The 72,089-nt window shown below is 38.4% G+C and overlaps 1 protein-coding gene across 1 annotated transcript; it reads right to left on the bottom strand.

Annotated features, from left to right (window-relative positions):
• Positions 1-34,072: 34,072 nt before the first annotated feature.
• Positions 34,073-37,190, bottom strand: LOC109155295. The gene is made up of 3 exons (XM_019302979.1): positions 37,163-37,190; positions 35,682-36,171; positions 34,073-34,243 (listed from the first exon to the last, which is right to left on the bottom strand). The coding sequence occupies exons 2-3, from the start codon at positions 35,887-35,889 to the stop codon at positions 34,134-34,136; spliced, it is 318 nt and encodes a 105-aa protein (XP_019158524.1). The 5' UTR covers positions 35,890-36,171; positions 37,163-37,190; the 3' UTR covers positions 34,073-34,133.
• Positions 37,191-72,089: the final 34,899 nt, after the last annotated feature.

The raw sequence follows: 72,089 nt of genomic DNA, 5'->3' as shown, positions 1-72,089 counted from the left end.
AGGCGTCGCCTCGACCGCTTGTGCTTGAGGCGTCACCTCGATCGCTTGTGGTCGAGGCGCGCGCCTCGGTCTATCGTGGCCGAGGCGTCGCCTTGGCCGATCATGGTTGAGGCGTCGCCTCGACCAACCGTGGCCGAGGCGTGCGCCTTGGCCGATCGGGGTCGAGGCGTCGCCTCGACGGATCGTGGCCGAGGCGTGCGCCTCGGCCGATCGTGGCCGAGGCGAGCTCTGGCCTCTCTTTTTTTTTTTTTTTATTTTTTTTTACGGACAGGCTGAGACGCCGCCTCGGCCAGTGGCCGAGACGTGCGCCTCAGGCCCTAGGCCGAGGTGTTGCGCCTCGGCCAATGTCTGAGACGCGTGCCTCGGCCTGGCCGAGACGTGTGCCTTAGGCTCTAGGCCGAGGTGCTGCGCCTCGGCCAATGGCCGAGACGCGTGGCTCAGGCCCTAGGCCGAGGTGCTGCGCCTCGGCCTGGCCGAGGCGTGCGCCTGGCGGCTTTTTTTTTTTCGGCTGAGGCATCGCCTTAGCCGTGTTTGGCTGAGGCGTCGCCTTAGCCGTGGGCGCTGGCCGAGACGCGTGCCTCGGCCAGTGACCGAGGCGCGCGCCTCAGGCTTTTTTCCGGCTCGGCTTGAGGCGCCGCTTCAGTCGTGCCTTGGGCCGAGGCGTGCGCCTCGACCTTGTTTTTTTTTTTTTTTTTTTTTTTTTTTTTTTACAATGTGGCGTCGGCCAACTTTTGGTTGACCGAAGGTGGTGTTGAGAACCTTTTATTTGAGCAAAGTAACCTGGGCAGACCATGATTACAAAATATTGTTTACAGGCCTGGGTGGACCATGACTGCAAAGTATTACTAATAATATCTAACTAAATGTTCTAAGTTCCATACCCGATCGATCATCCTTGCAGATGGTGTGGACTTGTAGATCCTTTCTGCTAATCTTTTTGCATGCTTTTACGTAACAACTGCGGGCTGCTCGCTGGTCTCTTCTGACGACTCCTATCCCATTCGGAGTATGGAACTTCATACACATGTGTTCCACCGACACTATGGCCTTGAGGTCCTCCAGTGCCGGCCTCCCCAATATGATGTTGTGCGCACAAGCGAGTCTTACCACGATGAATTCTACGTCAAGTTTGTGAATGTTAGGGCTCGTGCCTATCTCCACTGGTAAGACCACTGACCCCTCTGTCTCCACTGAATCACCCGTAAATCCAGAGAGTGGGGTACGTACTTCTTTGAGCTGGTTCCTAGGTATCCCTAACTTGGTGAAGGCATCGTAATACATCACATTGACTGAGCTTCCTGTGTCGATTAAGATGCGGTGGACCATGACATCGTTGACGTCCATCTTAATCACCAGGGCGTCACGATGGGGTAACGGGCCCTCTGGGAGGTCATCATCAGAGAAGGTGATGGCCTCCTGTCTCTGTTTCTTTTCTCTAGGAAGACTCACTACTTCTCCCACGTATAGCTGCCGGCTCCACTTCTTTCTTTCCGCGGGCGTGTCGCCCCCTGCGGGTCCACCATAGATAAAGTGTATGGTGTGCGTCTTTTGTCATCTGGGCGCCACCTCGGTTTCTTTTTCGCTATCATTCTGCTAAGATATTTGATCGTGGTCTCTTTTTTTTTTGGCATTCGAGGTGGACGGCTCGGTGCCATCCTCATTTCTCCAGACATTTTTTGGTGGATTGTGTTGCGGCTGTTGCTGCTGCTTGGATCGCTTGACGAAATGTCGGAAGTAGCCATGTTGGATGAGTTCTTCTATTTGTCTCTTCAAAATGTGACACTCATCCGTATCGTGGCCGGCTTGCCTATGAAACCTGCAGTACTTTGTTTTGTCTGCCTTTGGGGAGACCTTCATGCAATCCTCGGGGAATTCTACCATTCCCATCTCCTCAGCTTGCTTTAGAATGACACTGACGGGATGGGTAAGAGGAGTTATATTACGCAAGGGGACCAGGCGAGGTCGTTCGTGGTCTCGGCCTTTCCCTGCAGTCGGGTGGTTCGAGAGTGGTGCCTGGCTGGGCGGACCCGCTTTCCCAGGCTTCCCATCTTTCCTACCATCCTCTTCGTCCTTCTTCTTCCTGTCGACGTCCTCTGCTTCGGCATAGCGGCTAGCCGTCCTTATCAGATCTTCGCAAGAGCGGGGGTGGTGGGCGTTCAACTGCTTGTGGAAATACCCTGATCTTAAGGCATAGATAAATATCGGGATCGCCGCCTTGGAATCGAAGTCGTAGACATTATTGACTTCCTTTTTCCATTTTATCAGAAAGTCTTTGAGGCTCTCGCCTCTATCTTGCTTCACTACACAGAGGTGAGAGAAGGGTTTCTTACGCTGTATGCTACCGGAGAAGTATGTCAGGAAGCTCTTGGGCCGCTCCATCCAGGGTGGACAAGAACGCTCGACACATGATGGCGTCCCCTGGCCCGATCATTACCATAGCAGCTTTGTACCTCGTCATGTGGACGTGTGGGTCAGTGACCCCCGTGTACTCCTTGATGGCGGGCAACCTAAAGTCCCTCGGCAAAGGTACGTCCATGATGCTTGGGGAGAATGGTGCTGCCATCCGTACCTCGGGTTCCGGCGACTGCTCCAGTGCCTCCACCCTTCTTGCTAACTCCTCGATTCTTCTCTGCAGCCTCTCGACCAGGGCCGACTCATCAGGGTGCCGACGCGGGGCCGGCTGCCGCTCCTCCAAGTGTCGGTGTGGAACCCGCTCATCAACGCGTCGCTTCCCCGCCGAGTGCCGTCGTGGAACCGGCTCTTCGACACGTCGCACCTCCAAGTGTCGACGTAAGGCCGACTCATCAACGTGTTGGCGTGGGGTCGGCTCCCGAGACTCGCCCACCTCTTCTGTGGGTGATCTCTCGGCTTCTCTGTTTTCGTGTTGGCGAGGACCTCTGGTAGAGGATCCCTCAGCCCGTGATCCTAATCTTTGCCGCACGGGCGCCCTCTGTCCCAATCGTTCTGGTGCAGATTGGGAAGGGCCTGGTTGTCGTCTGTCCGGTTCACTTCTTTGGGTCTCCACCCCTATTTCCTAGGGCCGCGGCGGGGGCACTTGGCCTTATAGTCCCACCGCCACTTGGTTTAGCGCCGCCGTCACTGCTTGTTGAATGGTCGCCTGGAGGTTCATGACTTGGTTCGCCCCTCCATTGTGGAGTTGGTCTCGGAGGTCCCCTCCATTGTTGAGTTGGCCTCGAAGGTCTCCTCCATTGTTGAGTTGGTCTCGAAGGTCCCCGGGCCTCTCGTTGTTGAGCTGTTCTCGGAGGTCCCCTCTGCGGTTGTTGGTGAGTTGGTCCCGGAGGTCACCTGAGGCATTGCCATTGTTCACGTTGCGGGAACCATGGGAGCTGCGGGACACCATTCTTTCAAGCTTGCTGTTGAAAGAGGAATGAGTTGTGTGTGTCGTAGCCTGCTTGAGTATTGGACTCAGGCTCTCAATGAAAGCACCAATGACGGTAATAGAAAGTACAGTGTGTCCATTGCTAGCTGAGGGGAGCCCCATTTATACTTAGAGTCCTAACGGTAACAACATGGGATATAAATGGGGAGCCTAGCCTTTAACTCTCTCTCATCAATGGGGACTTCAATGCTGGCTTCAATGGTAGTAAAGTGGCACCTGTTGGAATTCCTGACCGTTGGAGTTCTGCCCGTTGGGTTCCCATGTGATGCTGAGTCAATGCCCATTTGTGATCCGGGTTGGGTGCCAGCCCTATTATCCTGTCAATTATTATTATTATTATTATTATTATTATTATTATTATTATTATTATTATTATTATTATTATTATTATTATGATAGTAAATTATAGTAAATAGTAATTATAGTAATAATAATTCGTTAAGACTAATAGGATGCATGATTCTGCGTTTCTGTATGTGAAAATTTCGTTCTGTATGTGAATTATTATTACTATATTAATTACTATAATAATAATAATAATAATAATAATAATAATAATAATAATAATAATAATAATAATAATAATAGTAACTAATATTATATTCTTCTTTTATTCAACATGTTAAATTACATGAATCTATTTATTTAAAAATTAATATGAATACAATAAATGTTTCCAAATTTGGAGGGAAAATTTTTGGGACAATTATTTTGCTTTAATATATATAGAGATAGAGATTTATAATGTATTTTATATTTGAACCAAATTATGAGTGTTTGATATTTTGTTGTTGACATTTCTAAAGTCAGTTGAACTACGCCCCCACTCTGAAATTTTTTTGGATCCGCCCCTATAATCCGCTATCAACATGAAGTCGCGGTTAAATATATATAATCTAACGATACAGAATAATAATCTACGAGAAACCTAACCTCGTAGTAGCAAAAGCAGGAGCAGTGTTGATCTCCTGCCACCGTTGATGCCTTGTTGTGTTACTTCCTGAACGGTAGTAGACCGTTAACCATATTTTGTCTCATGCTTGACTCAAAACCACATATGGTGTATTGGTGTCTATTAAGCAGTATGAGTACTGTAACTGAATGTGCTATATAATGAATATCATGTATCCCATCAATCTAGGTTTATATTAGGCACAAAGTCTGATTGAATAACAACTTCTAGTTACTAAATCCAAGCAAACTACTTAATAATCCTAGTCAACTTGCACCACTTAATTAATGTCCTAATATATAATATATAATATATATTATTAGGAAAATCTTACATTCCCCCACTTGTGCAAGTACAAGCACAACCCTCATAAAAAAAAAAAAAAAACAAGAATCATAGTGACATGTCCTCGATTTAACAAAGTAGTATCCATTATGATCACATACATTTAAATTCTCCAACTTAGGTCCTTTATGAACAAATCCAACGTTTATTCTCGGTACCTTAAGGGGTGTTTCTCAAAATAAAATATATATGCGCAACTTAAAGAGAAACACAGCCAAATTCTACAAAAGAATACATTGTATGATCTCTAAAACCTTAAAAGCATGCCTTAAGTAGAGATCTCTTAATGTTAACATAATGCTAACTATATTCTATGACGTCTTTATAACTAAACTTAAACACTACCTCTAACGGCTAAGAGCTTAGAGTTGACACGTCTGTCACTCCTACTCATTAAGATAGACAAAAGATAGTTAAGTCACAGAAACATTCCAACAACTTAGAAATCAAACCAAAAGTCTAAGTCCATAAATTTGGAATCTTAAACATACACCATAACATCCCAAATAATCTCAAGGTCCACCTAAAAAATGAATTGAACATTATGAGTCTTACTTTTATGTCTCGCAAAATTGTCTTGAGTCTTATTTAATAACCCAGGATCAATTTTGAAGAGGCTAAAAGACTCTATTAATCACTAAAGAGTTTATTAAATGACAATGCACCACAAGTAAAATGCTTTTGTTCTAATAAATTTATTAATATTGTTACAACATTTTCATATATATATATTTTGCACAACCAAATGTTCAATAATTTGAACTTATGAATTTATAAGAACAAATACAAAATTAATACTTGATGAATCTTTTGGACTTATTGTTAGGCATACAATCCAATTTGGGATGTATGAAGACAATAATTAAATACATAATCTTTAGTGGAGTATCGTAATGATCTTTTCTAAATGATCACTCCCACTGATTAAGATATTCTTCAGCGAAATTAATAAAATGAACTTAATAATATGCACACTCATAATTGATTTGACCAACTAAATAATGAAGATATAATTCCCCACAATTAGTGGAGCATACTAAATAATCAATATTTTGTTCCAATTAAAGTCCAACTAAATAATGAAGATATAATTTCCCACTATAGTTGGGCATACTGAAAAACAAAATATACCTTCAAAAACCAAGTGAGAATTTGGCTCAAAAGATACATTTTATTCTTGGAATCCAAAAGAAGTATGTCAAATCACGTAACTTACTGTAGTTAATCCAAAGAATCAAGTTAGTTTCGTGGAACAATTAATAAATGTGGCTAATACATGTTTTGCCAATGCAAACCATGAAACTTAGAATTATAAATTCTATAAATTCTAAGAAATTGTTATAAAATTGTTAGCTAATGGGTTGATGGATTTATTGACATAAAACTTGCTTGTTGGCTAAAGTTTTAATTCTATGAAATCCAATTAAATCCTTATGATAAAATTTTAATCTCAATTATCAAATAGCCAGGAGAATCTATACTAGTCACATAAAACTTGCCTATGGGCTAAAGTTTTACTCAATTAGATCCAACTGAAATTTTATTTACAATGAAATAGTTATCAAATGAGTTGAAGAATCAATTAAGTGACATAAAACTTGCTTGTAGGCTAAAGTTTTATTCAATAAGATTCATTACAACCATTATGCTAAAAAACATAAGAAATCATGTTCCTTTTCTTAATCCTTGTGGGCAATTTAAGAAATATGATCTAAAATTTACATCATAAAATTAAACTTCATAATAGAATTAGGAAATTATTTATAAATAACCATAAAGTAAATAAATTGATTTACTTCTAGTTCACCTATAATTAAAATTAAACTGTAGTGTGTAACCCCAAAAACTGAATAGTTCACCTATAGTTTAAAAAAAAAAACACTTAAATGATGAATTAAATTAACGGGCTAAACATGCTTAAATTCAGGCACTAACGCAACTAAAGTTTATGCATAAGTCCAACTTAATAAGGAACTAATATAATTCCTTCCTAAACTATGCATTGCTAAAGACATAATAAAATTGCATAATTTTTAAAAAACAGAATAGTATGCTTAGGACAAATATGCATACAATTAATCATTAAATTCATATATTCTAAACAAATATCATAACTTAAAACAATTTTAATATGAGCTTTCAAAGTATAAAATTTAATATTCAAAGCACTAATATGAGCCCAAATCAAAATGACCCAACTTTGAATAATGAAATAATGAATAAATATTTTGAAAGATTCATACTGTAAGCCCATGACAAAATGTTTTAATGCATAAAATCAAATTTGTGAGGAATAGATTAAATTTACAAATTCTAACAATATCAAACCAAAAGTATAGTTGTTATTTATAAATTAAAGTCTCATAAATCTTAATTGCATAATTAAACTTAATATTATGTACTTAATGTGATTGAATGCATAAAGCTATCTAAAGACTATGAACCGACTAAAGAGTATGAATTTAGACCAAATATTCATTTATTCATACTTAACCAAATATGAGCAATAAGAACTAAAATCATAATTCAAAGAATTAAATGAATTAGGGAATAAATGGCAATATAGTCAATTGCCTAGAAAATATATTTTTTCAAAATTACTAAATTGATTCAAAATCACTATCCATAACCCAGTGAATATTATTATTATTATTATTATTAATGGTAAAGTTGCAAATAATCAAAATAGCAATAAATAGCCATAATAATATTATTATTAGGAATCTATGTATTTGAGTTAGATTATGACTCCCTATCTCAGTCTCACTGAGACTCTCTCTTTATATATACCTGTAATATGTACATTTTGTAATTATATTCCTGAATACAATTCTATCAGTTCTCATCTGGTATCAGTTAAAGCTAGGGTTTATTTCCAATGGCCGACGGATCTGTTGAATCTTCATAACGGACTGTTTCCAATATTGGTATCTCTTCGGTCACATCGACCGTGAATTCTTTGCCCACCGCTCACCACTTTATCAGTATGAAACTGACCTACAAAAACTTCCTGTTTTGGAGAGCCAGGTTGTTCCTTTTCTTGATGGTCATGATTTAATGGGGTTCATTGATGGTATGAACCCATGTCCGTTGGCGTTGCTTTCCAGCGATGAAGATGGTACGCCGGCGCAACCTAATCCCGCGCATCGAGCTTGGGTTCGACAGGATCAGACCCTCTTGTCAATGCTTATGTCATCATTATCCGATGAGGTGATGTCGTTGGCCATCGATCATCACACTAGCCGACCAGTTTAGACTGTCGTCGTTGGCTCTCTCGCGTCGTCATCTCGCTCTCGCTCATTGAACCTACTCGGCCAGCTATAGTCACTGCACCAGGGAGATGCGTCCATCGTCGATTACATCCGAAAATCAAGGTTTTTGGTTGAAGAACTTACCCTCGCTGACCGTCGATTGTCTCTCGAGGAGTAGAACCTTTACGTCTTTCGAGGGTTACAGCTTGAGTTCCGGGGGGCTCACATCCTCCCTCAATATTCGCGGCTAGCCTGTCACGCTCCAAGATCTCGCTGATCTTCTTGGTGCAGAGGAATTTATGATGAGTGGTGGTCCAAGCGGTGGCTCGCTGGCAGCCTTTACCGCGCAGCGTGGAGGGCAGCAGCGCGGACGAGGCTCCCAGTCTCGTGGTGGAGGCAGTCGAAACTCTGGCCAGAACAACGGCCAATCCGGTCAGTTGCGTGGTGGTGGCTGCGGCCAGAATCGTGGCGGCGGTAGGAATAGTAATTGGCAGCCTAAATGTCAATTGTGTGGGGTGCTTGATCATACTGCGGTCACGTGTCATCTCAGATATGCCAAAGATCCTCAGGTTAATATAATATATCAAGAACCTCCTTCAGATTTTCAGGGGTCTCATACTTGGTTTCCAGGCACAGGTGCACCAATCACGCTACCCCAGACATAGCTACTCTTTCTATCTAAGAGGAGTACAATGGTAATGACACATTACGTGGCGGTGACGGTATGGGCTTATCTATTAGTCATGTTGGTCATGCTACCTTTAATACCCCTTCTAGGTCTTTTCAATTGTCTAATATTGTAACACCCCAATTTTCATATCCAAAATTTCCTTAATTTTTTTTCTCTTAATTTACAATTTACTAAACTCATAGCGGAAGCATTAACTAATCAAATGAAAATGGGTGTTACCGCCACACTTAGGCAACCAGCAACCTAGGTGCTAAGGCTAAGTATTATAAAATAATCTAAACAATAATCCAATAACTAACTATTACAAAGTCTTTCTTCTTGAAAATAATCTATCAATTTGATCAAACTTATAGCCAAGCTCTCTTTCTTCATCATCCAAAATCAATTACCTGTATACATATAATTTTCAAGATATACAAAAATAACAAACAAAGTTAGCAACACTTTGCTAAGTAAAGTTTACACCACCCTGTAAAATAATTTTTTCTTTATATATATACAATAAACCTTTTCAAAATATACGTGGAGATATATTTTTCAAAAATCAATTTCTGTACATACACATGAAAGATTAATATTTATATATGGAGAAATAATCATCTCTTCAAAATCCATTTGGAATCTGAACCAAAACCTATGTGCACACCCCCAGCAGATTCCAAGCCACTGATTAGTATATGATCCAAGTAGTCAGACTTCTCTTGCTGACTACCCCGCAACCAATGTTGGAAACTGGACCATAACCTATGTGATACACCCTCATGAGATTCCAAGCCCAGTGAGTAGTAATTGGTCCAAGTGAACAGTAACTCTCTTTTACTGAACACAACACAATATTCTGATTTCTCTAAAACAAACCGTTTCTCCACATAAATACATTTCTCCAAAAATAACATTTCCTCCAAAACACATAATTTTTCCAGAATATTTTCCTCCAGAATATTTCTCAAATCATATTTTTCTCCACATAATAGATAATACAAATTCCTCAAAATATTTGATTTCTCCAATAATTTCTCAAAATATATATATTTTTTTTTATAGGAAAGCTCTACGTACAGTACTTAATATTTAAGTTACATATATATATATATTTTTTTTTTTTCAAAATAAACATACATAGTTCATACATAATTTTCAAGTGTATTTTACTATTCAAAATATACTAAACAATATGTATAAATACATGGATCATTTCATACAATTATTATATATATATGCACATCACTGATCACACTTATCATAAACATATATACGTAAATGTGTATATTACATATTCATACTAACGAAAATCATATATACACATTACACTACACACACACATACATATAATATCACAAAATACATACATCCTTATACGAAAATTTTGTATTTTTATACCACATCATATACTTCATAGATATACTCAAATCACAATCTACAGGGCAAAAGTAAATTTTAGTGAACATAAACACTTACCGAGTAATCAATTCCTCAAAACAATGCTTCAAAGCCTACTCTTGATCTCCTAGTAATTCTCCTTTTGGAATGAACTAAAGATTAAAGCCTCAACAACCCTTGATTCTAATTGAAGAAAATATATATTTTTCATATGTGATGAAGTTTTCGGCCAAAGGAAGAAACAATTCAACAGATTAATTTCGGCCAACCAGAGATGAAGGAAGAAGATTTATCCAATAGGAAATGATAAGGGATTAACGAATGGAAAATTAAAAATATGGAAAGGCTTGATTTGTGAAAAATTAAATGGATGATAGAAAGTGTAGGTTGACCAGAATTATCCACATGTGTTTTAATGTAGACACTATTTGGTCCACATTCATAATCTTATTTTATTTAATATATATTATATACATATACACATCACCATTTTGTACATATATATACATACACTATAGGTTTATGTAATTATTAATAATTAATACATATACTACCTCACGCCTATACATATATATAAAGAAAGTACACATAACCATATTATAGTATTATTATATAATAAAAAATAATTCATAGCAGAAATATTTATATTATCAAATAGTTTGAATATTATAGTAATATAATATCAAATGAGGACAAAGAAATGAAAATTATGATGGTTTGATGGTAAGAATCTTATTATTGCAATGGAAGTGTTTAGAGTTCAAAACTCATTATAACCAATTTCAATTTTCATAAACATGAAGATTAAATTTTTCTTAATTTAAAATTTTTGGGGTATTACAAATATCCTTCATGTTCCTCTTTTGTCTATGTTGGTCTCGATAGGGTGGTGAAAGTCTAGAGGGGGGGGGGGGGGGGGGGGGGTGAATAGACTTTCAAGCTTTTTCAAAATAACTCTTTTGGTAATTTTAACTTTAAGTAGCAAGTAAATAGAGTTAATTTAAACTGCACAGTGGAATAGGTAGTATGTAAAGAGTTATGCCCAAACAATGAATTAAATACGCATGTAAGATGAATAAAGTGACAGAGGTATCTTGAATATATAAAGGAGAAGGTGCACTCAATATATAATAACAATATTCAAGATTATAAATAAATATCGTATCACGTCGACCGAGTGATGAATGTTACATGCAACACGTCAAACTTGCTTAGAAAGATTCAATATTTAAGCTCGAGAAGTTTGAGTCACATGCATACGTGAAAACACACTAAACCCGAAAGATTAAGATTAACTGTGAATAGTAAACGGGTTAGTCGGATAAGATAGGTAGATAGAGCAAATTATGTAAGTGCGGTATGTAAATGAGAGAGGCAATTTATAGTGGTTCGGAAGTGGCGTAATCTTCCTAGTCCACTTTTCTCCTTTCGCGTCTAGGAGAAATTAACTATTTTCCACACACAGTTACAATAGTGAATAAGCGCTACACAAGCACTTCTTCCGGATGTTTTGCACACAGCTACACCCAACTCCAAGTGTCTCGCACACAGCTACACTTAACTCCGAGTATTTCGCACACAGCTATACTCAACGCCAACTAAGTGTCTTGCACACAGCTACACTTAGCAACTACGAGTGTTTTGCACACAGCTACACTCACTAGAGTATTTTGCACACAGCTATACTCTTTTTACAATTACAAATACAAAGGTAATTGTATCTCTCTCCAACTAGATTTTTGAGACTATTCAGACTAAGTCTCTAAGAATATTTGGGCACTTGCACTTTTCGAATTTTGCACTTTGTTTTATCCGTGTGTATTGCACCTCTATCTTGTTGCTCTGCACTTGTTCACTTCTTTTCTTTTTCACAGCTATCTTTGTCTTCAAGTCTTCATGGCTTTTTATAGGCAATCAAATATATCCGTTGGAGTGGGATAATTTGATTTTTGAAATTTGAATCTTCATAGCCTGATATTGTTGACAATAGTAGGTGATGTTATCACATCTGTGCTTATTTTTATGGTTATTTTGAATCATCACAGTAATTAAGCTCTTTAATTTTGCTTATTTAATACATGTTTTCCTTGCTATTATCATTTAATTATGGTTCGCACTTGTTTTGAACATTTTACGGTGTTTGTTAGTGTTTTTGAACCATTTTAGGTCAAAGATATGACCAAGGGGAGTTCAAGGATGAGTTTGGAGCAATTTTGGATGAGTTCGGGGCCCAGTGGACTCGACGCGTCGAGCCAAGGGCTCGACACGTCGAAATTTTCCAGTAGCTAATTAATTCGCGCACAGGAAGTCTTGACGCGTCGAGAAAATTCTCGACGCGTCGAATATGCGTCTATTTCTGGGATAAAAAAAGACGCCTAAAGTGGCGCGGATAAAAAAACAGACGCTTAAAGTGGCGCAGCTGGGCAAAATTCAATACAAGCGCGAGATCTCTTTTCCTAATATCAATTGCGCGGATTTCAAGGCTCATATCTCCATATTAAAAGTTAGCAATTCAAGGAATCTTCCAAATTCTAAATATCATTAAAGACGACAATTTCTTTATTTAAATATAGGAATTAGAATTTGAGTCCAATTTGGTACAAGATTCCTATTTCATCTCAACTTTGTACCCACTATAAAATCCCTCCTTCCTCAACCCTAAAGAGAAGACGGGGACCGAGAGAATTCAGAGATTCTTGGAGACAAGAAGGAGAGAAATCAAGAGCCACAAGTTGTCTTGGAAAGCAAGAAGAAGACTAGGGAGATTTGGGAAAATCGTCTGGTTAATTCTTGTACTCTTTTGATGATTTGTAATTCTTTATTTATATTTGCTATGTATAATTTAGTCACGCTTGGCTAAATTCTTTAGAGATTCTTGGGTAAAAGTGTTTATGAACCTATGTGCCTGAGCTCTCAGTTTCTTTAATATATTATTATTTGGGTTTAATACTTGTGTTGCAATCGTGATAATATTGTTTGATGCTTGTAATTAATGGCCATAGTTACTAGCTTCATAGCCATGTTTGTGTCACCAATGGGAGTTGGGGCATAAATTAGGGCACACACGATTGCACCTAATGGTTGGTCCTTGGGAAAGGGGAACTTATTAGGGAAAGTTTATTCTAGATTTTTGCCAATCGGGAGATGGTAGTAATTAGGAATAATTGAATGCTGATCTTTGATCTTATTGGGTGTTTAAGCCATGGGAGTGGAAATTCACTAGGAATAGAGATTACGGGAGTAATTCGATTCCACTTTGCATTCCCACACAAATCTTAATTCCAAACTAAATATTGCAAACGATAATTGGCACTAGGTGATTAAATACTTGAATCCCATGAATCTCAACTTCTCTCTAATTGTTTTCAAAATCCTGAACCTCTGTTTTATTTTATTTATTTTATGCCAATCAATCATCTAAGTAATTGTTAGGATTAGCTCTAATGAATAAGTTAGTAACTAGTGCTTGATACAACCACTTCCCTGTGGATCGATAACTCGTACTCCGAGAATTATTTGTTTGCAAATATACTACGCATCAGTAGGTCTTCAATTTTGATTTGATTGTCAACTTGCCTGACAAATAATATTTTATCACAACTTGATTTTCTAGTTGTTTCTTAAAATATTATTTTGTTGTCATATTGAATATCCAACGTATCTTTGAAATAAATTCATCTGATAGAATTTATTTCTAGGATAAGTTTTTATATTCATGTCTTCATAAATATTTTTCCGTTCTGATCAAATGTCTTTCAGGCAATTTTGGATTCTTGTGGCATGTGGGTAGACTTGGAATAAATTCCTTCGAATTAATCCAATTTCTTATCATCTTGCTTCTTTGCCACATTGTGCTCCTTTGACTTTGAACATCGTGCTCCTTTGACTTGAATATTGTGCTTTTCTGATTTGGTCACATTGTGCTCCTTTGGACACATCGTGCTTGTTCACATTGTGCTCCTTAGCACACATTGTGCTTGTCAGCACACATCGTGCTCTTTTGGTAGCATTGTGCTCATCCGAAAACTTGACTTGTAAAAATAAGTCCTTGGGGGGGAATCAATCTCGGGTGTGATCGTTTTAAGTAAAGACTTCTACCATTTCACCGTTAGGCTCATCTAGTCATTCTTTGCAACGCCATTCCTTTATGCTTCTTTCTCGGATGAATACTTGTAGGACCAAAATTAATTTCTCAAATTAATTTTGTTCTTCCTATGGTAGATTCCTTTTGCTCGATATTCTGATTTATGATGCTTGTACTGAAAGACCTAAAAACTAAGGGGATCTAAAGTACATTTGGCTCATCAAAACTTACAAAAATATTCCTATCAATTTCCCCCCTTTTTGATGACGCCAAAACCTATACTCAGTCATTTGGCTTGTCTTTTAAAAACAATTATTTTTCAAAAGATTTTATTAACTTAGACATAGCCAAGACGAGTTTAACATTTGATTTTGACTCTAGGAAAGGTATTTTTAGCAACTAAAATTCCTATTCGCATTTTTGGATTTTTAATAATAATGAATTTTTTTATTTTTCCAATTTATGCGATTTGATACAAACTAAGCTAAAAATGTTACCTTTCAAGACAAATAAAATGTCAATAAATAACAAGGAAAACTTAATAGCATCATAAACAGATAATTCGAATCATTCCAACTTGTTCCAAATTGTTCATGGGTTCATGTTTCTCGTGGACCATACAAAAACAAATGTGACAATCATACAAATCATCTAATGACTTTGTTTCTCCTCTCTTTAAGCACATGATTTATATGATTTTGAACATCAATGAAATTGTCACTAATGGCATAATTGTTGCATACCTGCCCAACTGAATAATAGTTGAATGCCTCAATGATGTTGCTTCCGGGCAGTATACTTTCTTCATACCATATGATGCACTCTTCTAGACTTCTTCCATTTTGTAGCTCGGCATCATTGACCTTGATATAGTCCTTTAGAACCATGATCATCAAAGCTCTAGCATAGCTATGGATTCTCCTGAAATTCTCATTCGAAACCCACAAATTTTGATAACTTGGACCACTCTTCTTCATTCCCTTTGGTAGATCATTCAAAGTCACCAACTTTGGCATTTCAACTCTACCATCTCTTGGTGTGGATTCCAAATAGAGAGCTGCACAGTTATACCAATTAATTTGCTCAATATTTCCACCTGCACAAACAATGTCACGAAAAGAACGGTTAGTGGTATTTGCGATGCTTGATCCTCCTGGACTGCCAGCCTCACCACCACCGAACCAATATTCCAATCCTCCTCTTCTAGCAACATTTCTGCCAGCAGATCTGCCTCCTCCACCTCTACTACTGCTTGTGCCAACATTTCAGGTGGCCATGGCAGTCATCATCATCTCAAGCATGCCTTCCAAATGACTGAATCTCTCTTCCCCCTTTTTGGTGTAATCAAGGAGTGTATGAACCGATTCACGAAGAGATGAAATAGATTCGGAAATATTTTCATATGATCCCCGAAGGCAGCCCACTTTGGTGTTGACGGAGATGAGATCCGTGTGGACATCACTAATCTGCTTCTCATGTTGATGAACAACATTGAGAATTCCTTGGCTTTGATTCACGACAATTGCTTCATTTGCCTTTCCATAATTCTTGAGGATTTGAGAGAGTTGGATGTAGAACTCATTGAGTTGCCCCTTGACATTTGCATTCAATCCTCCAACTTGTCTCTCAAGTGCTTGGTGGGTGTCGATCAAATGTTGTTGACTCCTCCGATTTTCATCAAAAGATGTTTCAAATTTTCCACCTTGAGTATTGACAACATGATCCACATGAGTGTAGATGCCTTGAAACATGCTTTCCATTCGGTCAACAAGGCTTAGTACAACTTTCTCCAGATTTTCCAATTTTTCCTTTGAGGTTGTGCCATCAATGTCTTGCTCTTCTCGGGTTGTGGGAACACACCTTGCTCCTTCTTGAGCAGAATTGACTTCAAGCATGTGAGATTGTGCTTGATTTTCCACTTGATATCCTTCTCTTTCCGGTGTGTGTAACACGTGCGTGTCACCTTGTGCACTTTCTGCATGAATGGATTGAATTTCCTCCGTGTGTTGGCTAGCTTGCATGGCATTTTGATCTTGACTTATTTCAGTGAAATTCAAAACACTCACATCATATAAGCCACTGTCCATTAAATGTGCACCACATGTGACAATTACTTCTTCTACATTCCTTGTGACAAATTCATCAATGTCAACTAAGAAATCGTCTTCCGTAGGCATATCTCCTTGGACTGTGACATCAACAGTAGCTTCGGCCAACTTAGCTTTCAATTTATTCACAAATATTCCATTCACCGTAGACATCAAAGTTGCATGGCCAACATCAAAATTACCAATCCAATTCAAGGAAAATAATTCTTCTTCTTGCATACTCGGTCCTTTTGTTATCAAATCTTGATAAGAACCAAGTCTCCATTTTCTCCAATTTAAGACTCTTCGGTATTCATTCACTAATACCAAATCAAGTCCATCAACTTGATAAATCTCCTCATTCATCATTGACTCTATTTCGGCAATTTGGGAAAAAGGATTCAATAAACTTTGGCTTGTATTGGGATTGTGACTTATGGTTGGATTTTGGCTTGTGGTAGGATTTTGGCTTGTGTTTGGATTTTGGCTTGAGGTAGGGTTTTCATGGGATTGAGTTGAGGGTTGAGAAGATAAACCAAGAATTTCTACAATTGGTCTTTTCCTAGTAGGAATGCCTCTCGGTTTCCTTTTTCTTTTGGAGTTCAAATCAGTTGATTCTTCATGATCTTTAAACAAAATTCGGTTACTTCCAAAAGGCTTTCTTGATCTCATTGGTAACCCTTTCATTTTTATAATTTCACCAATAAGCAAACCGAACCCTAGGATGCGGTTGAACTTCCCATTCCTAATTTTCGCACCTTTCACAAAATGTGCAATCCGGCTCAAGATAAGTTTACTCCAGTCACCCCTAACTCCATTCATCACAACATGCAAATATCCAATTCTCACGGGTGATATATCCTCCATACTATTCAGTTTGCACAATACACATTTATAGAGAATTCTAACTAGCATCTCATACTCAAGCTTCAAATCAGATTTTTGACCGGAAAGATTTGGTTCGAGAGAAGCATTCTCATTCCGAATTTCTGTCCAAATTTCCGTGTGATCATATGTGTGAACATCTAAGTCCAACAGTGGTTGTTCTGGACTAGATATAGGCAGTCCAAAGGTTGTGTGCAACTCATGTTCATCAATGGTGATGAGAGTTCCATTCACGGTGGACTCAATGGTCCAACCAACAACCTTGGCATTCATATAAAAATCTGCTACATCTTCATCATAAAATCCTGAGTATGGATAAGAACATAACCTCATGAGATTACTTTGTTGAAGGGCATGGATGATTCTTTGTGCAAGATGAGAGTTCTCGGCTTCTTTGAGGAATCCTTGAGGGTCAAAACTTCCTCCGGCCTTGATTCCAACTGCTAGCTTCGTGAGGTTGAGTTGTGTAGAGTGTTCTTCATTCGGTTGAGAGCTTGAATTTCCAATGGCAGCCATAATGTGCTTGGTATTTTTAGAGATTGAGGGATTGAAGATTTTGAAAGAGATGAAGATTGAGTGTTTCGGCTATGGAAGATGAAAGGATTTTGAGAGTTTTGAGTGTAATGGTGGCTCTTCCAACCGGTTGGGTGGAAGGGAGGTGTCTTTACACAAATATCCTCACAATTAAATGTTGACTTTTAATAAGTGAGGGGTATTTTTGATATTCCAATAGCTTCCAACCTTTGACCTAACTGATAGTTAGTTTAGGTTATATATTCTCCATCCAATTTGTCTGCTGATGTGGCACCAAAAATTTAGATACTCGAACTGATTTTACCTGAAATAAAATTCATGGAGCACTAAATCTATTCCGAAAATAATATGTATATATCTACACGTTTTATGTAGATGGAAGAAAGAGAAATCTATTCTTTCTAGACTATTTATTATGCACAACTACCATAAAAAGGTGTTCTTATTTAAGGCAACTTATCATCACACCATCTTGTCACTCTTAAATGGTAAGATTGTGTAGATCTAAATGATTTTTATTTGTGCATATATGTATGTAGATACACAGTTGAAATAGAGATACATGCAATTGAGATAGGTAGACTTTAAATGTAAAGATGTGACAACTTTTGCATGTGTGACACATAGGCACGAAATAAAATCAGATAAAGTATCAAAATTTCAGATGAAAATTGAGCTTATAATTTAAATAGAGTTTAGAGACTTAGCTCAATTCAATCATGCCCATCTCGTGTCTTAATTTTGAAAATCTTGATTCACACAGGCTTTGTGAGAATATTAGCTAATTGATTCTCGGTCGGGATGTATTCGATTGATAATTCCTTCTTTTCAACATGATCCCGGATAAAATGATGTCTCACATCAATGTGTTTTGTTCTTGAATGTAACACGGGATTGTGAGTTATAGCTATGGCACTTGTATTGTCACACAGTATGTTGACATTTTCACAATTCACGCCATAATCTTTCAGCTGTTGTTTCATCCAAAGAATTTGCGCGCAACAACTCCCAGCAGCTATATATTCAGCTTCGGTTGTACTCGTGGCTATGGAGTTTTGCTTTTTGCTAAACCATGATACCAATCTTCCCCCTAAGAACTGGCATGTCCCTGAGGTACTTTTTCGATCGATTTTACATCCTGCAAAATCTGCATCTGAGAAACCAGTTAGTGTAAAATTACCTTCTTTGGGATACCATAATCCCACATTGACTGTTCCTTTTAGGTATCGGATGATTTTCTTGGTAGCAAGAAAATGACTTTCTTTTGGCTTTGACTGGAACCTGGCACATACTCCCACTGAATAAGATATATCTGGTCGGCTTGCAGTGAGGTATAGTAATGATCCAATCATTCCTCGATATTTTGTTTCGTCAACGTCCTTGCCTTCATCAGCTTTATCCAATCTTAAAGATGTGCTCATTGGGATCTTGATTGAGGATTTTCCATCTTGACCGAATTTCTTTATAAGATCTTTCGTGTATGTGGCCTGATTGATGAATATTCCTTCATTGAGTTGCTTTACTTGTAAACCAAGAAAGTAGTTCAACTCTCCCATCATGCTCATCTCGAACTTATTCTGCATTAGCTTGGAAAATTTCTCACATAAAATTTTATTAGTACTACCAAAGATAATATCATCGACATAAATTTGTACCAATAAAATGTGATCATTTTCTTGAATTCTAAACAAGGTTTTATCAACAAGGCCTTTTGTAAAACCACAGTTAATTAGGAACGTTGATAGAGTGTCATACCAAGCTCTCGGTGCTTGTTTTAACCCATATAACGCCTTCTTTAATCTGTAGACCTTATTAATATCACCTTTTACCTCGAAACCGGGAGGTTGTTCAACGTAGACTTCCTCTTCAAGTAAGCCGTTTAAAAATGCACTTTTCACGTCCATTTGATAGACAGTGAAATTCTTGTACGCGACATAGGCTAGAAATATTCTGATGGCTTCCAGTCTTGCAACGGGTGCAAACATTTCATCGAAATCTATGCCTTTTTCTTGTGAATATCATTTTGCCACTAAACGTGCTTTATTTCGTATGACAATTTCATCCTCATTTGCTTTATTCCGAAAGACCCATTTTGTTCCAATTACATTGTAATTTTCAGGTCTTGGAACTAATTCCCATACGTCACTTCTTTTAAATTGATCGAGCTCTTCTTGCATTGCATTAATCCAATCTGGATCACTTAGAGCTTCTTCAATGCTTGTGGGCTCCACCTGAGAAAGAAAACAAGAAAATAAAGTATGTATATTTGATGACCTTGTTTTTACTCCTTCTCGTGGATCTCCAATCACTAGCTCTGGAGGGTGATTTTTGAGCCATCTCAAGTCAGGTTGTAGGTTGCATGGGCTTTCCACGTTTCCTTGCTCAGTAGGTAAGTTGGAGGTAGAAACATTTTGCTCATCAGATTGATCTCCAACTTGTGTTTCAACTTGAGAATTTTGACTTTCCACGTGGGGATCTTCATTGACTTCCACGTGTCCTTCACTATTGCAATCAATGTCCAATTGCTCCATACCCTGTACAGTTTGATCTTTAAAAGATATGTCAGTATCATTAAATGATTTTTCAACTTGACAACTTTCCTGATCATTTTTGTTGCTCTGGGTTTTCTTCTTATGAGCTTCATCAAATGTAACATGAATTGATTCTTCTACCACCATTGATTTCTTGTTCAATACTCTGAATGCTTTGCTGGTAGATGAATATCCTAAAAATATTCCTTCATCTGCACGCTCATCAAAAGTCTTTAGATATGTTTTACCATTATTAAAAATAAAACATTTGATGCCAAAATAAAACATTTGATGCCAAAAGTATGAAAATAATTAAGTTTAGGTTTTCTCCCTTTCCATAATTCGTACGGAGTCTTATTGTAAGACTTGAGTATCAAGCTCCGATTTTGCGTATAGCAAGCGGTGTTGATTGCTTCAGCCCAATATCTTTTAGGTAGCTCGGCTGACGTAATCATCACTCGTGCGACTTCTTTTAGCGTTCTATTTCTTCTTTCGGCTACACCATTTTGTTGTGGTGTACGTGCGGCAGATAATTGATGTAGAATTCCTTGAGAATTGCAGTAGGCTTTAATTACTTGATTCACGAACTCTGTTCCTCGATCAGTTCGGATTTTTGCAATTTTCAAGTCTTTCTCGTTTTGTAGCAGCTTGAGTAGTTCTGGCAGCTTTTGCTCGACTTCGTTTTTCTTTTTGAGAAATATCGTCCATGTGTACTTGGAAAAATCATCAACAACAACTAGTGTATATTTCTTACCACTTAGACTTGCAGGGTCTACTGGACCGAATAGATCCATGTGTAGTAGACTCAGCGGTCTTGTTGTAGATTCTTGGGCTTTGGATTTGAAAGATGACTTGATTTGCTTTCCTCTTTGGCAAGCATCACATATTTGATCTTTCTTGTAGACAATATCGGGTAGACCTTCAACGAGTTTGTTTCTTGCTAGCTTGTTGATAGTCTTGAAGTTTAAATGATTCAACTTCTTGTGCCATTCCCAACTTGTTGCGTGTGAGTTGTTTGCTAGTAGACACACTGATTCTTTTGTTGTCTTCCAATCCACAACATACATATTTTTCTTCCTTATTCCTTCGAGCACAACTTCTCCCGAGGAATTATTCTTCACTTGGCACTTGTCTTTGAAGAACTCAACTAGATATCCTTTGTCACAAAATTGAATTGTACTTAACAAGTTGAATTTTAGACCTTCAACAAAGGATACATCTTCGATTTTCAGACCATTTCGAAAAATTGTACCAATTCCGTTTGTTATGCCGTATCGTTCATTTCCACCGAATATGACTTTTGGTCCTTCGATATTTTTAAGATTCACAAGACTAGATTTATTTCCAGTCATGTGTCTAGAACATCCACTATCGAAGTACCAAACTTCCTGCAAACAAATTAAACAGTTTTAGGTACCCAACTTGATTTGGGTCCTTGAGTGTTAGTCATTTTTGGTACCCAAGTCCACCTTGTACTCACTGATCTAAGTTTAGGTGCTTGGTAACCATTAAACACATTATAATCATAATTAATTTTTGAAAACAATTTTTGTGCCGGTTTTTGAAAATTGACTCGATTTTTTTGGCACGTGGGAGATAGATTGTTTGAGCCTATGATAAGCATTAAATCTGGACTTAGTCCATGGTTTAATATTATCAAACCAATCTTGTCTAGGGGGATAAAATCTCCCTGCCTCAATTCTTGGATTCCTTCCCATCCTCCTATGAGGGCTTTGTGCACTAGACTCATTGGTGTATTTCCATTTAGGAACAAACTTTTGCCTTTTTGTATACTATTTAGGCGAAATATTCGGCCTAACAGTATTAATTTTGACATTTGTTTGGTAACCAATTCCTTGTCTCACTGTGCTTTCTTGACCTTTAACAAATTTTACTACTTGGACTTTATTATTTAAAGTAGTAGTAGAATTGGCCAAGTTCTTGGAGGCTTGAGAACATGATGGATCATAACCGAGTCCGGTTTTATCACTTGAGGGTTTTTGCATATTTACCATTTTGTCCATTATTTTGGATGAATGTGTAAATGTTGTTATAACCTCTCTATGGTTGTGTTCTCTCACTTCCCTTGATTTACACTCTTCTTGAAGACAAATAATTTTATCTTTCAAGTCTTTCACTTCAAGTAGAGCATTTTGCAATTTCTCATTTATTTAATCTTTTTCGAGAATCAAAAGACAATTGCGCTCTTTGAGTTGAGAGTGAGTGTCCATTACGGTTTGACATTCTTCCATTAAGTGAAAGAAGGACTCTCTAGAAAATGAAGAATTGACAGAATCATAAGAGTTAGATGTTACCTCATTTTCTTCATTTCCATTTGCCATAAGACACATGTCCTCGTAGGGTGAGTTGTTGGAGATGCTCATGCAAAACATTGCATTGTCATCCTTTGAGGTGTCACTTTCATCACTTGAAGATTCTTCTGACTCACTTATTTCAAGTGGGTCACTAATAAGTGCTTTTCTTCTCTCCTTTGTGAACCTTTTATCTTTGGGCTTGAATTCTTCCTGTTGAGAGTTAGAAACATTTGTATATTGACTTTTACTTACCTTAGGGTGTGGACAACTTGCTGCAAAGTGTCCAGGCTTTCTACAATTGTAGCATAAATTCGAATCTTCCTCAATAATTTCTTTCTTCGAATTCTTTGTTGCATTCCACGATTTCCCTTGTGGATTTTTCTTGTAGTTGCTTCTCTTCATGAATTTCCTAAATTTCTTGACAAAGAGAGCAAATTGATCATTAGGTAATAATTCAACATTTTGTACTGACCTTGAAGTTGATGGTTGTTCGGCTACAAGTGCGATGTTCTTTTCTTCATGATCTTCCTCTAATCTTGATTTCATCTCAAATTCATAAGCTTTTAGATCACTAAAGAGCTTATTGGTCGATAGGGTTTTTAGATCCCTATGATCTCTCATGGCCGTGACCTTCATGTCCCATGTAGATGGTAGACCACGTAGAATTTTGAGTGAGATTTCTTTTTGATTAATATCTTTTCCAAGATCATTAATCTCTCCTAAGATTTTGGCAAATCTTGTTTCCATGTCGGTAATATTCTCGCCGTTTAGCATTTTGAAATCCTCGAATTTCTTTAATGCTATGGTGAGCTTATTATCTTTTTCTTGCTCGTCTCCTTCACAAATTTGAATGAGCGTTTCCCAAACTTCCTTCGCGGATTGACACTTTCGAACTTTTGGAAATATCGTGTCATCGATAGATTTAAACAAAATATCCTTGGCAATATTGTCCAAGTTATTTCTTGTTCTATCTTCACGAGACCATTCCGCTTTCGGTTTTGGAATGTATTGTGGAGTGTCACTTGTTTGTACGGATGAGGTGTTGACTTGCAAAATCTCAATAGGACCACTTGTAACCACTTCCCACATTTCATCATGTAATGCGGATAAATGTACCTGCATGCAAATTTTCGAATCATCAAATTTCTCTAAGGAAAATAATAAGTTTTGGGCAAGAGCCATATCTCTTTTCATCATCTTGATTTTTCGAGATCTGTCTAGCAGTCAAGATTGATTCAAATAGACAACTGCTCTGATACCAATTGTTGGTCCCGATAGGGTGGTGAAAGTCTAGAGGGGGAGGGGGGTGAATAGACTTTCAAGCTTTTTCGAAATAACTCTTTTGGTAATTTTAACTCTAAGTAGCAAGTAAATAGAGTTAATTTAAACTGCACAGCGGAATAGGTAGTATGTAAAGAGTTATGCCCAAACAATGAATTAAATACGCATGTAAGATGAATAAAGTGACAGAGGTATCTTGAATATATAAAGGAGATGGTGCGCTCAATATATAATAACAATATTCAAGATTATAAATAAATATCGTATCACGTCGACCGTGTGATGAATGTTACATGCAACACGTCAAACTTGCTTAGAAAGATTCAATATTTAAGCTCGAGAAGTTTGAGTCACATGCATACGTGAAAACACACTAAACCCGAAAGATTAAGATTAACTGTGAATAGTAAACGGGTTAGTCGGATAAGATAGGTAGATAGAGCAAATTATGTAAGTGCGGTATGTAAATGAGAGAGGCAATTTATAGTGGTTCGGAAGTGGCGTAATCTTCCTAGTCCACTTTTCTCCTTTCGCGTCTAGGAGAAATTAACTATTTTCCACACACAATTACAATAGTGAATAAGCGCTACACAAGCACTTCTTCCGGATGTTTTGCACACAGCTACACCCAACTCCAAGTGTCTCGCACACAGCTACACTTAACTCCGAGTATTTCGCACACAGCTATACTCAACGCCAACTAAGTGTCTTGCACACAGCTACACTTAGCAACTACGAGTGTTTTGCACACAGCTATACTCTTTTTACAATTACAAATACAAAGGTAATTGTATCTCTCTCCAACTAGATTTTTGAGACTATTCAGACTAAGTCTTTAAGAATATTTGAGCACTTGCACTTTTCGAATTTTGCACTTTGTTTTATCCGTGTGTATTGCACCTCTATCTCGTTGCTCTGCACTTGTTCACTTCTTTTCTTTTTCACAGCTATCTTTGTCTTCAAGTCTTCATGGCTTTTTATAGGCAATCAAATATATCCGTTGGAGTGGGTTAATTTGATTTTTGAAATTTGAATCTTCATAGCCTGATATTGTTGACAATAGTAGGTCTTCAATTTTGATTTGATTGTCAACTTGCCTGACAAATAATATTTTATCACAACTTGATTTTCTAGTTGTTTCTTAAAATATTATTTTGTTGTCATATTGAATATCCAACGTATCTTTGAAATAAATTCATCTGATAGAATTTATTTCTAGGATAAGTTTTTATATTCATGTTTTCATCAATATTTTTCCGTTCTGATCAAATGTCTTTCAGGCAATTTTGGATTCTTGTGGCATGTGGGTAGACTTGGAATAAATTCCTTCGAATTAATCCAATTTCTGATCATCTTGCTTCTTTGCCACATTGTGCTCCTTTGACTTTGAAGATCGTGCTCCTTTGACTTGAACATTGTGCTTTTCTGATTTGGTCACATTGTGCTCCTTTGGACACATCGTGCTTGTTCACATTGTGCTCCTTTAGATACATTGTGCTCCTTAGCACACATCGTGCTCTTTTTAATACATTGTGCTCCTTCAGTAGCATTGTGCTCCTTAGGTAACATTGTGCTCGTCCGAAAACTTGACTTGTAAAAATAAGTCCTTGGGGGGGAATTGATCTTGGGTGTGATCGTTTTGAGTAAAGACTTCTACCATTTCACCGTTAGGCTCATCCAGTCATTCTTTGCAACGCCATTCCTTTATGCTTCTTTCTCGGATGAATACTTGTAGGACCAAAATTAATTTCTCAAATTAATTTTGTTCTTCCTATGGTAGATTCCTTTTGACTCGATATTCTGATTTATGATGCTTGTACTGAAAGACCTAAAAACTAAGGGGATCTAAAGTACATTTGGCTCATCAAAACTTACAAAAATATTCCTATCCGTCTACGTCTTTATTAACAGTAAAAAAAAAGGGCGTCATATAATAAAGTGTTTTTTGAGTTTCACCCGTCTTTTTTTTTTTTTTTTTTTGAATGATATCAACACCAAGGAAACTTTTTTTTACGGGGCAATATCTCTTTGCGGGGGGGGGGGGGGGGGTGCTTTTCAAGCCTCCCATTCCAAATTCATCTCCTACTGCGTTTCTTTCAGCTCGAGCCTCCGCGTCAGTCTAACATGATCGTTTGGGTCATCCACACCATCGTGTTGTTAGTCAGATTGTTTCAATTCTTCTTGTTCAGTCAGTGGGTCTAGAAATATTATCCGTTGTATTTCTAGTCTATGTAATGCATGTCAACTAGGGAAATCATCACGTTTTTCCTTACCGCGTGTTGAGTCTTCTAGTTCATGTATTCTTGATTTATTTTATACAGACATTTGGGGACCAGCTCCCATGCTCTCTAATAATGGCTATCGTTACTTCTTTATTTTCGTTGATGACTACTCTCGTTACACTTGGTATTTTCATATGGCACAAAAATCTGATTTGTATGTAATTTTTGATAAGTTTCGTGCTATGGTTGAGCGATCCTTCAATCGTAAGATTAAATCCATTTAGTTTGATTTAGGAGCTGAACATAAAAAGTTACATTCCACCGTAGCTCAACTAGGCATTATTCATAGACAATCTTGTGCATACACTCATAAACAAATTGGTCGTGTTGAAAGAAAGAATAGACACATTGTTGAAACAGGTTTAGCTCTCTTAAGTCGTGCTTGTGTTCCTTCTAAATTCTAGGATTATGAATTTGAGACTGCGATTTATTTAATTAACAAGATGCCATCTATTGTGCTAAATAAATCAAGTCCTCATCTTTTGTTGCATAAATCCCCTCCGTCATACTCTTATCTCTGTGTCTTTGGGTGTCTGTGCTATCCTTATCTCCGTCCCTACAATCGTCACAAAATGTCTTAAAGATCTTCTACTTGTGTCTTCCTAGGCTATCCTGAGTCTTTTAGGGGGTATAGATCCATGAAATTACAAACTAACAAGATATATGTATGCAAGCATGTTCGATTTGATGAAGGAGTTTTTCCTTTCAGTGCTAAAAATGTTGTGCATGCACCTCTGGTTCAGACAAATCAACCGTGGGCAGAATCTGTGCTTGTTCCAATCCCACCCACTATACGGTTCATGTAACACCCCACTATTTTAACTCTTAATTACAACTCTAAACAGCCATTTACATAACTAAGCAACGGAAATAATAACTAAAAAGATAATTAGTGGGAGTGTCACTGCCACAACCACCACTCCGTGGTGATTGCACAGGCTAAGGGGTAAAACTAGAAATAAGATAAAAATCTGGCATCCAAATAAAATACTGGAATCATAATGGGGAAAAAGTCACCCCACAAGTCTACATCATCCTCAAAACATGATCATCAATAAAACTAGAGTTTAGACATCTCAAACTAAGAGACTAATCTAACTCGATCTCTTCTCATTGCTGGGCCCACCTGAAAGGGATTTTGCAAGCAACACATAGACAAATAGGAAAACACCCGTTAGCACGAAGCTAAGTATAACCACACTCAACCCTGTAAAGCATTCTAGCATTTACTTTGAAAACATTTGATTTCTTTATAAACAATAAACTCATCTCAAATCATCTTTAGATCTAACACATACTTTCTACATGCTTGCACCCTGTTATATCAGCTGGCATGCTCATATATATATATATATATATATATATATATATATATATATATATATATATATATATATATATATATATATATATATCTCAGATTGTTCACTTAAATTCATCAGCATATAAACTCCTCAAATAACATAACAAACAATTCATGCTTATAGATAGGATCATGCTAATAAACCATATAACAGGTATTCTCATGCTTTCATATTATCATCTCATAATTTGATAAACAAGACTTCTAATACAACAAAACGATTATAAATCAACATTCTCATTATGTACTCTCATGCGATACTTTACTCAAATGCAATCTTGTGCAATGCTATAATCATACTCATATGCAATCTCGTACAACAATATACTATTACTCTTATGCAATCTCGTGCAATACTATAGACATACTCATATACAATCTCGTGCGTCAATATTACTCATACTCATATGCAATCTCGTGCAATAATATACTCATAGTCATATGCAACCTCGTGCAATAATATACTCATACTCATGCAATCTCGTGCAATAATATACTCATACTCATATGCAATCTCGTGCAATAATATACTCATACTCATATGCAATCTCGTGCAATAATATACTCATACTCATATGCAATCTCGTGCAATAATATACTCATACTCATATGCAATCTCATGCAACAATATACTCATACTCATATGCAATCTCGTGCAGTAATATACTCATACTCATATGCAATCTCGTGCAATACTATATATATATATATATATATATATATATATATATATATATATATATATATATATATATATATACTCAATCACGCATTATAAAAATAGAGTACTTTCTGTGGAGGCCTCTTTCTTACTTTTGAGTCTCTTTTGAGTCGTTTTCTTTCTCTTGAGTCTCTCTTGACTCACTTTCTTTCTCTTGAGTCTCTCTTGACTCACTTTCTTTCTCTTGAGTCTCTTTTGACTCGCTTTGTTTCTTTTACTCGTAGACAGCTTAGGGTTTGACCGATGCGTGAATTACCCCATCAGGAACGGCATAAATCCGACCCAATATCTCCTACCGTCTACGGAACCAATCTCGTGGTTCTATCTCTGTGGAATCAGGTATCGAACTATTAGTGTGCACACCCCTTAACCAGGATTCCAAGCCTGGTGGGCAGTTTCCAGCCTCATAACGTGGGAATACGCCGTGTTATATATACTGGCACCGCAATGTCCATAAATATCTCCCGAGAGGACATAGTCCAAACGGTATCCTCCAAAACCTCACCGATATAGATAATACATAAATATAACTCTCATGCATGCAACAACTCTAATACTTCTCATTACATCAAAGAATGATATACCACATGCTTATGGGTTTTTAAGGTATTCTTGGGCTCACGTTGGCCCCTTATGCATTTTTGAAATATGACACATGTGAAATGTCAAAATGCTCTATAACATGCTTCTAAACCATGTATAAATTAACATGAAAAACTTAAGAATATAACGTCATGCTCGGTTTGCAACATAGCAATTTCTATACATTCTATCAACAAAACATGCTTCATTTCTCATTGATCAAATATCACAATCTAGTCATGCTTTCATAATAAATCATATTCTCAAATGATCATGCTCCTTTACTCAATAAAAACATCATCAGATCACATAGTCAAATAATTCTTCATACACAATAAACTAGCAAATATATACTGTGTAGCAAATCTTTAATAAAACCTTCATAACATACTCATTTTTAATCCAAATTCAACGAAATCAAAGCCAAAACATGCGTCGAGACGGTCCCGAAGAGCCGAGCCACAAGGGCCCGTAAACACTCGACTCGAAACAACACATAGATGAGCCACAAGGGCCCGGCCACTGCACAGATTCTTCTCAGAATCAAAGTCAGGGACCTGGGACGGGACTCCTCATAGTCCGCCCCATGTACCCCGCTACTCCATCGGGACTAGGTGGCGGCCCTCCTCTAGGGTCGTGCCCTAGTCCCGTGCAACCATGGCTCTAGAAGGCTTTCTCATCTGCAAAACTCAATCCAAACAAGTCCAAAACAATCTCAACAACTCACAAACAAATACTAGATCACTTCTAAGCTTAAAAACAACAAAATCTCATAGATTATACTCATTTCTACTCAATATAAAGGCTTCACAGAGCCAAATTTCAAAGAGGGAGTCCATGGGGTTATACCTCTTGTTGTCTCTTCTTCTTGTATGGATTCCTTCTTCTTCCCAACTCAACCACTATCCCCTTCACCACTTAAATATCTCAAGCAAGCCAAACAACAACACTTAAGTGGAGAACCTCAGAGATTTGAAGCTAAAGAGGAGAAACTAGATGAGCAAAGGGTGAAAATGAGCCTAAGAACTTACTGTGTTTCTTCTTTCTCTCTTGTTGAGCTCTTGCGTGGGAAGACAAAGAATGGAATCAGGGGAAAAGTTTGGCTTTCTATTGCTTTTATATGGGTTCAAAACCCTAGAAGGATACTCAATGATTGGTTGAGGGCAAAGTGGTAATTTTTGGGGTAGTTCTAGCAAAGATCAGACAAGGAGAAATGCTCTTTTTGGTCCACCTTGCAACATGGACCATAGACTAGAAATGCTATTTTAAATACTATGGGGTTGAAAATGAATTTTCTCAAAAAGCTAATTAGATGAACCCTTGTTTAAAATCTTTTTGAATTCTCCTGGTCTCACTCTGATAAATTTCACGATTTAAATCTTGGTACGCGAAGTACCCGAAAATTTAGGAATTTTCTAATAGAATCAATTTTGGTGTTGAATTAATTTAAAATGTGACAAAAATAATTTATTCAAACACCAATTAATTGCAAAAATTTTTAATGGAGTGAAAATGGCTATTTTGAAATTTCTTCATACTGGATTTATAAAATGAAATTTTGGGTTGTTACAGTTCAGCCCGCACTGCCCGTACTAGCCCCGGCTGACACTAACCAGCCAGAACCAGCCCAGCCCGAGGACGCTGAACCCACTGAAGCGGTGGTTGTCACTCAACCCCGAGGCCAGCCTAGGGGGCGGTCTACGAAGTCCATGGTCCAGTCGCACACCATGGCTGCTCAGAGCCGTTCTCAGGCTCCACTTTTGGCTCTCTCTGCTCAGGTCTGTCCTACTGAACCCACTTGTTATACACAGGCAGTAAAACACAGTGAATGGCGCAAAGCAATGGACGAAGAGTTTAATGCACTTCTTCTGAATGAGATTTGGTGTCTTGTTCCATCACAGACAGATATGAATGTTATTGGGTGCAAATGGGTTTTTCACACAAAAAGGAAAGCTGATGGATCAATGAACGACACAAAGAAAGGCTAGTAGCCAAAGGATTTAATCAAGTACCTAGACAGGATTTTTTTGACACATTCAGCCTAGTGGTCAAACCCACAACTGTCAGGTTACTTCTATCTTTAGCTATATCCTCCAGTTGAGTTGTTAAGCAGCTAGATGTGCACAATGCCTTTTTGAATGGGAAATTATCTGAAACTGTTTATATGAAGTAGCCACCTGGGTATATTGATAAACAGTTCCCCAATGATGTTTGCCTGTTGAAACGTTCTCTATATGGATTAAAACAGGCTCTTAGAGCTTGGTTTAATCACTTGCATGCGTTTCTGATTTCAATCGGGTTTAAAGCCTCGAAAACAGATGTATCTTTATTTCACTACTTGCAAGATTCGGCTTTCATTTATGTTCTAGTATATGTTGATAATATCCTTGCGATGGGTAGTGTGACACCCCGTAAATCCAAACACTAATCAGGGATTAATTAGAGAATTAATCCTAATCTCTTTGCTAATTTATTCCTAAAAATCCTGAAATTTAATAGTCGAGGGACTAGATTTTGACTAGTCACTTAAGTCAAAGGGTTGTACCTTGTGCTTCTTGAGTTGTGCCCATGTTCCCTTATCTTTCTAACATTATTAAGGGTAGGAATGTCTTTCTACCTAAAGTTGATGATTCAAGCTAACCTAGCCAAAACTCTTTCATTTCACTCACCCTTCAACCTAAAACACAAAAACCTCTAGCTTCTCTCTAAAAAGAGTTAGCTTCTCCTCCAAGCTAGGATTTGAGCATCCAAGTCTTGCAAGTTTGTCTCCCAAGATTCCTACATTCTTCATCTTGAGCATATTGGAGGGTAAGATCCTTGGTCTTTTGATGTTTTTAACCACCTTTTAGGTGTCTTTTTCTAAAGATAGAATCTTTGTTGTCTTTTGGTTTGTGTATGAAGTTGGTGTGGAAGTGGAGCTTTAGGAAAGGCTTTCTAAGGTTGAAAAGAGGAAGTTATTAGGCTACAAAGGTAAACCATGCTTTACAAAACCTATTTTCTTACTTATATGATGATTTCTTGGCTCCTACTTGTGATTCTTGTGTTGATTTGTGAGATTTGATGCATTGTCTTATGGTGATGCATGTTTAGAGCTTGTTCTTAGGGTTCTTTAATGTCATTGCTTGGCTGTTTCTTGGGTTCAAGTCATATTCTTGTTGTGTGTGAGATTTTGGGTGTTTTGGACTTGAACTTGGCCTTATTGTTGAAAATCCCCGAAGGGATAATTTTGGTGTACAAGGTGTACCCGCGGGCGGAACGGCGGGCAGGGCCCTACCCGCCCCACCCGCGGGGTACGTGGTTCATCGTGGGCATGTACCCGCAGGCGGAACCGCGGGTGGTTGTCCACCCGTGGTCCCACCCGCGGGGAACGTTGTTGGCAGTTGGCGGGGATTTGTTCCCCGTGATTCTTTTGACTCGGTATTGATGTTTTGACCTCCCGATGTTGTTTTATTGGGCTATTTGTGAGTCTTCTTGATGTTTCGTATGTCTAGAACGGTATGTTAGGAATCCATGTAGGATTTGGTGTCTTGAATCGTGCTAAGGGTCCAACCTTGTGATTCGTTGGGCTAATTGTGAGTCTTGAATGTTCTTTGGAACTACTTTTGGTTTACCCGTTTGATAAGCATGCTATTTTGATGTTGAAATGCTAGTATGTGTGGTTTGTTCTTTCGTATTGAGATTGCCAACTTGTGTTGACAATCATTTGGTGTTGGATTGGAATCCTTTGTTGTTGAGTATGGTCTCATGTCTTTATTGTGATCGCTTGATTGATTCCTATGATGTGAACGTATGTAATTCGTTGTACCCTTTGTTGATACTTGATTAAGACTATTGTTGAGTCTTGGTCTTCTTGGTAATGATGATGACTTTGTGTGACTATGATTGAGATAGGTGGTTTGTTACTTGAGCTTTGCTCACGAGTTTGGCGGTTTTGTGAATGAAATTAATGGTACCCTCGTGTACTGAGAGTTCGGCGGTGAATAGGAGTGTTGGAGGGGGGACATAAGGCAAAAGGTTGGACTCAGAAGTACAGGGTGGCACTAGGAGGTAATGGTTGGAACTGAAATAAGGTCGGGGGTAGCCATAAGGTTGGAACAGGGCATAAGGTTGGAACTATGATACTTGTGACATGTAGTTGTCACTGTGTGAATATGAATTCTTTGCTTAAGAGCATGTCTTGATGTATTCTACTTTGTGATCAGTAGAATGCATCCTGAGTTTTTTGTCTTTCATGTTTGTAGTCTTGTTGTTGTTGTGAGGGTGGTGATTCCCGTTTCCCTGAGAGTGTTTGATGAGTCCTTGAAGTTGACTTCTCTCTCTATGGTTTTGAAATGTATATACTGTATTTCATTTCGAAATGATTTTGCTTATACTTATCTATATATGTTATTTAACGCGTATTGATGGGTTACCAGCAAGATTCGCTAACCGGGTGTCATCCCCATGTTATGTTTTCCTTGTTCTACAGGTTTTGAGTAGAGGTTTGAGAGCGCTAGATGTGGATCGATAGATAGCTTAGCTACCTTGTCTAGACGTTATGTTTTGATGGCCTGTGAGCCTTTTTAGCGGCCTGTGTGCCTTGACATTTAATGACTTGTTTGAATTGATATTTTTTCCCGCTTGTGCACCTATGTCTAAGATAGATGTGGCATAACATACCCTGATTTTGTATAGCTTCCCTTGCATTATGTCTTGATGATTAGATGTTTGCTTGGGCATTTAAGTTTTAAAAATGTGGTAAAAATGAGGGGTGTTACAGGTAATGATATACAGGTTAACTTTATTTCAACAAAAGATCAACTGGCAGATATCTTTACTAAAGCTCTACCTGGTCCTAGATTTCTTTTCTTAGAGACAAGCTACAAGTCACTACTGTACCTTGTGCTTGAGGGGGGGTATTAAGACTCTATGTATTTGAGTTAGATTATGACTCCCTATTCCCGTCTCACTGAAACTCTCTCTTTATCTATACCTGCAATCTGTACATTTGTAATTATATTCCTGAATACAATTCTATCCGTTCTTATCATTATCACATTAAGTAGGAGATTAAATATGGAAAAGCAATGATTAAAACCGCTAATATTTATAAATATTTTCAGATATAGTTTTGAAAACTTAATAAAATTTGATGTCCGGAAAACATTAGTGTCAAGAAAAAAAATATTTTCTGAACCGAAATATTGTCACATAGATTTATTTGGAAACAATTCAAGATACATAACTGAATACCATAACAATATTAATGTCATCATTAATTAATTATTAATAGTAATAAGTAACATTATAATCACTATTAACATTAGTAATAACGACAAACTAAAGTATGATAATACATCTTTTAATGTTTCCAGTTTTCTAAAGATAAAATATGTGACTAGTCTAAAGTAGCGGTTAACTGTAACTGTAGCACAATTACCAATAATAACAATAAAAGATAATTAATGGCCTACCTTAGTGATGCAAACCGTATCTCCTCCATTGCGCTAACAACGATGACGATTAACATGAGAAGAAAAACCCCAGAATTCTCCCTATCTTCACTGTCGGTGCAGTAACCTCGATACAACGTCCAATGGTACGTTAAAGATTTATTGGTAGGACTTAATTACAAACATTAATAATCATATAAAATGAAGTATTTAAGCATACCAATGTACCAAATATGGCAGATTACCATGAAATAATAATTATTATGCAAGCTAATAAATGAGATTAGCCTCTAAACTTAATAACAGTAATTAATAATGCCAATTAATAATAACTACAATAAAGGCAAAACTGATTAAGGGGTGCCAAATACTAATCTCAATTTACCACATAATAATTAACCATGACTATTATGATACTTAGGGAGACTGAAAGTAGGGTAATAACCAAATTACCATTATACAGACAATATAGCAACTATATTGCTTTTGCCATAAAATTAAAGACTTATTATTATTATTATTATTATTATTATTATTATTATTATTATTATTATTATTATTATTATTATTATTATTATTATTATTATTATTATTAAAGCCCTGAAAACTATTATAAATTAAAACTTAATCAACTTAAACAATAGTTTGTAATTCTTAATGGCCAAAATTAAATCCTTAAATCCTTAATGTCTCAAAATAGGCCAAGACAATAATTATAGCACTTAATCAATCAAATTAGGCTTATAAACCTCAATGGCCCAAGTGAATTATAACATGAATGGAAAATGGTCTAGTGTTGAAATAGACCAAAAACTTAATATTATTACCAATGATGAATACCAAAATATGGTAGTTAGTAATAATTAACACTTAATAAACATGTTATAAGTCAAATAAAAAGGCTATAATTATTATTAAAGTATCAATCAAAATGGTGGGATCCATACTTTAATGACCCAAGATACGTCCCAAATAGCTTGTTCAAAATAGGTCCTAAAGTTCCAGATACACATAATACTAAAATATGCTCAAAATTAAGGGAAAACCAAAAAACAAGTTATCTTAATAGACTATAATGTCCTAAATTGGTCTAAGTATCCAAAATTGAATGATATTTTAATAATGAATTTAAGAATTAATAATATGCTAAATCTAATCTTAATGCGTGCTTTTATGCATGTATAATTATAATAATAAAATAATTATTTAATAAATATACATAGCATGTTTTGATTTTGCATATTAATATATTATTAACTATAATTTTAAAACTTGAGACAATTCAATATGCACCTTAACATTAAATTAAAATTCAAACAGCAAATTAAAGCATAATATTTGCTCCAAATTGAATAACAATTTAATAATGAATTAAGGAGAAATTAAATTGAATAATTAGCTAAAAGAAGTCCAAAATATGATGGAGAGAGCTGAAGCAAGCCCAAAATACTAAAATAGGCCCAATTTTTTTTAAATAATAATCAAAGTCTGGCCAAATGGGCCAGACCCGGCCCATAAACTATAATCCATCATCTTCTTAATCTTTAATCAACCAGAAGCCTTACCTCCTGTGGCGTCGACGGGAGAAGCATGAAGAAGCAGCAGTAGTAGCAGGCTCCTCACACAGTAATCTCGGCAACGAACTGAAGAACCAACTAGTGCAGCCGGACGGAGGAAGAATGGAGTCATGGAGACAGTAATCACGATGGCGCCGCTGAAGGAGGAGAGCGAGAATTCGAATGTTCCTCGGAAAACCCAGCACGGCTCCGCCATCTCGCCTTGTTGCAACGCCTAGTGCCCTGTCGCCATCGACGTCGCCTGGAACCCGTCACCCGCAACTTCAACCCACGGACACCACCACACAAGGCCCACCGACGTTACCCGATGGAGGGAATGGAGCAGCGACGTCGCGGGAAAACTAGCTTCGCCTTCGCTGCATCTCCCCATTGCAACGCTAACAATCGTTGCCTTCAGTCGCAACGCGGTGAACCAGAAAACCAGGGCCGGTTTTTATATTAGATTTTTGTGGCCCCGTTGTGGTAAGTAAATGAGGCCCTACCAAAATCACAATCTTTAAAATTAATACCGTATTTTTTTCTAATAATAAGGTGGTAAAATGTTGTTGTGCTCAAAGAAAAAAAAAAAAAACAAAAACATGTTATGGAATAAATTACAATAATAATAATAATAATAATAATAATAATAATAATAATAATAATAATAATAATAATAATAATAATAATGATAATAATAATAATAATAATAATAATAATAATAATAATCTAAACTCATAATAAGTGTGAATGAAGGTTATACCCTTCATTTATGTCCATTTTTTTCGTTAATTTTTTTTATACATTATGCTATAAAGGTTGTACTTTATAATATTTTGGACAAATATACCCCTACCGTTATAACTTCCGTTATCTTTTCCACTGTTGTTACTATGCACATGCATCCACCATATATTTTATTATCTTCTTCAATAATAAATATCAAATGTATAAAAATGTTTACATCATCATCATCATCATAATTATTATCATTATTATTATTATTATTATTATTATTATTATTATTATTATTATTATTATTATTATTATTATTATTATTATTTATAATAACTTAAATATAAAAAATCTTAATATAAAATAATAATATTAGGTACCTAATTTTTGGGTATCATATCGCGCATAAAAAAATACTAGTATGTATATATATATATATATATATATATATATATATATATATATATATATATATATATATATATATATGGGATTTTGGAGAGGAAAAGGCTGGAGTGTCATTTAGGAGGAATATGGTCATGATTGTTTTTTTTTTTTTCTTGGTTTGTGCTCAAGGTTTGGGGCCTTTGGCTCCTCTTTATATCGACACTAGAAAGTGGTTTATAACCATTTATTGTCAAGGATGGAACCAGGATTTCTTTGAGTGGGGGCGACGAAGCAAAGGTAAATTGAATTAAAAATGTTCAAATACAAGGTTCATGTGCTAAAAATAAAATACATGCAAAAGTATAGTATACCTGATACCCATATGTATCAACCAGATTTACCAGGGCACCCTCTTGGGGTAAGAGCTCTGCAACCGGAACTGCACCCCAAACTGCACTCCAGTGTGATGCTGTTTGCCCTGTATGATCTGCAGCATTTACATCTCCTCCATGCTGCCAATTGTAACACCAAGCAATTGCCAATTGGCAGTACTTAGTATGTATATACTTAAAGCAAAACAAAACTCACAACAAAGTTGCAAAAAGAAAAGGCACTAAAACTCATCCATCCAAATATATCATATTAACTTTTGTTAGTTTCAGATTAAGCACAAAGAGAAATCTTGAACAGGTCTTTTGGGAGCATAAAGTCATTGTCTCATTGTTAAATGGAGTCATTTACTTTTACAACAAAGTTACAACCTCTCTTACCTCCGACAAGGCACATTTTCATCCAATAATCAAACATTGGTTTTGAAAACTCCTCTACACTCTCATTTAGACATACTCACTGCTCATTTCGTCTATTATACATAAATCATCCAAAAACCACTTAAGCACATACGCCATTCATGATTTAAAAACAATAATTTTAGCTGCTCACTGGCTCAGCTCAGTGCTCACATTCATGATTCATATAATGATATAAAAGCACTTAAGCACATACTGTATAAATCATCCAAAAACCACATACATTAAATATTTAAATTGATTAAAAACAATATTAGTCACTGCTCACATTCATATAAAATTCTACGGCAACACCAACAAAATTCAATATAATTAACTTATTAAGAGTCTATGACTTAGGAACTGGTACTCCGGTAGCGAGAGGCGAGAGGCGAGAGGCAGAGAAGTGAGAGAGGCGGTGAGGCTGAGAGCAGAGAGAGACGAAAGAGGTGAGAGTTTTATATATTGAAAGAGCCTCACTGTTTATTCGAAAAAAAATTAGTTTGTTAATACATGCAACGTATGTGTAATGTGAATTATGCTCCCTCTCTTCCTAGTTACCTATATAATTGCCTCATAGTTTCATCCTCCCCTCATAAGAGTTAACCAAATCCCCCTCAAACAGTCATTTACCATCATGGTTTATGGCTATTTGAACTTTTATAATCAAATTTTATTTCATGTGGTGTCTGTGAATGGTAAAGGATTTTATTGAAATAAGTAGATCAGAGCACAAAGTGTTTAGCATAATTCTATTTGTGGGTGTGTGATAACAACACGTGAATCTCTATAAATTCAATTCGATATGAATTTAATTTGTTGGTTGAACTTTGTTTTCACTATACAAGTTGCTGGAGCACAAAGGCCCCAAACCAAGAAACAAAAATGTTAGAAGCATTGATGATCTTATGCCTCCTAGGCACTCCGGCAGCCTTTTCATTTGAATCTCATGTACTACTGAATAATACCAAGAATGCGAATCCCCAAGCTCCACATCTTCCACCCCCCCCCCCCCCCCCGCCACCCCAATTACAGGCTTTCATCTGGCATTGACCTGGCCAAACGGCTTCTGTAAAATCCAGCAGTATATTCCAAGCAATGAAGCAAAGTTGTTCAAGTCTTCACGACTCACAGACTTTGGCCACATGATAAATTATGGAATAGCCCACAACCCCCTCTAGGGTCGCCATAATTTATATCATTGAACTTCGGCGACCCTAGAGGGGGTTGTGGGCTATTCCATAATTTATCATGCGGCCAAAGTCCGTGAATCGTGAAGACTTGAACAACTTTACTTGGAATACGCTGCTGGATTTTACAGAAGCCGTTTGACCAGGTCAATGTCAGTTGAAAGCCTGTCCAACTGGGTGGCGGTGGCGGTGGGGTGGGGTGAGGTGGAAGATGTGGATCGGAGCTTGTGGAGCTTGGGGTCGAAGATGTATGTAGAGCTTGGGGATTCGCATCCTTGGTATTATTCAATAGTATATGAGATTCAATGAAAAGGCTGAAGTGCCTAGGACGCATAAGATCATCAATGCTTCTAACATTTTTGTTTTGTTTCTCCTTTTCTTGGTTTGGAGCCTTTGCGCTCCGCTCCTCTTTATATAGGCCAGTGTGAGGTGCCATGCATATTCATGAAGGCAGTGTATGTGAGTTTTCAGTCGTTTTTATGAGTTGTTTTGAGTCCCTTTCCCAACATAATCATTTGTTTGTTTTGAGTCGCTTTCGGAACAAGACCTTTGAAGCTCATTGACAAGGAGAAAGAGAATAAATACGGGGTAATTTATATCATAGATCAAGGTTCACACCCCATTATGAATTAATGATAGAGGTACAAAATTTCATAATACAAAGACATACAAAATCACAACATAAGACACATACATATATTATATAGTTACTTATTTTTCAAACCTGATATACGTACAAAATTTATATTCATATGCACAAAATTTCACAACACAAATACATAAATTCATAACATAAGATACAACAACTAATTTGTTTTAGTTACAAAATTAATACTCTTAAAGTACAAAATTTTATAACACAAGACACAAAAACTCATAACATAAAACACATACACATGGACTCCTGAATCAAAATGATGAGGTACACAATTAATATTCGTAAGATACATAATTTAATTATAACACATGACACAAAAAATCGCAACGTAATACACGTACACATGTTATATATTACATATTTTTCAAATTTGATATATGTACAAAGTTTGTGTTTCATATGCACAAAATTTCATGACACAATAAATATAAATTCATAACATAAGACACAACTATTAATTTGTCAAAGTATAGAATTCACACTATTAAAATACAGAATTTCAAATATATGTGAGTTCACTTTTGATTTGGATCAGATCAAAGTGTATTCGGGTCTTTTGTAATGAGACGAAGAAATTGATATATTGTATACTCAAAACACATATATAATGAGTGAATGAGAAATTGATTCCCAAGTATTGTAGACTCATTTCAGTTGAAAATGAAGATGAAAAGGCTTTGTACAAGCATTTGTCCCACATTAGTTGAGAAGTAGGTTTGCACCATAATATATACAAGAGTCTTTTAAAGATGTGTTAAATTGTATAGTATAAAAGTTCTATCACATGCGAACTTTGTTTTCTCTCTTCCGCTATGCAACATATGTGTAACGTGAATTATGCAAACTTTGTTCCCCCCACCCCCCAAACAGTCATTTACCATCATGGTTTATGGCTATTTGAACTTTTTATAATCAAATTTTATTTATGGTAAAAGATTTTATTGAAACAAGTAGGGCACAAAGTGTTTAGCATAATTCTAATTTATGGGCGTGTGATAACATCACGTGAATCTCTCTCTAAAAAAAGAAGATAAACTCATCACTTTAATGGCCCGTTTGGTTCTCAGAATATGCCGGAATGGCATAGCATTCCCAGTAATAGGTGTTAGGAACACTTGTATTAGGATTTTGATGATACCAATGTAATCTAGAATGTAGAACCCTAACCTTCGTTATTTTTTAATAGCTGCTTTCGTTCTAGACGAAAGTCGCCATAACTCACATTGTAATTCGTGTTAAGCTAGACAAACACACGAAAATGAGTTATGTTTTTTTGTTAGGGCTATCAAGACGAAAAAAGACACAAAACACGAAAACTGAAGCGTCAACAACGAAAGTTCATTAAAGGTTATCAACCACCTCGAAGAAACAGCTACCTTTATGACGATTATTAAGACATTCATTCTCTTCTACAACAAGAATAATGTCTTTACTGTCTGAGCTGTCTAACCATCCTAGGAACAAAAAGGACCTCAACATGTGGGACACGCATACCAAGGAGCATTAAATGAAGTTGTACCATCCTTGAAGCTAAAACACAAAACCCTAAGGCTATCCATGCCCTCAACGGTTACATGGTACAAACCACATTAATGGAGCATTTAATGCAGCAAGCTCCCCGGTCCTTACCCACTGATAATAGGTTTGAAATTTCATCTCCCTCAAACGGATGAAATTTCCCTCACCTATATAAACCCACCTTCATCAACTAAGAAGGTGTTGATTCTTTTCATTCGATAATTCTATCAAGCAAAAGCTCTTAAACAATCTCAGCTCTCACATAGCTTTTGTGAACCGGTGTCAAGGCATGAAGATATTTGAAGAAGCTCATTAATCCTCATCTTCATCCTTGAAGAAATCTTGCTCTTTTATACGAAGCAATCATTCTTCATTCAAGTCAAGACCTCACCAAGTTGGAGAAATCAGAAATCATTTTCTACCAACCTCAACTCTGAAGAAGACATTGATAGAGGCGGAGTAAACTCGCGGAGTTGAAAAACCTACAGGAAGCTGTCCGGCTTAGTGATCAAGGAAGCTTTCGTGTATTTGTACTAACGAGTGATAGTGCAAACCTTCCATAAGTTGTGGAAAAAGAGTGGAAGTAGGCAAAGTTGGCCGAACCACTATAAAAACTCTCGTCTCCCTATCTCTTTATATTTGCAATTTACTTTCTGCATCATATCATCTTTCGCGCCAAAAATCGAACATTTCGTTAAAACATCAAACTGTGCAAAGCAAACTAAACGAACTTAATATTTCCGCTGCGCTGTAACGCCGAAAGGTTGTTATTTGCCAAAATCTGTAAAGAGTCTATTCACCCCCTCCCCCCCTCTAGACTCTCGTTGTAACACTACCGGGTCCAACAAGTGGTATCAGAGCCAATACCTTGATCGGTAAAGGCTTTCCATTTACTGCCTGGTAGATCCCCTATCAAAAAGTTTCTGAAAATCTGCATATTTTCAGCTTTGCACATTTTTTTAAAAATGGAAAAGGATCATGCTAACCGCTCTAAGCAGCTTGCCTTTAGCCTCTCAAAATTTGATGACTAGAAAGTGAGAATGCAGGCCCTTCTCTCTTCAATACATGACGAAATATGGGATGTAATAACCACATGACCAATCACCGTCATGATGGCAAACACACAAGCTGCAGCTCAAGGAGCAGGTGCTGGGCAGATGATACCGAAACCAAAGGATCAACTCACCTCGGAGGAAAGAACAAGGGCGAACTTGGATAATGTAGCACAAAACATCCTCTACAACTCTCTCGACGATTCCTTGTTCCCCAGAGTCCGAAAATGCAAAAATGCCATGGAAATCTGGAATGTTCTGATGAACCTGGGTGAAGGAGATGAACAGGAGAAGGACAACAAACTAACAGTGGCCATGAAGAAGTTTGAGGACTTTAAGATGCTGCCGAATGAAGCTGTCACAGACATGGAGCTAAGGTTCACCAGACTCATGGGAGATTTGTCAGATCTCGGGAAGGAACTGACTGAGAAAGAAAAGAACCTGAAGATTCTTCGTGGTCTACCGAAATCTTGGGAAATGAAAGTCATTGCAATGAGAGATAACCGAGACATGAAGACTACAAGCACAGCCAAAATCTTCAGTGATCTTAAGGCCTACGAGTTTGAGCATGAACCGAAGGATGCTGAAGAACCTGAATCAAGAAACATAGCCCTCGTGGCCAACCAGCAAGCGTCAACATCTCACAGGTCAAAATCCAACTCCTGTGAATTTTTATCTGACGAACAATTTACCTTATTTGTTAGGAAGATGAAGAGGTTTATGAGGAAGAACAACTTCCAAGACTCTCAACGTTCGGGACACTGAAGGCAGCACGAGAGTTCACCTCAAACCTCAAAGCCAGAAGCTTCAGACTCACAATTACTGTGCTACAACTGTCGAAAGCCAAGACATTCAAGGCAAACTGTCCTCATCCAATTGTGAGCAAGCACCAAGACGGCAATGCTACCAAAATCTCATCCAAAGAAGCTGGAGAAAGCTACAAAAGAAATGATAAGCCAGAATCAACGAACTCTAGAAACGAAAGAAGAAGAAAAGCAATGGTAGTTAACGAACCATCTGACACTGCTGAAGCCGAAAGCAGTTCCTCAAGCTCGAGTTCAGAGGACGAGAGTTCCGAAGAAAAAAAAGGGCTGCTATGTCTATTTAGCCAAGAGTCAGAAGAGCTATGCCTTATGGCTGATGATGATGAGGTAAATTCTCAATCATCCTCCTGTTATTCAGCAGAGTCTAGTTCTGTAAGAAGTCAAACCTCCAATGAATCAGTCTCCGAAATGGTGAGGAGGTTCAAGATAATTGAAAGCACATACTCTAAACTAAAGGAGGAGAACTCTCAGCTTATGATTAGCTACAATGCGTTAAGGCAAGTTCAAATTGAGAACGTAAAGTTAACCATTGCTAAGAAGCATCTTGAGGAAAATGTTCTCGCTCTGAAAGAGCAGTGTACAGTAAGAGAAAAGAGAGAGCAAGAATTGCGTGAAGTCTTGAATAAATTCAACAATTCATCCAATCTAATGGACCGAATGGTGAATGAATCTAGACTGCCCGGGGAAAGAACGGGAATTGGTTTTGACCCCAGCTCCTCTTCACAAGTCAGCTTGAACAAATCCACTAATGATTATTCTCACGAGAGTTTCAAGCTGCATTTGTTCAAGGTCCAACCCAGGTGTCTGAGCCTATGACGAAAGTTAACGATGTCGCCACACCACAACCAACAAGCCAACCGAAAGGTAAGGTTGTACAACGAGTTGTGGGTCTTGGAAATAAAAGATCTTTCAAAGGCAATCCTAGACAAAAATATGTCAAAAGGAATGGACCAAATGGCAATAGATAAAATCTAAACCATAAGAAGGGTCAGCCTTACAAGAATATTCAATCTAGGAGTAGGCCGAATGTTAACCAGAGGTAGTATCGTCCAAAACCAACACCAAAGAATCCTGCCCAAGGAATCCCGAGAAATTGACGAATCAGACAAAACGAAAGATCTTTCAAAGGATCAGGTTATGGCAATGGATGGACTGGGCCATCAGAGGAAGATTGGTTTGATTACCCAGAACCTCTATCAAGAGCTGAATTTGAGATAATTCATCTGCGTAAACAAAACAATTATTCCAAGTATTATGAAAATCCTCCTGAAGAATATTTTCACAAGAGATATAATGCTAAAAAGGCTATAAAGGACCAAGGATGAGTTGAGGAAACTCTAGGTTCATGTGGATTCCAAAGCTGACATCTAACCCTCAAGGACCCGAAACTCAAGGGGTACCTAAAAGTATATAATCTTTCTTGCAGGATAAACAAGTCATATGGTATGTTGATAGTGGTTGCTCAAGACATATGACTGGTGACAAAACAATGTTGAGCAATTTCAAAGAAGTAGATGGACCTAAAGTCGTCTTTGGAGGTGAAACTAGTGGCAAAACTCGTGGAACAAGAGATATCATCAAAAGAGGAATAACCATCAAAGATGTATCATATGTTGAAGGGCTAAAATTCAATCTTCTAAGCACAAGTCAATTCTGTGACAAAGGCTACAAAGTCGAATTCTCAAAGGACAAATGCAAAATAGTCAAACACAAGAGATGGCGAGATCGCATTAACTGGCCAATGGAAGAAAAATATGTACATAGTTTCGTGGAATTCTTCTAACACTAACGTTTGTTTTGTGGCTAAGAGTAATGCAGATCTAAGTCAGGAATGGCACAACAAATTGAGTCATCTAAATCTGAAGACCATCAATAAGCTAGCCAAGAAAGATCTCGTGAGAGGATTACCTAAAGCATCCTACATGAAAGACAAGATCTATGAAGCATGTCAAAAAGGAAAACAAATCAAATCATCTTTCAAATCCAAGGATGTGGATGCAAACTCACGATCTTTAAGCCTTCTACATATGGATCTTTTTGGGCCAGTTGATCCAGCAAGTCTGAGTGGGAGAAAGTATACTCTTGTCGTAGTGGATGATCACACGAGATATACTTGGGTGCTCTTTTTCAAGAAAAAGAATGAAACAGAAATCGTTCTTCCAAATCTCATCAGACAACTGCAAACAGAAAAGGAGATCAAAATCATTCGAATAAGATCAGATCAAGGAACTGAATTCGTCAACAAGGTCATAAAAGATTTATGTGCACAAAATGGAATCTTTCATCAACTATCGGCAGCACGAACTCCACAACAAAATGGAGTAGCTGAAAGAAGAAACAGAACCCTTAAAGAAGCTATTACCAAAGCGGTTTTGGGCCGAAGCCATAAATACAGCATGCTATACACAAAACCGATCCCTGATCAACAAGTTCCACAACAAAACTCCATACGAACTATGGAAAGGTAAAGTGCCTAGTGTAGGTTACTTTCATACTTTTGGATGCAGGTGCTTTATTCACAACAATGGAAAGAATCATCTGAGAGCCTTCGACGAAAGAGCGGATGAAGGATTGTTCATGGGTTACTCCTCAGTAAGTAAGGCATTTAGAGTCTTAAACAAACGAACAATGGTTATCGAGGAATCCATACATGTCAAGTTCGATGAACAATCTGAGAAAAATCCAGTTGGCGTTGAACCATCTGTCAATCCAAATCAACGCTCTCAAGAACTTAATGAAGAAGAAGTCTCAGACGACGAAGACATCTTAACCTACTATATACTCAAGCACCATCTGAACCTATGATCTATGTTCAACTACCCGATATCCCTGCAATGGATGTACAAAATCTGCAAAATGCTCTTGAACCCGACCTTAGATGGTTAAGAGATCATCCTCCTGATCAAGTAATTGGAAACATTCAAGAAGGAGTAAGAACATGTAACACCCCGTGTTACGACCCCTAAAACCAATTAATTAATTAACCCATAGCCCAAGAAAAAGAATAAATTATAATAATTAATTAGGGAAAAAGGCCCACCATAGTCTATGGGCCCTTATCCCTAAACCCAATCCTTAGTTCCAAAAGGAATAGAATTAGCAAGCCTATAATATTAGTTCCTAATCAGGACTCCTAAATATATAAATAAGGGACTTAAGAGGCACCTAGAACCCTCCCACAAAGAATAACGCCCCACCACCCCAAAAAGAGCTCCAAGAATCCCCTTAGATGAAATCAAGAAAGCAAGAAAGCTTAAAGAAAGACCCTTCATAGCCAAGGAATTAATTAAGGCTAAGAGGTAACCCATGTCTCAACAAAACCTATTTTCATAGTTATGATTTCCCCCGTAGGATTTCCCCATATTATTGTGTATTGATGATTTGTGATGTTATTATTGATGATTGATGGGATAATTCCATGGGTGATCTTGATATCGGGAGATTCTTGATAATTATGGTGTTCTTAACGATTATGTGGAGTTCTTGATGATTATATGTTGCTCTTGATAATTGTATGGTGTTCTTGATACTTATGTGTTATTTGTACCGAATCTTGTAATTAGATGACGAACCGTATTCTTGTTGATGTAAAAGTGATTAGAACCCTAGGTTGTATCGTATGATATTATTCTTGGTGTATCAGGTGGGGAAATTGCATGTCTGGGTGTCAATTATGTTTAGAAAAGCATGATAGGATATGTGCCGTACGTTTCTCGTATTTGATCCGTTGATTGTCTACGTGTTGATCGTTAATTGCGCTGTAAAGTGTCTAAGCATGGTTTCGGGTTCCACAACGGTTCCCGGGGCGTTTTGTGTATAAAGAGTCAGTGGGGGGTAGGGGACCTGCCACCTACCCGCAGTCAAAAGAGGGCAGTCCCGGCAGCGGGCAGCCGGCGGGCGGGCAGCTGCCCGCCGGCGACCCGCTGCCCGGAACAGTGTTACCGGCGGGCAGCCGGCGGGTGGCCCCCCCACCCACCGGCTACCCGCTGGAAATTCCCATTCGGGACCCCGGCCTCCCCGTTTGATGTTTCCCCGATCCCCGTGGTGTCCCAACGGACTCCGTCTATCGTGCCTATGTCTAGTTGGATATTTCGGGTACCATTCGTAGGTTGTATGAGTCTTATATATTGCATGCTAGTTGAATTGGTATCCCGTTGACCTAGGTGGAAGAAGCATGAACCCCTTAGGATTATTCTTAGTATGTGAAGGATCACGCATAGGTTTTGTTATACGTTTTCTCCCCCTTCCCAATGTGTTAATGTGGGTTGCATGTGCTTGCTATGTGTTATGTGTGCATGATACCCCAATTCGGTTGCGATCGGATTGGTGATTCCTGAGCTGCGGTTCAGAAGCTGGATGCGGTCAGATTTACACTCTTGGGCTGCGGTCCACCGTTTGGTTGCGATCAAACGTTTCCACATGAGCTACGGTTCATACTTTCCTGGCTGCGGTCAGATGACATTCTCTTGGGCTGCGGTCCACTGTTTGGTTGCGATCAAATATTATGATGAGCTGCGGTTCATCGGTCGGTTGCGATCGACCCCTCTGTGTTGCGATACGGGGCAGGGTGCTGCGGGGCCGTGTCAGAGCTATATGCACTGACCCTCATGTATGGGCATGCGATTGGTCCTGTGGCGCCAACAAAGTGTGCTATGTGTTGAGATATGGATGAGTTGTGATTATGAGTATCTTGGGGGTTGTGACTATGGGATTTATGTTGGGGATTGTTTACGTTGGGTTATGATTATTAATGGTGCTCAGCTTTATCTGTCTTGCCTGTTGTGGATTGTATAAGCTTGTTATAACTGTTGCTTGTGTCTAGCCTTATCTGTCGAGTCATCCCCGGATTTAAAAGCTAGAGTTCGTAGGATATACCTTCATGCTCAAAATGGTTTTCGTATATCTATATATATCTCTATATGTAATGTATTTCAACGCGTTGGAGTGGGTTACCCGCATCTCTCGCTGAACTGATATATTTGGCTTTCAGGCACAGAAGAATAAGTCACTGGAGCGCGCTAGAACTTGGAAACGTAGAAGTAGATAGCTCCCCTTTCGGCCTGCGTGCCATGCTTATGCATTTACATTATTGAGGATATTAGTTAGTTAGCCTGTGCACCTGAGTTCTCTAGCTCGGGTGTGGCATAGCACCCCGTACTCTCGTATTATGTTTTGGGACTTAATGAGGTTTCACCTTTATTTTATAAGTTTTAAATGCCTTGAAAATCTGGGGTGTTACAGTTGGTATCAGAGCCTAAGTTTGACCGTAGAAAAAGACTCTTAGGACCGGACTTTAGGACATTAGGCTTGAACTCTAGGTACCTAGGAACATAGGACTCGGAAATCTTAGGGCGCACGGTGAGATTGTGAAACCTACACATAAATTCCCGCACCTTACCCCTTCCCATTCTAAAGCCCTCCCCCCACTTATCACTTCATAAGAAGTGCATCGAACTCTAACCTGACGTTCTTATAAACGCTGACCAGAAAGGCGATAGCATGGCCCCAAACAGAAGACAATCAAGGACCCCAGAGCCCGCCACTGACAATCCCTTGACCCAGACCATACAACAACTGACGCAAGTCGCGCAGGCACTAAGTGACGCAGCCCTTCGCAACAACAGGCCCCCACCACCTCCATCAAACGCGAACTCAGACATCGCCCGACAAGTCTCAAACCACCGACCACCAACATTCTCAGGAGAAGAAGACCCCGCGGTCCTAGAAGAATGGATCCGGACCCTTGACAAGATTCTAGGGGTAGTAGAATGCCCGGAGAAGAACCGGGATTCAACTGGGAGAGCCTCAAGACACGACTACGAGAACGATTTTATCCAACCCACATGAAAGCATCCATGTACGAAGAGTTTCTCCATCTGAAACAAGGGACGGCCACCGTCATGGAATACCATAAACGATTCCTCGAGCTGGCACGCTTCGTGCCAGAGCTAGTCCCCACCGAGGTAACCAAAATAGAAAGATTCGTATCGGGCCTCAACTTCGAAGCCCGGAAGGCACTAGTGGTAAGCAGGCCTCAGACCCTCAATGAGGCTTACTCCAGTGCCGCAAATCTCTATCGAATCCAACTACTCCAACGCGGAGTTCAGGAGCAAATACGAAGGAGAAACACCGGGAGTGGGGCGCCACCGGCAAAAAGGACGAGGAACGACACCAGCGCAAGACCAAACAATCCGGCTAATCAAAGACCGCCCCTGGGGAACAATGAAGCTAATCCAAGAAGCTTCCCTTGCCCGAAATGCAACAAAAGCCATAGAGGCAAGGATTGCATGGGCAACCCCTGGCGATGCTTCAATTGCGGAGAGGAAGGACACAAGGCCTTCCAGTGCACTCGACCCCAAAAGCCACGCCCCACCGCCGTAGGCCAACACGGGGGCACTAGTCATTAAGGGAGTTACGGCGCTCCCGGGAAAATATTCGTTATGAGCCACACTCAAGCCAACCTTGGAAACGAGGAAGACCTCGAAGAAGGAAATCCAATCCCAGAAGACGAGGACCATGCGGACCCCACGGAAGAAAATCAAGAAAGCGAATACTGTTTGGGATAAACCGTCACACCCCCTTGTAACCAACCCCCTTGTTGTAAAAACCACTTACTTAGCTTAGCTATTTCGGAATTACTATGAATAAAGATTTTGGTCGAATTTCAATACCACCACAAAGGTAAAACACAAGTTATATCACCAACCCAACCCTTCCCCCACTAAAGGAAGAAATAAGGAAAAAGACAAGGACCACACCATCAATAAATATTTAATGTTACCATTAAGAATGGAACCTTGGACCTCTCCTCTACAAGTTAAAGCCCTAACCACTAGCTCATGGGTGTTTCTTGAAACTATAAGGGAACACCCCCTTGTTAAACCCCTCCAAATCCCTAAAACCCACAAAACCCCCAAATAAAAAACCCTTCTTCTCCTTCCTCCTCTTCTCCTTCCCCATTCCTTCCCTTCTTCCCCCCTCTCACGCACGCCACCACCCCCCCTACCTGGAAAATCACCAGCCACCCACGTCACCACCCACCGGACGCCGTCGCCACCCGGCCGCCCCCCGACGACCTCGCGCCGCCGCCCCGCCGTCCGAACTGCTCCGCCGGAGGTCACCCGCGACACCAAGGACGCCGCTCGCTAACCACCCAAACTCCGCCCGCTGCCATCAACGCCCCCACGCCACCGAAGACCCCCACCGCCTCGCCGAGCCGCCGTCGAGCTCCGCCCCACCGTCGCCACCTCACGGCAGCCCGAATCACCGCCGGAAAACTTCGCCGGAGACCCACCGGAAAACTCGCTGGAAAAGTGCCACCAATCGCGATGTCAAAGAAACCCCTCGAAATCCGTACCCCAGAGTGGAGCAATGCCGATTACACCGTAATCGGAGGTAAAGCACTTGAACCCGACCAATTCTCTCCGAAATTGGTTGATATGCTTAGACATCAAGGGCTCTTAGATACTTACCTCGCCATCAAAGGGGATACATACCCCAACTTGGTGAAAGAATTCTACCAACACCTTGTGGCCACCAAACGAGGTGACAAAGTAGAAATCACCACCAAGGTCCGTGGCAAGGAAATTGTGCTCTCCGAAGGCCGTTTGGCCAAACTCTTGAAACTGACCACCACGGGTGTGTCTAACTATGACCGGAAGGGGTGGATTGATACCCAAACCACGGGGTACAAGGACTACCTCAGGTACCTACTCGGGAAAGAGGAAGGATTCACCTCGGCCACACGACCGAATAGAAAGTGGCTATTGGCGGAACAAAAGATATTGGTTATGATTGTAACCGATAGCCTCCTGCCCACGAACAATAAAAGCAAAGACGTGGGGAGTTTAGAGTGCACCTTTGCCTACTTCTTGAAACACAAAATCAAGTTCAACATGCCGGCCCTCATGCTAAAACACATGGAGTTTTGCAAAGCGGGCAACCGGCTTAGCCTACCCTACGGGATGATCCTAAGTTGGATCATGGAGAAAAAGGGGGTGGATCTAAGCCACACCGAGGTCAAGACCGCAAATGGCATGGTCTTTAACGCCCAGAACCTACGCCGCAATGATATCTACTACACCGAGGGAGGACATTACCTCACCCTCGAAGAAATTTGCCAAAAACCTGAGAATGAACGAAGAGAATTGGTCGACCAATTAGACGTCTCCAACAAGAAGCTCAAACGGGCAATGCAAGATTGCGGAATCCTGGAGGGAAACGAGGACCAGGAAGAGGATGACGAACCCAACCCGTTGGTGCAACCACGATCAGGAGGGAACCCGAGGGAGCAAGACGAGGGCTCAATCAATGAACGCATACTTGCACAGCTCAACCGGCAAAACCAAATCATGGAGGAAGGGTTCTCATCCTTGATCCGTACGACACACGCACTAGATCAGAGGGTGGCAGCAATCGAAGCCACCTTGGGCACTCGCGGGACGTCCAGCTCAGGAGTAAGAGACCGAGGTAGACCCAAAACCTTTCTATCACACACCACCAGAAACCCAGTCTACCCCAGCTAAGGCAAAATGTGGGGCCACATTCCTAACCGGGAGGCCAAGATGCGGAATGCCTAGGTGGTGAAAGAATGGATTAACGCACCGGGCTTCGGGGACGAAGCCCCTCATAAGGGGGGGAGAGTGTAACACCCCGTGTTACGACCCCTAAAACCAATTAATTAATTAACCCATAGCCCAAGAAAAAGAATAAATTATAATAATTAATTAGGGAAAAAGGCCCACCATAGTCCATGGGCCCTTATCCCTAAACCCAATCCTTAGTTCCAAAAGGAATAGAATTAGCAAGCCTATAATATTAGTTCCTAATCAGGACTCCTAAATATATAAATAAGGGACTTAAGAGGCACCTAGAACCCTCCCACAAAGAATAACGCCCCACCACCCCAAAAAGAGCTCCAAGAATCCCCTTAGAAGAAATCAAGAAAGCTTAAAGAAAGACCCTTCATAGCCAAGGAATTAATTAAGGCTAAGAGGTAACCCATGTCTCAACAAAACCTATTTTCATAGTTATGATTTCCCCCGTAGGATTTCCCCATATTATTGTGTATTGATGATTTGTGATGTTATTATTGATGATTGATGGGATAATTCCATGGGTGATCTTGATATCGGGAGATTCTTGATAATTATGGTGTTCTTAACAATTATGTGGATTTCTTGATGATTATATGTTTCTCTTGATAATTGTATGGCGTTCTTGATACTTATGTGTTATTTGTACCGAATCTTGTAATTAGAAGACGAACCGTATTCTTGTTGATGTAAAAGTGATTAGAACCCTAGGTTGTATCGTATGATATTATTCTTGGTGTATCGGGTGGGGAAATTGCATGTCTGGGTGTCAATTATGTTTAGAAAAGCATGATAGGATATGTGCCGTACGTTTCTCGTATTTGATCCGTTGATTGTCTACGTGTTGATCGTTAATTGCGTTGTAAAGTGTCTAAGCATGGTTTCGGGTTCCACAACGGTTCCCGGGGCGTTTTGTGTATAAAGAGTCAGTGGGGGGTAGGGGACCCGCCACCTACCCGCGGTCAAAAGAGGGCAGTCCCGGCAGCGGGCAGCCGGCGGGCGGGCAGCTGCCCGCCGGCGACCCGCTGCCCGGAACAGTGTTACCGGCGGGCAGCCGGCGGGTGGCCCCCCCACCCACCGGCTACCCGCTGGAAATTCCCATTCGGGACCCCGGCCTCCCCGTTTGATGTTTCCCCGATCCCCGTGGTGTCCCAACGGACTCCGTCTATCGTGCCTATGTCTAGTTGGATATTTCGGGTACCATTCGTAGGTTGTATGAGTCTTATATATTGCATGCTAGTTGAATTGGTATCCCGTTGACCTAGGTGGAAGAAGCATGAACCCCTTAGGATTATTCTTAGTATGTGAAGGATCACGCATAGGTTTTGTTATACGTTTTCTCCCCCTTCCCAATGTGTTAATGTGGGTTGCATGTGCTTGCTATGTGTTATGTGTGCATGATACCCCAATTCGGTTGCGATCGGATTGGTGATTCCTGAGCTGCGGTTCAGAAGCTGGATGCGGTCAGATTTACACTCTTGGGCTGCGGTCCACCGTTTGGTTGCGATCAAACGTTTCCACATGAGCTGCGGTTCATACTTTCCTGGCTGCGGTCAGATGACATTCTCTTGGGCTGCGGTCCACTGTTTGGTTGCGATCAAACATTATGATGAGCTGCGGTTCATCGGTCGGTTGCGATCGACCCCTCTGTGTTGCGATACGGGGCAGGGTGCTGCGGGGCCGTGTCAGAGCTATATGCGCTGACCCTCATGTATGGGCATGCGATTGGTCCTGTGGCGCCAACAAAGTGTGCTATGTGTTGAGATATGGATGAGTTGTGATTATGAGTATCTTGGGGGTTGTGACTATGGGATTTATGTTGGGGATTGTTTACGTTGGGTTATGATTATTAATGGTGCTCAGCTTTATCTGTCTTGCCTGTTGTGGATTGTATAAGCTTGTTATAACTGTTGCTTGTGTCTAGCCTTATCTGTCGAGTCATCCCCGGATTTAAAAGCTAGAGTTCGTAGGATATACCTTCATGCTCAAAATGGTTTTCGTATATCTATATATATCTCTATATGTAATGTATTTCAACGCGTTGGAGTGGGTTATCCGCATCTCTCGCTGAACTGATATATTTGGCTTTCAGGCACAGAAGAATAAGTCACTGGAGCGTGCTAGAACTTGGAAACGTAGAAGTAGATAGCTCCCCTTTCGGCCTGCGTGCCATGCTTATGCATTTACATTATTGAGGATATTAGTTAGTTAGCCTGTGCACCTGAGTTATCTAGCTCGGGTGTGGCATAGCACCCCGTACTCTCGTATTATGTTTTGGGACTTAATGAGGTTTCACCTTTATTTTATAAGTTTTAAATGCCTTGAAAATCTGGGGTGTTACAGAACAAGAGCATCTCTGCATGAAAACATGATGGCCTGTTTCCTATCACAAATGGAACCAAAATCCATAGAAGAAGCTTTAAATGATCCTGACTGGGTAATAGCCATGTAAGAAGAGCTTCATCAGTTTGAGCAAAATGATGTTTGGGAACTTGTCATGAGACCAACACATCAAAATGTTATTGGAACCAAATGGGTCTTTAGAAACAAAATGAGTGAAGATGGACTCATTGTTAGGAACAAAGCTCGTCTTGTTGCTAAAGGATACTGTCAAGAAGAAGGAATCGATTTTGATGAAACCTTCGCCCCCGTAGCACGACTTTAAGCTATACAAATATTTCTTGCATATGCAGCTCACAAAGACTTCAAAGTTTATCAAATGGATGTCAAAAGTGCTTTCCTAAACGGACTTCTTGAAGAAGAAGTATACATTGAGCAACCGCCTGGATTTGCGGTTGACTGTGGACAAGAAAAAGTCTATCATCTCAAAAAGGCATTATATGGATTAAAGCAAGCTCCACGAGCTTGGTATGATACACTCTCACATTTTCTTATCAACTGTGGTTTCACGAATGGAGCCGTAGACAAGACGCTCTTTCGTATCAAAGATAATGATCATATTCTCTTAGTACAAATCTATGTTGATGATATCATTTTCGAGAGCACGAATCCTGTTTTATGTGAAAAGTTCTCAACTCTCATGCAAGGCAAGTTTGAAATGAGCATGATGGGAGAACTAAACTACTTTCTGGGATTGCAAGTAAAGCAATGCTCGGATGGAATTTTTATCAGTCAAGCCAAATACACTAAGGATCTAATCCGAAAGTTTGGCATTGATGGAAAAACATCCGTCAAAATCCCTATGAGCACATCTCTTAGAATGGATATTGATAATGAAGGAAAAGATGTGGATCAAAAGAATTTTCGTGGGATTATCAGATCACTCCTATACCTAACAGCAAGCAGACCTGACATTTCGTTTGCTGTTGGGGTATGTGCTAGATTTCAAGCTAAACCAAAAGAAAGTCATTTAAGTGCAACCAAAAAGATCTTGAGATATCTTAAGGGGACACAAAGCGTTGGACTTTGGTACCCGAAAGAAGGATCTTTCGATCTAGTGGGCTATTCGGATGCCGACTTTGCTGGATGCCGAATAGATCGGAAAAGTGCCTCAGGAACCTGCCAGTTCCTAGGGGGAAGACTTGTGTCTTGGTTTAGTAAAAAGCAACACTCCATTGCTACCAGCACGGCTGAAGTCGAATATATAGCAGCTGGAAGTTGCTGTGCTCAAATTCTCTGGATGACTCATCAGTTAAAGGATTATGGCATAAATGCACGAGAAGTGAGCATCAAATATGATAACACGAGTGCAATTGCCATCACACATAATCCTGTTTTACATTCAAGAACCAAACATATTGATATTAAATATCATTTCATTCGTGATCATGTTTAGAGAAAAGATATATCTCTTGAATATGTCAATACTGATGATCAGCTTGCGGATATTCTCACAAAACCATTAAGTGAAGCAAGATTCTCTACTCTATGACACGAAATCGGGATGATTGAGATGGCATAAAATGCGGGAATCAAATCTGCAAAGATTCTCACAATATTCTTATAGAATCTTCTCGATATACTCTTCATAAAGATTTGGTTCATTCTCACACGCAAGATCTCTATAAAAAGGGAGATCATTCTATCACCAAATCCACACTAACCCGTCTTTTGAGTAAGAAATCTAGATTTTATCTTTGATTGTGCAGGAATGAGTACATGAAGTGAAGCAAAAACGACAATCACCGAAAAGAGAAAAGAAGAGACTGAAATCTTTCATGATCCTCTAATTGATGAAGGAGCACTAAACAAATTTCTAGCATGTTCACAACATTTGCAAAATCTTCTCTGTGAACCAACGGAGCAAGAATCACGTGAATCATTTCACTCAGTTGGCAATACCATAGGATATGCAAAAGAGGATAGTGTGCTAGAAAGAAGCGATAGCTACGATTATTCACCATCAAGCACTCCTCCAAAAATGCCCTCACCACTCAAGTCCACAGCTAGCAACAAGAAGAAAAGGCCCTAAAAACTATTTTGGGTCACAATGATAAGCTGTGGTTCTATCCATTATGAACAAATTTCGTATTTCCATGGATTGATTTAACTTCTTGAGTGAATATGTAAAAGGCTGTCACGAAACTTCTGATTACGTATTTATCACGGAATCTAGTATTTTCATCTACAATCCTTTAAACAGATCTGCACGCAACCTTTTCACCTATAAATTGGAACCTCCTTCCATGAACTCAACTCACACACTAAGTCTTTTGTTTAGTAAGTAAATTTTGCAGGTATGAATAAGGGCAAAGGAAAAATGGACGAGGCCGAAAAACGAGCTATTCGGCGTAATCATCATCTTCAGGAAGCAAGCAAACTAACTAGTGCTACAATCATGAAACTGGTGGAAGATGGTGATAGGGTCCACGTAACATTCTCCATGCCAAACTCGGCTAACCCGAAAGAAAGAGAAACTCTGGACAATACTGTCAACGAATCTCAAGCCAAGAAAGCTATGTGTCTGGAACAAGCAAAACAATTGGCAAACGAAAGGATGATGATGTTGAACAATGCCAACAAGCACCCATATCATCCAGCCACCTCTCGTTGGTATCCAGACACTGAAGTCCCACAACGGAGTGAGAAATCTTATGAAGATTTTACTCTAGTTCACTCTCAGTCACCAACTAACCCAACTATGCCCACCCTCTCTCTAGAGAAACTGGACGAATATGCGAAGAAGGCAAACTTGCCTGACGTGAATGATGAGTTGACCCGTCTGGAGCTTCACGTGCCTTATCGCTTTCTTTGAATAATGTTTGTCTTATCTGAATGGCTTGGGGTACTTCTACCCGATTCCTTTAATGAAATTCTCTATCTTTATTAATTGTTCTTTTGACTATGTTACTTTACTGTCAGAATATTCCTTTCGAGACAAAGATGGAATTATCTCATATGCATTATCACTTAAGAGCTTCAAAAATGTTAATAAATGCATGGATTTAAACGCTTATTGGTTCTACAGAAACCATAGGTTTTCCTAGTGGTTAACCGTTGGATCAAACGAATGAGCAAGCATTGATCACCATCTCATTTTGCTATAAAAGGAAGACAATGGTTCCACTATAATGCATCTCTCACCTCTCAACAGTGGCACCTAAAGATTCAATTACTAAGTATACATCAAGGAGAACCAGAGCTCGTCTTGAGGGAGACGAACAAGGCGATCACCATCTCGGCAACAATCCACTCAATCCTCTGGATATCTCGTCTGACTCAGAAAGTGAGGACTTTGACGAACTCATCAAGAGGTGTGCTGAAAAGGATGCCAGGTCATTTGATCCAAATGAGGAACCTCCTCTAATTGTTAAAAAGGGATTTCTATCTCTGGACACTTGGAACAGTCCCACTATGGACAGGGACCTTCGGGAGTTCTTTCGAACCTATGATTGCAAGACTCAGCTTGTGGGCTACATTGAAGGTGAATCTGATGAGGAAAAGCACCTCTCCAATGGACCATCCCGTTCAAATGCTCCTACAACAAAGAAATCTCCAAAAGGGTCCAAGGGCGAAACTAGCAAGACAAGGAAGGGAAAGGCGAAGAAATGAAAATTTCTTTGTTATATGTTCTATAATTATCTTTAAGTCTGCCCTCCTATTCATCTATGTCTCGTGAAATTATGAAATAAACTATCAGGCATGAATCTCTGTCTGTCTGATATTTGTACGTCTTGGAATCAATTCTCTGACCTTGGAATCATAAAATTCTTGAAAATATCTATTCAAAGTCTTCTACGACATTGATGGTCAGTTGAAGAAATCTATGGGTATTAATTACAGCATTGAATGCTGAGGGCAGTTTTGCATGGATATCTCTTCACATTATACCTATAAAAGGGAATATATTTCATTCTTCTCTACCATCTCTATCTCCAAAATGGCTCCTAAAAAGCCTTTCACCAGGGGAGATTCTTGAAAACAAAGAGAACTCGCCAGGAAAATTAGGGAAGAACAGGGAGACCAATACCCTGGTAACAGTCTTCAAGCACCCTTAGAGGTCTCCTCCGATACTGATTCATCATCTCAATATGATGCACCCTTAGAGGTCTCCTCCGATACTGATTCATCATCTCAGTATGATGAGATGGCTGGCTTCATTGTTGAGGAACCTGAGGAAGCTCCTCCAGAAGAAGAGGTCCCTCAACAAGAGAAAACCCCTGCTGATCTGCCCAACAAGTACTATTACAAAGATTACGTCAACTATCTCAAGGAAGAGATCAAATCTGAGGACAAAGAATAACCTACTTCGTCTTCAGACTCTAACTTTCTGCGTACCGGAAAATGGTACAAGAGGATGTGGGCAGAACTTCAGAAGCCAAAAGCTGAATCTCGTGAGCATGAGAGTGAAGAAAGGAAGAAAAATTGATCTTGCTGTTATGTATTATCCTATATGTATCTCCTCTCGTTTGAATCAATAAAAGTCCCTCAGTATTAATTATCTTATTTCGGGCTTACATAGGTGTTGAACGAAACTTTAGTTGTTTCGTTTGCACTTTCGCCAAAGTATCTCTGACCACGCTTGCCTTTCTTGGAAATGAATATATTCTTTTAAGCGTGCTGGTTATCCCAATGCCCTGTCATTCGGGGTCACATCTTTTGATGAAATTATCGTCTATATAAAGGCCCGTCTTGGGAAACATGGCTTCACTCCTCTAACTTAATATCATCATGGATAAAGGGAAAGAAATGTGTCTCACAACGGGGAGTCTGTCTAAGAAAGTTCGATCTAAGAACGATCCTCGTCATGATTTCAACAATTCACTACTAGAAGGGTCATCCTCAAATGATGGATCCACCAAGGCTTCGAGCATTTCTCAATTTCTCTCATTTGTGAAGCTTGCACCACAGCTCAAAACTGACGAAAAATTCATGGCTATTCATGCTGCTGCTGAAGCTCGCGTCAAGGCTGAATTAGATGATATGGAAAAGAGAGGTCTCTCAAGAGACGCTATGGGAACAGATCACGAAACTAGTGTGAATGAGTGTTTTCTCTTGAAGTTCTCAAGAAGGAATACATTGAGCATGCCCGAAAGCAGAAAGACGCCAAGGAGTGAGAACTCGTGCGCCTTGAACCTCGGGAGATGAAGTCACAGTGTCTAATATCTATGTTTCGTGTAATAAACATCTCTCGGTCTATGTTATGTATTCTCGTTGTATGTTCCATATAGGTTCACGAGACTTTATTTGTCTCATGGATCTTTCGTTGCGATAAGTTAAATCTATCATGTTTCGGTTCTCAGACGTATTCGAGAAGATACAAATCATAAAGATCATCTGAACAGTTAAAGCCTTTCATAATGGGCATCATGTGGCCGAGAAATATGGTCTACTACCCCATGATCCTTGTCAGTTGAACTGACGCGCATTTAATGCATGCATAAGCACTCGAGTGGTTTTCTCTCTCCTCATTTAATGATGAATGATCAAAACTGATCTGAGCATGATCTTATCATATCTTCATAACCAGATCAGTTACCAATTTTGAAAAAGTGTAACCGGTTACTTTTGAAATTCAAATTATCCATCACTTAAAATGGGTCACCCGTTCCTTGTATACCCGAGACCCAAGAAAACCCTACATAAACCCTCTTTCTACCATTCTTCATCTCTTTCATTCACTCTCCTCCTCCAAACTGCCTTCCCATTTTTATTGAATCCAAAACATCTCAAATGGCGAAGTCATCCAAAGCTACCCCCTCCAATGCTGAACCAGAAGTACCACCCACAATGGAAATACCTACTTTCCCCAAAGATAATACCGCTTTTATTGAATCCAGGACTCCTCTCATCGCCGGTGGAAGCATGTGGGATGCGCATGGGTTCCTGAAATATGTCATTGATCGAGACTTCGGTGAAAAGATCATCGCCCTGCTCAAGGAAACTGGTCTGTACAAGTTTGCTGTACATTTGTACTCCTTTTGGTTCCCTACGGATGTCGCACAGTTTTATATGAATGCTGCTATTTCTACGGATGCACTCACTATAACCTCAAGAGTCAACAATCACGTGGTCACAATCACGTCAGAAGATATTAGAGATGCTTATGAATTCCCTCAGAGAGACGAATCGTACAAGCCCAATCTTGCATTCTATCACTATGATCAGGATGATTTTTATGCCTCTATCAGGAACAAGCAATGCCCAAGTGAAGTCACATGGCCTTTGAAGAAGAAATGGTTTCGTTTGGACTACGAATTCACAGTGGACATCTTCAACAAGCTTGTCGAACATAAGACATCGGGGACAGACGATGTAACAAAAGAAAAGCTCAAAATGCTGCACGCATTCCTCCATGAACACAAGGTGGACTGGTCGAAGATAATTTTCAATAACCTCTTACATGTCATCACTTTCAATAGAAAAAGCCCTGAAGATATTACAAAGAAAATGGGCTATGGGTTTTTGGTAAGTCACCTTCTTCCCACAAAAAGAATTCCTATGAGGCCAGGAATCAGGCCTGGACCTAAGGCATGTCACATGCAGCACAAGCCCACTGGCTATGACAAGCAGAAAGCTTTGGAACTAGGTATCCCTCTGGAGTTGGTCAAAGCTAAACGAAAATCCAAAAAGACGAAGGATTCAGAGGATGACCAACCTAAGCCTAAACGACAGAAGAAGGAGAAAAGCTCGCTTCGGGTTGAGACGAAAGCAACTGCTGTCGAGGAACCATCTTCTGCTCCAATAACCATTCCGAAAGAAACGATAACTCAGACTCCACCTGTTCTATCAGTGGATCAAGTCATTTTGGAAGACTCTACTGATGATGATAATCTTGTTCTTTCAAATCTCGGACAAAAGGGACAGTTTAGGTCTCCAGTTAAAGAAAGGTCAAGTACACCTCTTTCTGCGAAGACAGATACAAGGACGAATGAAGCGCCTTCCCAGGGGGAAGACAAGACGAAGGAAGTATCTTCCCAGGGGGAAGATAAGATGAAAGCAGCTCCTTCACAAAAAGAAGATGAGGCACAAATGAAAACATCTTCCTATAGAAAGAAAGCAAAGGCGAAAGATGCATCATCCAAGGGGGAAGCAAAATCAAAATCTTCAAAGAAACGAAAACACAGGTCTTCCTCAGACCCACAAGATCCCATCTCTCCGAAAAGCCTCCAACCACAAGAACCCATTTCAGCAGAGCAAACATCCCCACGTTCGACACAAGAACCTGTTGTCATGGAAACGGAGGTTAATCACTTAAGTCTCCCACAATAACCTGGCTTGCCAGAAGAGACGAGAGAAGTGATTGCCAACACGAATGTTGCTGCCGCTCCTCCTACCGAAAGTTCCCTCCCACAAGAACCTACCCTTGCAGAGCAGGTACAGGGTACTCTGACACAAGAACCTGCATTGGTAGTTGAGGACAATCCGGTGATCCCTGATAAGGCTGCTGACCCGAAAGTTGTTACAGCACCACCAGAAGCTGTACCTATCCCTCCAACGAGAGATCAACTGCTTCGAGAAGCTATGGAGGTTGACTACAACAGAGTCTTGCAATGGCAGAAATGGCGCACATCCTCAATAGACACTCTGCTTGAAACAGCCGAAGCAATGAAGGAAGAAGAGAAATTTGCCTTAGAATGGGTCGGTACGAAAGATGTCTATGAAGCACTACGTCTTGAGACTATTCGACGAGTGTACTCTTATAAAGTGTCAAGTCGCACTCTTGGGAAAGATAAGGCACCCATCTGCATCGAGCTCAACAAACCTCCATTGGATCTAGCATTTGTTGAAGAAATGAAGGAGCTCTGTTATGCACTGCTCATATCCAAAATCAAGACTAACTTAGAAAAGTCGCATCAGAATGATCCAAATTGCGATGTCAGTGGATCAAAGGACGAAAATGGCAGAGAAATCAATGACGAATCTGATGAAGACCAGGAGGAAGAAAAGGAAGACGAAGAAGACAAAGAGACTGAGGATGCTGATGCAGATGATGAAAATGATGATGATGACGACGATGCTGATGATGATGATAATCACAATATGGGTAACATGAACTATGACAGTGATTCTCCTCTCTTGATCAATTCGGACTATAATGCAGAAGTACCCGAAGAGTCCTCATCACACAATTCACCCTACCAAAGTGATGACAAAAGGGAAGCATCACTCAAGGATGACGAAACCTCAGATGCTCATCCTGAAGACTTGTCTCGTGCCATCGTCCCCCATGTTCAACCTATGGACGAAACTCCCATCAAGAGAGAAAGTGCAATCCTTCGTGAGGGCAACCTGGATGCCTCACCTATCTTGATAAGCTCAGCCAGTGGTGGCAAAATGGAAGCACCACCTCAAACGGAACAAATGGGCACCTCTCCAACAAATATTGAAGAAGAATCTCCACCTGTATCCCCACATCATGTCATGAATCTTATGAGAGAAACTGTTCACACAGCCGAAGTTATTCACCGAGAATACTTATCTCTTTGACGGAGGGACACCCAAACCTTGGATGACTTATCTAAGAAGGTGGATCAACTGATGGCTGCTCAAGCTCAATTTCCTTCTCCACCACAAGATCAACCTCAACCACCACCACAAGCTCCACCTGAACAACATTCTAATGATCACTTGGCGAAGGAACTACATGAACTTCACACCTCTGTCAACAAAGTGGCAAGGCAACAGCACGAACTCAAGCACTCACATTATAGCCTCAAGGAGCGTGTTGACCTAGCTTGCACAAAGATGGAGACTGCATATGATAATACATATCAAATGGGCCAGTACTTGTTTCAAATTCTCGGATATGTGCAAGATACCTTGATTGCAGTCAACAAGTTGTCTACTCCTCCTACTGCTTGTGCTGATGATGCCAAAAGGGGGGAAAAGGAAAACCCTGATGATAAAGATGATGATCATCCTAGGGATGACACAAGAAATCGCTCTCCATCTCATAGAGACTCTGAAAGGAGAAGCACAAACCCTCCGCCCCCTCCATCCAAGTCTCGTGATCACCAATCTTCAAGGCATTACATACTCATCTCGTCGTCATCAACAGTCACAATCCCAACACCATTCTATCAAGCCTCGTCAATCTCTCGGCTCTGAGTCCAAGTACATTTTCAGTGGTCTGTCGAAGAGACAAAAAACGAGTCTAAGACAAAGGCTTATGAAGGATAGAAAAGTTATAATGGATGGCGTGGGAAACTTTGTGGATTTCGTTCCATATGAAGAAGGAAGTGGGAAACGCTTTGAGGGATGCAATGTTCCTGTCTGGATGAAGACAAAGGACAATCACACAAGACAACATCACATAAGCTCTCAAAACGAAAGAATCAAAAGGATGAACAGAGAGCTATGGGAAAAGCACGAGGAAGAAGCTCGTAGAAGAGAACAAGAGCTTCACGAAAGAGAGCGGGTAAAAGAGTTGATTAAAGATCTCACGAAAGTGACCAGAAGCTCTGAGCATAGAGTCATTTATAATGCAGCTTTCAAAGTACATGCCGAATCTGGAAAAAGCTATACAGAAGGAATGAACTCTTTCGAGCTTATCTCGTGGTGGAAGTTAGGAATTGTAGAGGGAGAAAACATTCGTGAAGCCTATAATAATTACATAAGCCTCAACATCAAGGGAAAATACGAAAATCTGGTTAGGGAGAACCCAATTAAAGTTTTCAGAGAGCGAATCAATAAAGATATTGACACCGACAGAATGCTCAAGGAGCAAAAGGAGAGAGATGTTCGTGAATACGAGAAGGCCAAGCGGCAGAAGACGAATCTTTTAGAATTGTAAGATGCTTTTCTTTCTGCCCTTCTTAATCTTTTGTAAGTTTCATTATCTTTATATAAATCCTTCGTTGTTACTTGTCAAAGTCCTTGTATATGTCTTGTTTGTTATTTGCATTTATCTAGAAATGGCTTGTAAACTCTCAGTAATGGCTGTTTTGAAATAAAGAATCCTTTATAGGACATTTATCAACCTTATGAAAAGAGTACAAGTTTTGGCATCATCAAAAAGGGGGAAATTGTTAGGAACAGTTGTATTAGGATTTTGATGATACCAACGTAACCTAGAATGTAGACCCCTAACCTTCGTTATTTTTTAATCACTACTTTCGTTCTAGACGAAAGTCGCCATAACTCACATTGTAATTCGTGTTAAGCTAGACAAACACACGAAAACGAGTTATGTTCTTTTGTTAGGTCTATCAAGACGAAAAGAGACACAAAGCACGAAAACTAAAGCGTCAACAACGAAAGTTCATTAAAGGTTATCAACCACCTCGAAGAAACAGCTACCTTTATGACGATTATTAAGACATTCATTCTCGTCTACAACAAGAAGAATGTCTTTACTGTCTGAGCTGTCTAACCATCCTATGAACAAAAAGGACCTCAACATGTGGGACACGCATACCAAGGAGCATAAAATGAAGTTGTACCATCCTTGAAGCTAAAAGACAAAACCCTAAGGCTATCCATGCCCTCAACGGTTACATGGTACAAACCACATCAATGGAGCATTTAATGCAGCAAGCTCCCCGGTCCTTACCCACTGGATAATAGGTTTGAAATTTCATCTCCCTCAAACGGATGAAATTTCCCTCACCTATATAAACCCACCTTCATCAACTAAGAAGGTGCTGGTTCTTTTCATTCGATAATTCTATCAAGCAAAAGCTCTTAAACAATCTCAGCTCTCACCTAGCTTTTGTGAACCAGTGTCAAGGCGTGAAGATATTTGAAGAAGCTCATTAATCCTCATCTTCATCCTTGAAGAAGTCTTGCTCTTTTATACGAAGCAATCATTCTGCATTCAAGTCAAGACCTCACCAAGTTGAAGAAATCAGAAATCATTTTCTCCCAACCTCAACTCTGAAGAAGACGTTGATAGAGGCGGAGTAAACTCGCAGAGTTGAAAAACCTACTGGAAGCTGTCCGGCTTAGTGATCAAGGAAGCTTTCGTGTATTTGTACTAACGAGTGATAGTGCAAACCTTCCATAAGTTGTGGAAGAAGAGTGGAAGTAGGCAAAGTTGGCCGAACCACTATAAAAACTCTCGTCTCCCTATCTCTTTATATTTGCAATTTACTTTCTGCATCATATCATATTTCGCGCCAAAAACCGAACGTGTCGTTAAAACATCAAACTGTGTAAAGCAAACTAAACGAACTTAATATTTTCGCTGCGCTGTAACGCCGAAATGTTGTTATTTGCCAAAATCTGTAAAGAGTCTATTCACCCCCCCCCCCCCTTTAGACTCTTGTTGTAACACTACCGGGACCAACAATAGTCCTATTCCTTTGTTTGGTAACCATTTACCTCAAATAAGGTAATAGCTATTACTAGGGCCCCCTCTAGTATTAGCCTATTACTGAATGCTCAGGAATAGATTTTAGAATCTATTTTCTTTTTTACCCCTTTCTTTAACCTAATTTTTTTTATCCTATATATAAATTTTTCCTATTTCACCACCGTCATCGCCATCACCACCATCACCGCCGCCGCCGCCACCACCACCATCACCGCCGCCGCCGCCACCACCACCATCACCGCTGCCGCCACAACCGTCGCCGCCCCCACCACCACTACCGCGCCCACCACTGCCACCGCCGCCACCACCACCATCACCACCACCGCCACCACCATCGCCACCGCCACCACCACCACCACCACCATCGCCACCACCACCACTACCATCGCCACCATCACATATTTTTATAAGGGTATTTATGTCTTTTAAAACATATTTCATTTCTATTCCTTAAATCAACCAAACACTGTAATATAATTCCTAAAGTCTATTCCTTCCGCGAACCAAACAATAGAATACAATTCCTATTCTATTCCTTGCCTATTCCATTCCTTATGGAATAGCATTCCTATTACCTCAAAATTCATTCCGTGAACCAAATGTGCTGTAAGTGTAGGAAAAATAAATAAACAAAAAACAAAGATAAATTAAATTAGATATGAATTCAATTTTTTGGTTGAACGTTGTTTTCACTACCTCAGCTCACTAAAGGGCGGGGGAAAAGGGTCACTTTGATACGTTTGCTATATATGTCACTTTTAGTTGCTATTGGAATTGGTTTGACGTTGTTTTCATAAGGTAACCATTTATTGTTTATGTAGAGGAAAATATTTAAGGTTGACCTTGTGTAATACAAAGGAGCGAGTCTAGGGGTTTATTTAGTGCACAACATCCGGTAATGGTTGTGGATTTTCCTTGTCATCCAAAAATTAAATACTCTCTGAAATCGTACATCATGATTGGTATGGTTTGATATTATTGTAAGAGTATTTCTGTCATTTTTTCGATTGAATTAATGTACTTTAAAAAAATATGATTAGGCAATATTTTCACCATGTACACGTAGAATTTTTGAAAACATATTTAAATAAAAATTGTGTCTTTCTGCAATGAGTCCTGTTCACTATGTGATCGATTTAGGAAAAAATATTTTGATTTCAATGTTGCCGTGGCAAAATATAATTGTATTGTCAAGTTTTGATTTTTTTTAAAATTAAATTATTTTGAAAAGGAAGACAAAATGATAATTTGTTAGTTTGTTACAAAACATGCACGTGCTTGCTTGCTTCATTGATGGTATGTTTTCCATTTTTATGCTAAGTTGCTAAGTGCTAACAGACTCAAAGGAAGGAAAAAAAGAATTGCCTATATAATCCATAATTTAATTTGTTGTACATCACATTCAAGAAACAATTAAATAATTTTGTATCTTTTCTCAGAAGAAAAAAAAAAATTGTATCAACCCAATATATAGATAAATTGAATTAAACAATTTGATACTTTTGTTGGGACTGTTTCCACGGTAAACCTGAATAAATAATACAAGTTATAAACCAATTCAAATAGTGGTTTAGAAACTCGGAATAATTAAGAATAATATTGTAGTAGTGGAAATCAAAACCCTAGTGTTGGAATAAGAACTAAGGATCACAAGCCATTGGTTTTGAGTCGTTTTTAGAAGGTAAAATAGAGGGTGCTATATATTGAAATTTGTTTTAATTGAGTTATTCAAGAAGGTGAAATAGAATGTGTTAAATATTGAAATTGGTTTTGCATCGTTTTCATAACATAACTATTTATTGTTCATATAGAAGAAAAAATATTTTAAGGTTGAATTGTGTAATACATAGGAACGGACTTAGATTTACCTTGTGCATACACTCAGATAGTGATTGTGGTTTTCCTCGTTATCCAAAATTAAATACTGGAGTGGTGCATCATGGTTGATTTGGAATTATTGTAAGTATTTCTATCATTTTTTTTTTGTTGAATTAATGTGCTTGAAAGAAATGTTATTAGACATTATTTCACCTTGTACAGGTAGAACTTCCGAAAACATATTTAAATAAAAATTATGTCTTTCTACAATTATTTATAACATCTTAGTAATTTCGAAAACACATTTAAATTTTATTATTTATAACTAGTTATAGTACACACATTGCACATGCCTTGTACGCACTTGTAGGGGTGTTCAATTGGTTAACCGTTCGGTTAACCGAACTGTTTTAACCGAATCGATTTAACCGAAATTTTTAAACTTTTAAACGTTAACCGAAGTTTTTATGCTAAGTTGCTAACAGACTCAAAGGAAGGAAAAAAGAATTGCCTATACAATTTAATTTGTTGTACATCACATTCAAGAAACAACTAAATTTTGATAATTATTTGTATCAAAAAAGAAAGAAAATGACAGGTACTAAATTCAAATCCTCTTGTCGGCGGTGATTAGTGGCATTAAATTAAAGAAAAACATACATATATTGAGTGTGAAACAAATAATTATCAAAATTTAATTTTTCCTTGAATGTGATGTACAACAAATTAAATTGTATAGGCAATTACTATTTCCTTCCTTTGTTAGCAACTTAGCAAAAAATAAAAAATGGAAAACATGCAATCAATGAAGCAAGCAAGCACGTGCATGTTTTGTAACACACTAACAAATTATTTTGTCTTCATTTTCTAAATAATTTAATTTTAAAAATATTAAAACTTGAGAATACAATTATATTTTGCAACGGCAACATTGAAGGTAAAATATTTTCTTTTTTCCTAAATTATTAAGTGAATAGAACTAATTGTAGAAAGACACAATTTTTATATAAATATGTTTTAAAAAATTCTACGTGTACATGGTGGAATTATTGCCTATAACATTTCTTAAAAGGCACATTAATTCAATCGAAAAAATGACAGAAATACACTAACAATAATTTCGAACCAATCGTGATGTACTCCCCCAGGGAGTATTTAATTTTTGGATGACAAAGAAAATTCACAGTACAATCATTACTCGATATTGTGCACTGAAAGTCATGTGGCCAAAACAATACTAGTTAGTTGAAAGCCTGTCCAACTGGGTGGGGTGGGGTGGGGTTAGAAGATGTGGAACAAGGGGAGTTTGTGGCCTTGGATTCACATCCTGATTCCGATTGGTATCATTTAATATATGGGATTTAGAAAAGGAAATGGCTGGAGTGCTATTTAGGAGGAATAAGATCATGAATGGTTCTAAAAATATCTTATTTTTGTTTTTTATCTTGGTTTGTGCTAAGGTTTGGGGCCATTGGACTCCTCTTTATATAGGCACTAGAAAGTGATTTATAACCATTTATTGTTATGGTTTTGAGTCATTTTCAAAAGTGAAATAAAAGGTGCTATATATTGAAATTAGTTTTGAGTCGTTTTCAAAAGGTTAAATAGAAGGTGCTATATATTGGAATTGGTTTTGAGTCGATTTCAAATCATAACCATTTATTGTTCATGACTTGTATGTGGCCTTTTGTTATATTTACTTGTATTTGGATCAGGCTTGAGCTTTGCTATAGAGTTAGCATGAATTGGCGAAATGTTGTTTAACCTTACTCACAATACAACCGGCACAAATAGAGCACGTATTGTTGGTAATTTTTGGTTACAACTTACAAGTAAAAAGAAAATTAAAATAAATAAATAAATAAACCTTAAAATTTCGTTATGTATGTTTTTCACGTACAATGCTATGTTTAATTCTCATATAGTGCACAATCCCACCAGAGGATTTGAATTTGAATTGGTACCTATCATTTTCTTGTTTTTGTTTTTCTCCCAGAGAGGGAAAGGTCACTTTTAATTATTTGCCTACCTATAATATATGATATGAATGAATTATTTGTTTTACTTCAAGTAGTGCCAATGGTTGAAATTGGTTTTACATTGTTTTCATAACATAACTATTTATTGTTCGTCCAGAAAAAATATTTTAAGGTTGAATTGTGTAATATATAGGAGTGGACTTGGATTTGCCTTGTGCATACATTCAGATAGTGACGGTAGTTTTCTTTGTTACCCAAAATTAAATACTCTCTGGAGTGGTGCATCATGATTGGTTTAGAATTAATTTAAAGTATTTTTATTTATTTTTGGTTGAATTAATGTGCTTGAAAGAAATGTTATTAATTAGGCATTATTTCAACAGGTTGGAAAAGTATAGATGAACAGATATTACAATAAAATAGAGTCAGTAGCTTTCAAAAAAAAATGTGCTTGAAAGAAATGTTATTAGGCACCTTGTACAGGTAGAACTTCCGAAACATATTTAAATAAAAATTCTGTTTTTCTACAATTATTTATAACAACTTAGTAATTTCGAAAACATATTTAAATTTTATTATTTATAACTAGTTATATATAGTACACACATTGCACATACCTTGTACGCGCTTGCACGACTAAATTAATGCCTAATGTTTAATGGAACTAATTGATCTGCAGTATACGTGGATCAACAAGCTCGCATAAATGAAATAGGTAATAGTAAAAGAGATAATTATAGTAATAATATTGAGTGAATTAATATAATAATATCACGAAAGATGTTTTGTAAGGAAATTGAGCATAGTTATGTAATGCCAAGAGAATGCCAATTTATATAAGGAAAGAAATCCTAACAAATCATAGAAATGTGATGGGCAATGTAACTTATTAGTTTGTTACAACTTACAAAGCTTATACAATTTGTTGAGAATTACATTTAAGGAATAGTTAAATTATCTAAAATGCATGGTAAGTTTTAAATTTTATTATTTATAATTTAATATAAAGTAAATTTTTATGCCTTACTATTTGCTTGATTACAACCAAAATCCATTACAATTATATGTATTATTCCAACTCTGATTCCCATGTTCAAATGTATGTATAGTAGTCCATTGGTTCAAAATAGTGTTGTCTAAAATTATTGATGAAGTCGATCTCAATCGTACACACAAGGAAAATCCGTGAATTTGTATACTATACCTTCTGTTGTATAACTATTTAATTAGTCTTGGATATCATTAGTAAACATATTATAACTATACCACTTTAACAAAATAAAAAGTTAAATTTTTACCTACTTACCAATGGCAATCAAATCAGGATAAGAAGACTTAATTTATTTTAATATGAAAAATTTTAAGACATGATTTTTATTTTTGATATCATAACTATCTACAACAATACTCATCTTTAATACTACGTTTATCACAAGTTAAAAATACTTATTCTGATTATATTGAAAATAATTAATATATTTTCTATTAATTAACTTTCATATTTAAATATTATATTAATTAATTAAGAAAAATGTCAAATAAATATATTTAACAATAAGGAAATTGCAAAGCAAACCATAAGACACAAGAAAACAGATTCATCATATAATTATGTGTCTATGTGCAAGATTCATGACACAATAACTTAATTATTCACACTATGCTTTGCAATCGTTAATTAAGTACTGATAAGAGAATAGTTTCTATGTGCATTAGCTATATATCTTCTCGATCTACTGCCCTCTCTCTCAAGAACAATTCCGGAATGAAACATAACTATACAATAAAATACCTTTCAAAAAAATACATTTTCGATTTGAACCGAAAAATAATAAAAATACTCTTATAGTAATTCTAAACCGATCATGATGCACCACATGACATCTTCGATTTGAACAAAAAAAATGATATAAATACTCTTACAATAATTTTAAACCGACCATGATGCACCACTTCAGAGTGTTTAATTTTTGGGTTAAAATGGAAACTCACAATCGCTATCTGAAGGTGTGTACAGGATAAATCTCCGCCCGCTTTAGTATATTAAAAAATTCAACCTTAAAAATATTTTTCCTTTTGCATGAATAATAGATGATTACTTTTAAAAATGACGTAAAATCAATTCCAATAGCAAAATCAATTCCAATAGCACCTTTAATTAACGTTCCATTCTCTCAGTTTATAATCAATAGTCAAATTACAAATTAAAAATTACTAGATTTGAATTGAAGGTAAGGTTGTATGTACTATGTTAGACAACTACTTATTCACTATAAAATAAAGTCCGCAGATATATTGGGGAGGCTCTACCAAACTTTAATTTGAAAATGAAGTAAAACCAATTTTCCAATATATTGGATGTATGAACAAACAAATTTTGTCCGTTTCACCTAATTGATTAGGGTGAAGTCATGAATGGAATTGATGGGTAGAACAATTCTAAGTAGTTCTCCAAACAACTTTTTCTAGTTGAAGATATATATCATGCCTATTTAATGAAAGTTTGGTTCATTGGCTTTAATTTGATGCATTAGTGAGAAAGATAGAGAAAAAAAAATTGTGCTTAGTTGACACTTCTGTGACTCTCCTTAAGAAAAAATCATGGGATTGAACTCTAATGGTAGGATATTGACTCTTTGAGCTACAATAGATGGAGAAGTACATCATAATCAAATTTGGCAAAAATGACAATGGTCATAGAATTTTTTTTTTTTTAATCCTTCTTTTTTTTTTTTTTCCCTGCCAAACATAAAATTTGATTTAAAAAAAAAAAAATTCAAATGGCCGTAAAGAGGGGAGGATGAAGGATTGTTTGATGAGGATTTGGTTAACTGGATCTTTTGAGGGGAGGATGAAATTGGGAGACAATTATATAGGTAGGAAGTAGGAGGAGAGAAAGAGAGGGAGCATAATTCACATTACACATATTTGTTGCATGTATGAACAAACAAAGTTTGACAAAGCATTTCACCTAATTGATTATGGTGAAGTCATGAATGGATTTGATGGGTTTTGCTCACAGAAATGTGTATGAAAGTGATTATTATTGTTTGGTTAATAGGTTTTTAAAACACTGGGTTTTGAATACCTCATTAATTGAAAAACTCATACACAAATAAAATAAGAGTTTCATTTCCTTATTCCTTCTCAAACACTACTA

The sequence above is a fragment of the Ipomoea nil genome, unplaced genomic scaffold, assembly GCF_001879475.1.
Source record: "Ipomoea nil cultivar Tokyo-kokei standard unplaced genomic scaffold, Asagao_1.1 scaffold2700, whole genome shotgun sequence".
Lineage (NCBI taxonomy): Eukaryota > Viridiplantae > Streptophyta > Magnoliopsida > Solanales > Convolvulaceae > Ipomoea > Ipomoea nil.
The sequence above is the reverse complement of the archived record's forward strand: the minus strand, read 5'-3'. Positions and strand labels throughout refer to the sequence as shown.

Excerpts from the sequence above, each read along its gene's own strand:
- LOC109155295 (XM_019302979.1), bottom strand. The coding sequence starts at position 35,889 with ATGGCGGAGCCGTGCTGGGTTTTCCGAGGAACATTCGAATTCTCGCTC. Across the intron at positions 34,244-35,681 it reads TCCCGTCGACGCCACAGGAG|GTTACTGCACCGACAGTGAA; the intron begins GTAAGGCTTCTG and ends CGTTGTATCGAG.